The sequence below is a fragment of the Oncorhynchus mykiss genome, chromosome 1 (assembly GCF_013265735.2).
Source record: "Oncorhynchus mykiss isolate Arlee chromosome 1, USDA_OmykA_1.1, whole genome shotgun sequence".
In the NCBI taxonomy this organism is placed as follows: domain Eukaryota; kingdom Metazoa; phylum Chordata; class Actinopteri; order Salmoniformes; family Salmonidae; genus Oncorhynchus; species Oncorhynchus mykiss.
In genome coordinates this window covers 19909610-19981698 of record NC_048565.1, presented here as the reverse complement: position 1 = coordinate 19981698, position 72089 = coordinate 19909610, and the positions used below count along the sequence as shown (strand labels likewise).

Genomic DNA, 72089 nt, shown 5'->3' with positions numbered 1-72089 from the left:
GCCTTGTGTTAAGCTGGCTCTCAGACGAAAAGGCTCCAATGAGACTCAATTTATGTCAGGCAGAGTTGTCCAATGGCTGCTGAATTAATCACACTGATTGACAAGAAAACAGCAACTCAGTTCTGTGTGCTTTACCCCCACTCAAATTTGAAAAGGGAAGATATTTTACATACACCGGATAGGTGCAGTGAAATGTATTGTTTTTTACAGGGTCAGCCATAATAGTACCTCAACCCTGGAGCAAATTAGGGTTAAGAGCCTTGCTCAAGGACCCATCTATAGATTTTTTTTTACCTTGATGACTCAGGTATTCAAACCAGCAACCTTTTAGTTACTGGCCCAACGCTAACCACTCGGCTACCTGTCACCCCATGTCTGCACTGTAACTGAATACTATTTAATTCCAAGAAGGCCTAGCTTTCTCTCTCTCACTCCCTCTCTCTCTTTTTCTCTGCTGCCATGCGTTCTGTTGCTTTGTCACCTGCGGCAGTGAAACAAATGTCCCTTGTCATGCCCCCAGAGCGATCAGAATACCTCATTTCCTGCGTTGGGGCGCAGGGGAGCCATAAACTGGGACAGATGAGAGACCGATTGGAATAACTGATGCTGACATTCAAGACTAGTCCCAACAAAACATCCTTTGTTTTTCCGAAAGGGGGAAATATACAGTAAAAGCTTTGCCTTGCTCCATTGACACACATCCCACCCAGTCCCGGGGGTTACGGGGAGACGGTGGGGGTGATGATGAAGGAGGGAGGAGAGGAAGGAGGTTACGGGGAGACGGTGGGGGTGTTGATGAAGGAGGGAGGAGAGGAGGGGGGTTACGGGGAGACGGTGGGGGTGATGATGAAGGAGGGTTCTGTGGTTTCTATGATCCACCCCACTGGAAAACTTGAACAGCCCCGCCTTCGCAAATTCCCAATTTACTGCCCTTTTACCCCTACTCTGAGTGATTACCTCCGCTCAAAACATTGTTGCCAATAAACTTTCCCCTGCAGTCTTCAGCTATGTGTTCTCTAGCTAATACACTTAACAGAATGCCTGCTTGCTTAGATTTGGGTCATTGCATTCACTCAACAAACTTTCATTATTGGTCCTACCCCTTGACCTAGACTCTCCCATGAAAATGCCAATTTTCTGTAAATACTCAAGGATCTCTCAGTTTTGCAAGCAACCTTTTAGCTTCGAACATGTGCTGTCTTTGGGAGAACAATGATGTATTCAGCATTATTTGGTTGTAGTAAGACTATGTTGGCTGTAGCCCAGGAAGCACAGCAGTGGAAGAGAAAGTTGCCAAGACAGCTCAAGTGGGAAAGCCATCCAAATTGTCCAACTGTCCACATTCTAAGCCTAATCTATTTCCTAATCATATAACCATGTTTCAGTGGATCATTATGGATAAACTCAAAGACAGACAACCCCCACAAGTGCACATCCTTTCTTCAAAAGCAATCAAAATCAAGACATTTTTTTTATATATATTTTTATTTTACCTTTATTTAACTAGGCAAGTCAGTTAAGACAAAATTATTATTTACAATGATGGCCTACCCCGGCCAAACCCTGCCCTAACCCGGACGACGCTGGGCCAATTGTGCGCCGCCCTATGGTTGCTGTAATGGCTTTAATACTCAGCAAACAGCCAAACTCCTTACCCTCTGAGTGTCTCCTGTCCTCTCCTGCGAACCCTCTGCACCTCCCTCTCGTCCACCTTTCCTGTGAAGCGGCTGGCTTGGTACCCTCCGTCTCCCGCCTGGCCGTACGCAGTGTGGACCGAGGCCAAGCACACGGCCGCCCATCCCAACAGCACCCGGGCCAGCTTCCCTGCTCCCATTGGCTGCTTTGTGTGGCTCTGCGTAGCTCTGCTGCTGAAGACTACTGGATGATGTCACTTCCTCTTACTCTTTGTTGATGTCACCTGAGGTGAGCTACACACACACACACACACACGTCTGTGTGGACCTGTCCCAGTCCCTGTGTGCACTTCAGGGTTGGGGGCTGGTGGGGGGCAGACAGGAACATACATCAGGGCTTTTGGCCTCCAGCAGACATGTGCAAGTTAACCATCTCAACACAAGAGTATTGGTCAAAAGTGATTGGTACTTAGGGTGGAATGTGTGCTGTTTCAAGTCTGCAGAAAAAGTAATGGGTTGCTGTGCCAAATGACAGTGAAATGTATTTTTAAATGCTGATGTAATTGCTAAAAAAATCAACCATTTTATTTAGAACCCCCCCTCCAAACTACCCCAACCCTCTTTCTCTCTCCATTCATTGGGAAAATCTTCAGTTATTCTTTCAGGGGGAGAACTAAACTCAGTGTTTAACATATACTTTCACCGGTATCTGGATTTCAAAATCTAATTAATTTCTAATTACTTACCTGCAAGTCCACTTTTACAGGTTGGTCCTGGCTGCATTAAAGCATATTACGTCTAATTGGACAGCCATTGGTTTTTATTATTTCTCATTAAAAGTCAGCTTTAAGACTAAATGATTGGCCCCCAGTGATATATCACCATCCGTTTAACCCACATCAGGGGGTTACAGAGAAGGAAGGAAATATTGGCCATTTTCTCCTCAATAGTTGGTTATTATGCAAAACATGGGGAAGAAAAATAGCCTCCATCACTGACTTCAATAAAATGTAATGAAAGATGAGTGATAAATGACCGGTAACGATACTCCTCCGCATTCCCTCACTCCACCCCCGCTCTCTTTCTTTCGATCTGTCTTTCGCTCTCTCGACACAAACACTTTAAATTGCTTTACATATAATATGTTGAAATGTCAAAGCAGGAAGTCATTACAAAAATGACCGTAGCCATGTGAATATGCAATATTATTCATAATTAGTTCTAATATTTGAAATCATACATATAACGTTTTCTCCTCTCTTTCACAAATTTGATAGGTTACGACACCCTCAGTGGTAAAACGTTTGGTGGCTTCATTTACAGTAGGCAACGCGGGGGAGTTCATGTTCACCGGATCAATCCGCGAGACCGAACAAAGAAATGCCTGATCAATTACAGTACATACTGCAGTATATATAGCCTTTTTGTTGACTCAAATGTCAAATGACCAGTAAGTTATTTACACTGCAAAAAAGACAGATTCAAAACTTAAATCAGCTAATCAACTGTTCTTGCCTTTGTCTTACCTCTGAAAAACGTTTAATTAAAGGACAAGATAAAACTACATTGAACAGTGAAATGAATCAACTTCTAAATATCTGAGGGGCAAAACATTTGGGCACTATCATGCAGACATTTTGTCAGCAACTTTTTTTATGGGACAAAAATTAAAACATGATATCGAAGTGGACCACAAAGGTATCGTCTCTTGAAGCAAAGTTGCAAAGTAACAAACTAACCACCTTGGTAATATAACCAACCACACAGCATACCAATTATATTCCCAAAGCATACATGGAACCTCGGCTCGTAGGCAGGCTACTGAATACTTATCCGCCACGGGAAAAATGCCGGCAAAACAGATGTTGCAGCTTTTCCTAAAATAATCCTCACCGAAACAGTTTTGACAATTTCTTTCTACCATTCACAACTGAAAAGGCAGGTCAATGCGCATTACTTTTCTTATATAACACAAGCATAACATTCTCAACTCGGGTAAAAAAAAAGTCCTATGACAATAGTGAATAATTGATAACCAGTGTCATAAATCAATAATAGCACAATACCTTATAATTGTTGCAGTGCCTTGAAGTCGAGGAGCCGCGAGTCCGAATTTGAAATGCGATATGTGCCTCGGAATGGGATATTGAACTATAGCCTTTGAGAAAAAGAGAAAAGTTAGGGAATTGCACTGATTGGAAGAGGGGAGGTGCTTTTTTAAGACACACAGAGAGGGGGGTTACTAACGGACCACAGGACAAACCCACATTCCATAAGACTCTGTTATAAAGTGGGCAAGTATTTAGACAGACTTCTAACATGACCTATTTTCCAGCTACTTTCCTTTATAGCTGTGTAATGAAGACGAGTCTAATTAAGCAAATGATCAGTTAGACTAAAGCAATTAGTCAACTAATAATCCTCAATCGATGGAAATGTGTAACACAAACTAACCTTGCCAATAGGATAGAATTCCATCATTACCCCCACAAAAGGTTGTTATAGTTCTATGGTTTTTGACGAATTATCACATGGAAGTGATCTGTGGACCTTTGCAATCATATTGAATAAGATCTTTTGTCTTTAAATTTTGGTCAGTGGACACACCCTGTCATTTATCACAGGCAATTTAGTATGTTTACGTTAAAACCAAACTTAAAGGACACGTTATTGCTATATTGTCTGTATATTTTATGAAAGTTTTGCGCATGCTATTTAGATAGCTCTTGTATTTATTGCAGTAGCCCACAGGGCAGGGGTGCAACTTTCACTGGGGACATTCTGAAATTGCATTTTTGTCCCCCTCCTCCAGTTGTATCATTGGAATGTGATACAAAACGAGGCAACGATGTGCTTTAGGACCATGCGGACGCCTCAGAGCGGTCGGGTAGGCATTATGTCCCCCCCACCTCTACAATCAAAGTTGGCCCCTGGCACATCGCATTGATTGACAAATCTTTATGCAATGTTGTTAATGTTGATAGAAAATAGATCAAATGAACTGGTGGCCTATTGAGCAGCTGAGCACATCCCAAGTGTTGGGATACCCCATTTGTCTAAAGAAACAAGTTTGGAAAACACAGCAAGCAGTGTTTGTCAGGACTGCCCTAAAATAGTCTCCTCGCCACTCACAATTCTGTAAGGAAGTTGTAAATACTGGTCTTTTTACAACAATGCACAAAAATGCTGAAAACTTACATAATACTGTAATTAGGGAGTAACACGTCAATGGAGTTATGAGTTTTGAGAACAAAAGACAGTGATATAATGAGTGAAAAGGTCAAATGTCAGTACTCCTGATATACAAATCATTTACATTTCCTTTTGTTCTGTTGGGATCGTTGACATTTAGATTGTGGGTGTTTCCCTACAAACTAAATGAATGAACACTCCCAAGCCTTCATAGAGAAATCAGTGTTCAGGCCAGCTGGCATGGCCACGCTCTAAAGGTAATAAAACTAATTAGGAACATTTGTATGAAATCATGTTTTAGCACTCTCTCACACTCACACACTTTCGCAGACACACGCACGTGAACACACACACACTTTCGCAGATGCACAAACTCTGACACACACACACATCTGCATGTTTAAGCCAATTATCATGGCACTCCATTCTCACATGGAATAACACAGCCGAACAGGCTTAGCCTTGAACATGCAGCATTTGAATGACTGGGAGGATTTGTGATGTGCTTAGTTTGGAGTCCTCTTGGGTCTTTGAGTGGCTATCTAACACAGTGTGTGATGGGAAGAAAGACTGAACACCCCCAATGACTGTCTTCCAGCCTTCTCCACCCTTATGGAAAAACCACATGAATTTCACATGATCACATGTGATCTTATGTAAAGTTAATGTGATAACATGTAACAACATCTAAAGCAACATGTGATAACATGAAACCACATGTGATCACGTGAAATGTTCAAAATACGTGAAACTTCACATGAAAAGTGAAATCATGTGTTTTTTCTATAAAGGTACCCCCCCAATCCGCTAAACAGAACCACATGTCCCCATGTATTCTGGGGCCGAGTGAAAGCAACACTGTCTGTATGGATTGTACAGCAGGAACCCAGGGAAATACATTAACTAGCCCCCCTACCTCTTTCTCTTTCTCCCCTTCGTTCACTACTCTCAACACACTCATTGCTGGGTGTATGTCTACATATGGAGAATATAGAACGCTCACAGAACACGCTACCGGCCTGCACCAAAACCACCCAGGTACAGTATGGTGATGACATCACTGCTATGATCCAGATAGACCAGGTTATTAAACTAGTGGAACAGTGGATGTTTTGGTCATCTGGTGTTCTCTTTACACAGTTGTGCTTTATGCTTTAGATACAGTATGGTCATCTGGTGTTCTCTTTACACAGTAGTGCTTTGGATACAGTATGGTCATCTGGTGTTCCCTTTACACAGTTGTGCTTTATGCTTTAGATACAGTATGTTCATCTGGTGTTCTCTATACACAGTAGTGCTTTAGATACAGTATGGTCATCTGGTGTTCTCTTTACACAGTAGTGCTTTAGATACAGTATGGTCATCTGGTGTTCTCTTTACACAGTAGTGCTTTATGCTTTAGATACAGTATGGTCATCTGGTGTTCTCTTTACACAGTAGTGCTTTAGATACAGTATGGTCATCTGGTGTTCTCTTTACACAGTAGTGCTTTAGATACAGTATGGTCATCTGGTGTTCTCTTTACACAGTAGTGCTTTAGATACAGTATGGTCATCTGGTGTTCTCTTTACACAGTAGTGCTTTAGATACAGTATGGTCATCTGGTGTTCTCTTTACACAGTTGTGCTTTATGCTTTAGATACAGTATGGTCATCTGGTGTTCTCTTTACACAGTAGTGCTTTAGATACAGTATGGTCATCTGGTGTTCTCTTTACACAGTAGTGTTTTAGATACAGTATGGTCATCTGGTGTTCTCTTTACACAGTAGTGCTTTATGCTTTAGATACAGTATGGTCATCTGGTGTTCTCTTTACACAGTAGTGCTTTAGATACAGTATGTTCATCTGGTGTTCTCTTTACACAGTAGTGCTTTAGATACAGTATGGTCATCTGGTGTTCTCTTTACACAGTAGTGCTTTATGCTTTAGATACAGTATGGTCATCTGGTGTTCTCTTTACACAGTAGTGCTTTATGCTTTAGATACAGTATGGTCATCTGGTGTTCTCTTTACACAGTAGTGCTTTATGCTTTAGATACAGTATGGTCATCTGGTGTTCTCTTTACACAGTAGTGCTTTATGCTTTAGATACAGTATGTTCATCTGGTGTTCTCTTTACACAGTAGTGCTTTAGATACAGTATGGTCATCTGGTGTTCTCTTTACACAGTAGTGCTTTATGCTTTAGATACAGTATGTTCATCTGGTGTTCTCTTTACGCAGTAGTGCTTTATGCTTTAGATACAGTATGGTCATCTGGTGTTCTCTTTACACAGTAGTGCTTTATGCTTTAGATACAGTATGTTCATCTGGTGTTCTCTTTACACAGTAGTGCTTTAGATACAGTATGGTCATCTGGTGTTCTCTTTACACAGTAGTGCTTTAGATACAGTATGGTCATCTGGTGTTCTCTTTACACAGTAGTGCTTTATGCTTTAGATACAGTATGGTCATCTGGTGTTCTCTTTACACAGTAGTGCTTTAGATACAGTATGTTCATCTGGTGTTCTCTTTACACAGTAGTGCTTTAGGCTTTAGATACAGTATGTTCATCTGGTGTTCTCTTTACACAGAAGTGCTTTAGATACAGTATGTTCATCTGGTGTTCTCTTTACACAGTTGTGCTTTATGCTTTAGATACAGTATGTTCATCTGGTGTTCTCTTTACACAGTAGTGCTTTATGCTTTAGATACAGTATGGTCATCTGGTGTTCTCTTTACACAGTTGTGCTTTATGCTTTAGATACAGTATGGTCATCTGGTGTTCTCTTTACACAGTTGTGCTTTAGATACAGTATGGTCATCTGGTGTTCTCTTTACACAGTAGTGCTTTAGATACAGTATGGTCATCTGGTGTTCTCTTTACACAGTAGTGCTTTAGATACAGTATGGTCATCTGGTGTTCTCTTTACACAGTAGTGCTTTAGATACAGTATGGTCATCTGGTGTTCTCTTTACACAGTTGTGCTTTATGCTTTAGATACAGTATGGTCATCTGGTGTTCTCTTTACACAGTAGTGCTTTAGATACAGTATGGTCATCTGGTGTTCTCTTTACACAGTAGTGTTTTAGATACAGTATGGTCATCTGGTGTTCTCTTTACACAGTAGTGCTTTATGCTTTAGATACAGTATGGTCATCTGGTGTTCTCTTTACACAGTAGTGCTTTAAGCTTTAGATACAGTATGGTCATCTGGTGTTCTCTTTACACAGTAGTGCTTTATGCTTTAGATACAGTATGGTCATCTGGTGTTCTCTTTACACAGTAGTGCTTTAGATACAGTATGGTCATCTGGTGTTCTCTTTACACAGTAGTGCTTTATGCTTTAGATACAGTATGTTCATCTGGTGTTCTCTTTACGCAGTAGTGCTTTATGCTTTAGATACAGTATGGTCATCTGGTGTTCTCTTTACACAGTAGTGCTTTATGCTTTAGATACAGTATGTTCATCTGGTGTTCTCTTTACACAGTAGTGCTTTAGATACAGTATGGTCATCTGGTGTTCTCTTTACACAGTAGTGCTTTAGATACAGTATGGTCATCTGGTGTTCTCTTTACACAGTAGTGCTTTATGCTTTAGATACAGTATGGTCATCTGGTGTTCTCTTTACACAGTAGTGCTTTAGATACAGTATGTTCATCTGGTGTTCTCTTTACACAGTAGTGCTTTAGGCTTTAGATACAGTATGTTCATCTGGTGTTCTCTTTACACAGTAGTGCTTTAGATACAGTATGTTCATCTGGTGTTCTCTTTACACAGTAGTGCTTTATGCTTTAGATACAGTATGTTCATCTGGTGTTCTCTTTACACAGTAGTGCTTTATGCTTTAGATACAGTATGGTCATCTGGTGTTCTCTTTACACAGTAGTGCTTTATGCTTTAGATACAGTATGTTCATCTGGTGTTCTCTTTACACAGTAGTGCTTTATGCTTTAGATACAGTATGGTCATCTGGTGTTCTCTTTACACAGTAGTGCTTTAGATACAGTATGTTCATCTGGTGTTCTCTTTACACAGTAGTGCTTTAGATACAGTATGGTCATCTGGTGTTCTCTTTACACAGTAGTGCTTTATGCTTTAGATACAGTATGGTCATCTGGTGTTCTCTTTACACAGTAGTGCTTTAAATACAGTATGTTCATCTGGTGTTCTCTTTACACAGTAGTGCTTTAGGCTTTAGATACAGTATGTTCATCTGGTGTTCTCTTTACACAGTAGTGCTTTAGATACAGTATGTTCATCTGGTGTTCTCTTTACACAGTAGTGCTTTATGCTTTAGATACAGTATGTTCATCTGGTGTTCTCTTTACACAGTAGTGCTTTATGCTTTAGATACAGTATGGTCATCTGGTGTTCTCTTTACACAGTAGTGCTTTATGCTTTAGATACAGTATGTTCATCTGGTGTTCTCTTTACACAGTAGTGCTTTATGCTTTAGATACAGTATGGTCATCTGGTGTTCTCTTTACACAGTAGTGCTTTAGATACAGTATGTTCATCTGGTGTTCTCTTTACACAGTAGTGCTTTAGATACAGTATGGTCATCTGGTGTTCTCTTTACACAGTAGTGCTTTATGCTTTAGATACAGTATGGTCATCTGGTGTTCTCTTTACACAGTAGTGCTTTATGCTTTAGATACAGTATGTTCATCTGGTGTTCTCTTTACACAGTAGTGTTTTAGATACAGTATGGTCATCTGGTGTTCTCTTTACACAGTAGTGCTTTAGATACAGTATGGTCATCTGGTGTTCTCTTTACACAGTAGTGCTTTATGCTTTAGATACAGTATGGTCATCTGGTGTTCTCTTTACACAGTAGTGCTTTAGATACAGTATGGTCATCTGGTGTTCTCTTTACACAGTAGTGCTTTAGATACAGTATGGTCATCTGGTGTTCTCTTTACACAGTAGTGCTTTAGATACAGTATGGTCATCTGGTGTTCTCTTTACACAGTAGTGCTTTAGATACAGTATGGTCATCTGGTGTTCTCTTTACACAGTAGTGCTTTAGATACAGTATGTTCATCTGGTGTTCTCTTTACACAGTAGTGCTTTATGCTTTAGATACAGTATGGTCATCTGGTGTTCTCTTTACACAGTAGTGCTTTATGCTTTAGATACAGTATGTTCATCTGGTGTTCTCTTTACACAGTAGTGCTTTATGCTTTAGATACAGTATGTTAATCTGGTGTTCTCTTTACACAGTAGTGCTTTATGCTTTAGATACAGTATGGTCATCTGGTGTTCTCTTTACACAGTAGTGCTTTAGATACAGTATGGTCATCTGGTGTTCTCTTTACACAGTAGTGCTTTAGATACAGTATGGTCATCTGGTGTTCTCTTTACACAGTAGTGCTTTATGCTTTAGATACAGTATGTTCATCTGGTATTCTCTTTACACAGTAGTGCTTTATGCTTTAGATGCAGTATGTTCATCTGGTGTTCTCTTTACACAGTAGTGCTTTAGATACAGTATGGTCATCTGGTGTTCTCTTTACACAGTAGTGCTTTATGCTTTAGATACAATATCTTCATCTTCATCTGTTCTACATACATAGTAGTGCTTTAGATACAGTATGGTCATCTGGTGTTCTCTTTACACAGTAGTGCTTTATGCTTTAGATACAGTATGTTCATCTGGTGTTCTCTTTACACAGTAGTGCTTTATGCTTTAGATACAGTATGGTCATCTGGTGTTCTCTTTATACAGTAGTGCTTTATGCTTTAGATGCAGTATGTTCATCTGGTGTTCTCTTTACACAGTAGTGCTTTATGCTTTAGATACAGTATGGTCATCTGGTGTTCTCTTTACACAGTAGTGCTTTATGCTTTAGATACAGTATGTTCATCTGGTGTTCACTTTACACAGTAGTGCTTTAGATACAGTATGGTCAGCTGGTGTTCTCTTTACACAGTAGTGCTTTATGCTTTAGATACAGTATGGTCATCTGGTGTTCTCTTTACACAGTAGTGCTTTAGATACAGTATGTTCATCTGGTGTTCACTTTACACAGTAGTGCTTTAGATACAGTATGTTCATCTGGTGTTCACTTTACACAGTAGTGCTTTAGATACAGTATGGTCATCTGGTGTTCTCTTTACACAGTAGTGCTTTATGCTTTAGATACAGTATGGTCATCTGGTGTTCTCTTTACACAGTAGTGCTTTAGATACAGTATGTCCATCTGGTGTTCTCTTTACACAGTAGTGCTTTAGATACAGTATGTTCATCTGGTGTTCTCTTTACACAGTAGTGCTTTATGCTTTAGATACAGTATGTTCATCTGGTGTTCTCTTTACACAGTAGTGCTTTAGATACAGTATGTTCATCTGGTGTTCTCTTTACACAGTAGTGCTTTAGATACAGTATGTTCATCTGGTGTTCTCTTTACACAGTAGTGCTTTAGATACAGTATGGTCATCTGGTGTTCTCTTTACACAGTAGTGCTTTAGATACAGTATGGTCATCTGGTGTTCTCTTTACACAGTAGTGCTTTATGCTTTAGATACAATATCTTCATCTTCATCTGTTCTACATACATAGTAGTGCTTTAGATACAGTATGGTCATCTGGTGTGTTTTACATACATAGTAGTGCTTTAGATACAGTATGGTCATCTTGTTTTCTACATACATAATAGTGCTTTAGATACAGTATGGTCATCTGGACTGAGGTGTGATAGATGCATTATTATCTTGCCACAGGGCACATTTTTATAGATTGTGCATGGTCAGCATTAAATATTGTTATTGCATGTTTAAGTATGGTATTAGAAGCCCTGCACGTCAGTTTTAAAAGGACTCTTGTGAGATGCCATGCCCCATAAAAAAAGAATAATCTATTTGTCTAACATCTTCCAGACTTGCAATGAGCAGGAATACAGCCGGTGGTGTAGTACAGTGAGCATTGGGGCTAGTGTCCTTCCCAGAGATCTCTGTATATGAGGAATGACAGATGTGTTACAGAACCCAGACGAGGACCCCTTTGGTGCCCATATGGGCCCAGCCAGTCCCCTTTCGGCACTCCCATCCAGTTCCTCATGAGAAGACTTCTAGGGATGTCACTTTTCATTTTCTGTGTTGTGTGTCAGCAGGGGCGGACTGGCCATCTGGCATTTCGGGCAAATGTCAGATGGGCCGGCCCATTTTTATCACAGTGGGCCTGTCTAACTTGGGTTTTTTGTGCAAAATGATAATTATCTGGCTAATAATTGGGGCCTGAAGGGAAAAAAATGATCCATTGTGAGGGCCGCAAGGAAGGTAAATGGTCCGTTGTGTTAGAAATGCCAAGGCAGCTTTTTGGTCCCAGTCTGTCCTTGTTTGTCGGAGAGGAGAGGGACGGTGGTAGATGGGTTGGAGGAATAAATATAGTGGACAGATTCTTGGTCCCATGCCCAGGTTGTTCCTTCCTGGTGCTGTCTGAACCTTGTGAAAACACCAGGGGCCTGGATCTTAGAGGACGGCCCTGGAACAAGGAGATACATCACTCAGACAAACCAGCTCACTGACAGGCCCACAGCAGGGATAAATAGCATACATTACTCATCCTGCTCATAGTAATGAATCAAAATGCCACATCCTATATGGGCCAGACAACTTTGGAAAGAAATGTCTGGAAAAATCTATAGTTTGGTTCGGGGGGGGGGGGGGGGGGGGGGGGGAAGTGGAACAGTTGAAGCCCTGATTTCTGATTTTATTAGGATCCCCTTTAGCCGATGCCAATGGCGACAGCTAACCTTACTGGGGTCCAACACAATGAAAAAGAAATTTGAGAAAAAAAGGCTTTACAATTTACATACATTAAAAAACTACAACTAAATACACACACATTTACACACATTTAACAAAAGGAACAATTCAACTAAATAATAATAACGTATGATGGGTGTGTGTATAGAGTGTGTGTTAGAGGGTGTGTGTGTGTGTGTGTGTGCGTGCATATATCAGTTACACATACATATCAGTACATACACACAAGTAGGTCACATGGGGGAGAGGTGTTGTGCCGTGAGGTGTTGCTTTATTTGTTTTTTGAAACCAGGTTTTCTGTTCATTCGAGCAATATGAGATGGAAGGAGTTCCATGCAATCATTGCTCTGTGTAATACTGTACGTTTCCTTGAGTTTGTTCTGGACCTGGGGACTGTGAAAAGACCCCTGGTGGCATGTCTGGTGGAGTATGTGTGTGTCTGTGTGTGTGTCAGTACTGTGTGTAAGTTGACTATGCAAACAACTTTTCAACACTATCAAAGGCTATCAAAGTTCTGATAGGCACTGCATAAATGTCAGAAAGGATTGGTGAAGATTTCCTTTGACATGTGATAGCTGTGTATGCTCTGATGTTTCAGCAGAGCAAGTGTTGGATGTATGTTGGATAAAATCTTTCTGGGAGTGGGTCTTTCAGTATTTTATTTGATTTATTTAACCTTTATTTAACCAGGTAGGCAAGTTGAGAACAGGTTCTCATTTGCAACTGCGACCTGGCCAAGATAAAGCGTAGCAATTCGACACTTACAACAACACAGAGTTACACATTGAATAAACAAAACATAGTCAATAATACAGTAGAACAAAAGAAAACAAAAAGTCTATATACAGTGAGTCCAAATGAGGTAAGATAAGGGAGTTAAGGCAGATAAGGGAGTTAAGGCAGATAAGGGAGTTAAGGCAGATAAGGGAGTTAAGGCAGATAAGGGAGTTAAGGCAGATAAGGGAGTTAAGGCAATAAATAGGTCATGGTGGAGTATAGCAGACTTTAAGGTTACTACTCTGTCATGTATTATCCTCCAGTCTGTAGATGGCAGACACATGCAAAGCTCTGGATGTTTCTCCCCTTCTGTGTGTTTGCGCCTGTGTGTGAGAGAGAACGACATATGGAAGTCTTTGAGGACAATTAATTATTTTCTCCCTAACTGGACAAATAAGTCAAGATATGCTTCATTGATGACCCCAAAAGCTTCAAAAACTAAACTAAAGAGCACAATTTCTCCATCCTCCATTGAATGACACAAATTCAAGTTTCCACTTTGCACTCAATCATTACACCCCGTTTATAATATAACACTCATATTAAGGGGTGGTGTTAAGGTCAGGGAGGTGGTGAGGTGGGGCTGAACGGAGGTTTGGAAATGTCATCATCCTGGGGTTTGTGGTCAAGCCCGAGGGGTCTGGGTGGAGCGTGGCTGAGCGTGGAGATGCTCCCAGCTAGGAATCCTGTGGTCTGGTGGTTAAGGGCCCGGGAGGATTAAAATAAGGTCTTCCCTCCTCACAGGAAAAAAATGGAAGGAAAACCACCCTGGAAAAACAGCGGCCATCTTTAATTGAGGCCCTCTGAGGCCGTCAGTGAGACTGTGGTCGGAGAGAAGGAGGGTAGTCGCCATTGGGGTCAGCACAGGAGATTCACGGAGATCATTAAAGAGGGTTGCTGGGTACCATGTGGTGAGGAAAAGGGGGCCATTTTGTGGCGAGAGGCGGAAGTTGGCTACACCAAACTTTCCCATAAATCCCTTTGACCAACAACACTCCGTCTTTTTATTGTGATTTGTTTCAGCGTGTTCTTTAAAACATCTGAGTGACGGCCATATGAGTGAGTGAGCTTTGGGCTGGGGCTATATTTGGTACCCCCGCCACTTTACATAATCCTAACTACAGCCTTTACCTAGCTCTGTCTGTTTCGAAGTTCTTTGAGCTTTGAGCAAATTAAAAGTCTTCACCGGCTCTTCATGTGTGATGCTGCTCCAACTCCCCACTTCTCCACCCATCCTCGTTCAGAAAGAGACTAACCTAGCTAGGCTCACCTCACCTCGAGATCTCCTTTCCTCTGCCCCCAGCAGCCAGCTGCACAGCCCCAGTGATGCAGTGTCTGAAGAATGCAGCACTTCAAAGAAGATGACTAGAGACAAAGGGGAACAGTGTTTAGGGATGAGACTGTGTCATCTCATAAAAAGCATACAAACACACTGATCCACTTATGCTGGGGCGGACTGACCTCACATGTCTTCAGTGAGGTCTGTGAGAACCAGAGAAAGCGTACATGTGAGTGAGGCTCCCTCACTGATAGGACGCAGTGAACATAGCACCTTAGCCATGCTTTATTGTCTCTTTAAAACATACTGTGGAGGGGAGACAGAGAGAGGGAGAGGGGGATGGAGACAGGGTCTGTTATATGGGTGATGTTTGACAGGGTCTGTTATATGGGTGATGTTTGACAGGGTCTGTTATATGGGTGATGTTTGACAGGGTCTGTTATATGGGTGATGTTTGACAGGGTCTGTTATATGGGTGATGTTTGACAGGGTCTGTTATATGGGTGATGTTTGACAGGGTCTGTTATATGGGTGATGTTTGACAGGGTCTGTTATATGGGTGATGTTTGACAGGGTCTGCTATATGGGTGATGTTTGACAGGGTCTGTTATATGGGTGATGTTTGACAGGGTCTGTTATATGGGTGATGTTTGACAGGGTCTGTTATATGGGTGATGTTTGACAGGGTCTGTTATATGGGTGATGTTTGACAGGGTCTGTGGTATGGGTGATGTTTGACAGGGTCTGTTATATGGGTGATGTTTGACAGGGTCTGTTATATGGGTGATGTTTGACAGGGTCTGTTATATGGGTGATGTTTGACAGGGTCTGTTATATGGGTGATGTTTGACAGGGTCTGTTATATGGGTGATGTTTGACAGGGTCTGTTATATGGGTGATGTTTGACAGGGTCTGTTATATGGGTGATGTTTGACAGGGTCTGTTATATGGGTGATGTTTGACAGGGTCTGTTATATGGGTGATGTTTGACAGGGTCTGCTATATGGGTGATGTTTGACAGGGTCTGTTATATGGGTGATGTTTGACAGGGTCTGTTATATGGGTGATGTTTGACAGGGTCTGTTATATGGGTGATGTTTGACAGGGTCTGTGGTATGGGTGATGTTTGACAGGGTCTGTTATATGGGTGATGTTTGACAGGGTCTGTTATATGGGTGATGTTTGACAGGGTCTGTTATATGGGTGATGTTTGACAGGGTCTGTTATATGGGTGATGTTTGACAGGGTCTGTTATATGGGTGATGTTTGACAGGGTCTGTTATATGGGTGATGTTTGACAGGGTCTGTTATATGGGTGATGTTTGACAGGGTCTGTTATATGGGTGATGTTTGACAGGGTCTGTTATATGGGTGATGTTTGACAGGGTCTGTTATATGGGTGATGTTTGACAGGGTCTGTTATATGGGTGATGTTTGACAGGGTCTGTTATATGGGTGATGTTTGACAGGGTCTGTTATATGGGTGATGTTTGACAGGGTCTGTTGTATGGGTGATGTTTGACAGGGTCTGTTATATGGGTGATGTTTGACAGGGTCTGTTATATGGGTGATGTTTGACAGGGTCTGTTATATGGGTGATGTTTGACAGGGTCTGTTATATGGGTGATGTTTGACAGGGTCTGTTATATGGGTGATGTTTGACAGGGTCTGTTGTATGGGTGATGTTTGACAGGGTCTGTTATATGGGTGATGTTTGACAGGGTCTGTTATATGGGTGATGTTTGACAGGGTCTGTTATATGGGTGATGTTTGACAGGGTCTGTTATATGGGTGATGTTTGACAGGGTCTGTTGTATGGGTGATGTTTGACAGGGTCTGTTATATGGGTGATGTTTGGAGAGCTTTGGAATCAGTGGGCCAAGCAATAAGACTTTCTGGAAAAGGACTCAGAAATTCCATGATCCTTGTGACTGTGAAAAGACAGAAGTGAAAAAAGAAAAGAAATTAAAAGAAAAGGAGAGAAATAAATGTAACAAGATTCCAAGATAGCAGTAATAAGCCTTTGCTTGCTAACAGTTCCCTGGACTAATGGTTCTCAGATGTGAGAAGAACATCTTTAATTTTCAAAAGCACATTTCATCTCATGGGGATCCAAAATAATGGCAGGAATTTACTGCATGAAAGTTACAACTGGACTCCAACTAAACATTTATCCTCGACATTATGACTGTAGTTCTCCAAGTCTGATTGAGGTGACTGATGCCTCATTGAGGAAACATGCAGAGCTCCAACTGTAACAACTTCGATAACTCTCTCTCTCACACACGGCTCCCCCCACCGAGATGTTTGCACTTAAGCATATCATAAACATGTCGTGTCCGTTTGGCGAGGCACTAACTCATGGCCTGGCTGGAATACATACAGTACATATTGAATTCCACCCTCAGGTTTTAACTGGCTGCCATTGCTAATGATTTTAGAGCCCTGGCCTTATTCATGGAATAGTATCTTATATTCGATTGTCTTATAGTGCCTTAGTGTTTATAGCTATCCCTCTTCCTCCTTGTGGGGGTATTTGACGCTCAGCGCAGGGTAAGGGCTTAAGCAAAGGCAGTCTGGGCAGAGGGAAATTGCAAAAGCAAAGCTCAAGTTTCAACAGCGCTTCGTGGTCTGGTGGGATGAGATTGTTTTCTCTTTTTTGAGGGAAGGAGAGAAAGCAAGAGTCTGCTTTTGTTTTGTCTCGGTGAACGCCAGGGATCTAGCCCACACAGTGACATTGACCATGCAAACACAGTCAATGCCTTTTCATCCCCATCCATTTCCCCTTTCCACACAGTGACATTGACCATGCAAAGACAGTCAATGCCTTTTCATCCCCATCCATTTCCCATTTCCACACAGTGACATTGACCATGCAAACACAGTCAATGCCTTTTCATCCCCATCCATTTCCCCTTTCCACACAGTGACATTGACCATGCAAACACAGTCAATGCCTTTTCATCCCCATCCGTTTCCCCTTTCCACACAGTGACATTGACCATGCAACGACAGTCAATGCCTTTTCATCCCCATCCATTTCCCATTTCCACACAGTGACATTGACCATGCAAACACAGTCAATGCCTTTTCATCCCCATCCATTTCCCATTTCCACACAGTGACATTGACCATGCAAACACAGTCAATGCCTTTTCATCCCCATCCATTTCCCCTTTCCACACAGTGACATTGACCATGCAAACACAGTCAATGCCTTTTCATCCCCATCCATTTCCCCTTTCCACACAGTGGACCTCCAGATCAGATTCACACAGCTCTTCAGGGACCACGCCAGACACCCAGGCCTCAGAACTAAGTGGAGCATTTCTGTAAACATCAAATCTATCCCCGCAAAACCTGCCGGTCGGTCTGTCTGTCTGTCTGTCTGTCTGTCTGTCTGTCTGTCTGTGTATGTAGCCTACTTTATAAATATGTACCTCTATCTGCGCCTCTCTGATCAAGATGCTGTGAGAGTTAGATTCGTGAAGTGGTGAACAGGAAGCTGCTTCTCACTGAATGTATCTTAGAGAAACACCATCTCCCACCATGATAATAAATCTTGGTGCCTTGTCTAGCCCTCAGTATGATCTGTGCTTGTTTGAACAGCAGGGCCTCATCTCACTCATTCTTCCTCCAATTATTTACACTGAAACTCGATCGGCTGAGCTGGGTCACTCAGTCCACTGAAACCAGATCCACCTCCCTAGCTCCCTGGCTGGATGCAGCATGGCAAAGTATCATCATACAGACCTGGATAAAGAAGAACATTTTTTTTGATGAATAAGCCTCTCTCTCACATATTCTGTAGCTGTGGGATTTATTTAAGATACTCTTTTAAGAGGTAGGGTTACAGATGTTTTCGGAAGATGGGCAGGGACTCCGCTCTCCTAACGTTAGGGGGAAGCTTATTCCACCAATAGGATGCCAGGACAGAGAAGTGCCTTGACTGGGCTGAGCGGGAGCTGAACCCCGGTAGGGGTTGAAGGTTCCAAGAGACCAGAGGTGGCAGAATGGAGTGCTTGGGTTGGGGTGTAGGGTTTGAGCATAGCCTGAAGGAAGGGCGGGGCAGTTCCCCTTACAGGGGGAAGTTCAAGCACCAAGGTCTTGAAGCAGAGGCCAGTTTCAACTTGAAGCCAGTGCAGTGTGCGGAGGAGCGGGGTGATATGGGAGAACTTGGGGAGGTTGAAAACCAGGCAGGCTGTGGCATTCTGAATAAGTTGCAGAGGGTTGATGACACAAGCAGGGAGCCCAGCCAACAGAGAGTTACAGTAGTCTAGACGGGCGATGACAAGTACCTGGATTAGGCCACTTCCTATGTGAGATAAGGTTGTACTCTACGCATGTTGTAGAGCATGAACATACGAGTCACTGCTTTGATGTTTGCAGAGAACTATAGGGTGTTGTCCAGGGTCACGCCAAGGTTCTTTGTACTCTGGGAGGGTGACACTGTGGTGTTGTTAACCGTGATGGAGAGGTTGAAATGACCCTGTGCCCTGCAACCTCAAAATCTGCTTGACCACAACAACACCTCATCAGTCTGGCCTGCCTGTATGAGCAGTGGAAAAGCCACAAAAAGCCTTTTATGAGTGTGAAACTCCAGTAAAGAAAGTGTACCCTGAATAAATGGATGGACAGCCTGCATGATCATTAGGGGTTTAAACAACAGATGCTAAGATTCTTCATTGCAGAGTGCCCTACCTACCTGCATCCCACGTCTCAAACACTTCATGCAGCTGTTTTCACAGTGCCTCCCAAGACAGATGAATATGAAGGAGAGGCTCTGTCAGCACTTTGTGGGAGTGTGTGTGTTTTGCTTTTGTCAGTATGTCTTCGTGTTTTCAGTATTTCATTTAAGTGGGTGATGACAATTTGTTTGTCCAAAAAAACAACTTTATGGAAAGATTACTTAAGATGAATAGAATACTTGAATGTTGTTGCGAATCCTGCCACATTCCCTGAGACTGTGACACTTTTTCTATTGTCAAGTTTTATTCCTGTAACACATGCTCTGTGCCTGTTAAACTGTATCAATGAACCACCCAGGAGTTTTATTCCTGTAACACATGCTCTGTGCCTGTTAAACTGTATCAATGAACCACCCAGGAGTTTTATTCCTGTAACACATGCTCTGTGCCTGTTAAACTGTATCAATGGACCACCCAGGAGTTTTATTCCTGTAACACATGCTCTGTGCCTGTTAAACTGTATCAATGGACCACCCAGGAGTTTTATTCCTGTAACACATGCTGTGTGCCTGTTAAACTGTATCAATGGACCACCCAGGAGTTGTATTCCTGTAACACATGCCCTGTGCCTGTTAAACTGTATCAATGGACCACCCAGGAGTTTTATTCCTGTAACACATGCTCTGTGCCTGTTAAACTGTATCAATGGACCACCCAGGAGTTTTATTCCTGTAACACATGCTCTGTGCCTGTTAAACTGTATCAATGGACCACCCAGGAGTTTTATTCCTGTAACACATGCTTCGTGCCTGTTAAACTGTATCAATGGACCACCCAGGAGTTTTATTCCTGTAACACATGCTCTGTGCCTGTTAAACTGTATCAATGGACCACCCAGGAGTTTATTCCTGTAACACATGCTCTGTGCCTGTTAAACTGTATCAATGGACCACCCAGGGGTTTTATTCCTGTAACACATGCTCTGTGCCTGGTAAACTGTATCAATGGACCACCCAGGAGTTGTATTCCTGTAACACATGCTCTGTGCCTGTTAAACTGTATCAATGGACCACCCAGGAGTTTTATTCCTGTAACACATGCCCTGTGCCTGTTAAACTGTATCAATGGACCACCCAGGAGTTTTATTCCTGTAACACATGCTCTGTGCCTGTTAAACTGTATCAATGGACCACCCAGGAGTTTTATTCCTGTAACACATGCTCTGTGCCTGTTAAACTGTATCAATGGACCACCCAGGAGTTTTATTCCTGTAACACATGCTCTGTGCCTGTTAAACTGTATCAATGGACCATCCAGGAGTTTATTCCTGTAACATGCTCTGTGCCTGTTAAACTGTATCAATGGACCACCCAGGAGTTTTATTCCTGTAACACATGCTCTGTGCCTGTTAAACTGTATCAATGGACCACCCAGGAGTTTTATTCCTGTAACACATGCTCTGTGCCTGTTAAACTGTATCAATGGACCACCCAGGAGTTTTATTCCTGTAACACATGCTCTGTGCCTGTTAAACTGTATCAATGGACCACCCAGGAGTTTTATTCCTGTAACACATGCTCTGTGCCTGTTAAACTGTATCAATGGACCACCCAGGAGTTTTATTCCTGTAACACATGCTCTGTGCCTGTTAAACTGTATCAATGGACCACCCAGGAGTTTTATTCCTGTAACACATGCTCTGTGCCTGTTAAACTGTATCAATGGACCACCCAGGAGTTTTATTCCTGTAACACATGCTCTGTGCCTGTTAAACTGTATCAATGGACCACCCAGGAGTTTTATTCCTGTAACACATGCTCTGTGCCTGTTAAACTGTATCAATGGACCACCCAGGAGTTTATTCCTGTAACATGCTCTGTGCCTGTTAAACTGTATCAATGGACCACCCAGGAGTTTTATTTCTGTAACACATGCTCTGTGCCTGTTAAACTGTATCAATGGACCACCCAGGAGTTTTATTCCTGTAACACATGCTCTGTGCCTGTTAAACTGTATCAATGGACCACCCAGGAGTTTTATTCCTGTAACACATGCTCTGTGCCTGGTAAACTGTATCAATGGACCACCCAGGAGTTTTATTCCTGTAACACATGCTCTGTGCCTGTTAAACTGTATCAATGGACCACCCAGGAGTTGTATTCCTGTAACACATGGTCTGTGCCTGTTAAACTGTATCAATGGACCACCCAGAGGTTTACACAACCCAAAAGGGCGGTTAGTCTAGCAACACAGGACTGCACGTAGTGACACCGGGGAAGTCTAGCAACACAGGACTGCACGTAGTGACACCGGGGAAGTCTAGCAACACAGGACTGCACGTAGTGACACCGGGGAAGTCTAGCAACACAGGACTGCACGTAGTGACACCGGGGAAGTCTAGCAACACAGGACTGCACGTAGTGACACCGGGGAAGTCTAGCAACACAGGACTGCACGTAGTGACACCGGGGAAGTCTAGCAACACAGGACTGCACTTAGTGACACCGGGGAAGATCTGAAAATACAATCAGTCAATTTTCACACTTAGAACTGCTAACATACAGACACCCCCACGGTACCAGTTTAGGTTGAGGGCATCAGGTGGCCAGCTGTATTTGCTGTCTGCTGATAGTGGGACTGAGGAGCCAATTAACACACACACATCCCATTCATCCTCTTTACTAGGTCACAGCAATGTTAAATCAGTACACATCCTAAAACAAAGATGACAAGCACAGCATTATTGTTGCTACTGTTTTGTACACATTCAGTTATTTTGTGCCCCCATGGAGTCTGTGGAGTGGGGTTGGAAAGCCCTCCGTAACAGTTGGTGTGGGACACCACTGTTTTTCAGTGGGTCCAGTAAGAAGCTATTCCTCACACCCCAACTCAAACGTCTGTTTACTCGGCATTAACTAGTGTTATCCTTTTAGCCTGTGCTGTGGCTGGTCACCCCACTGGAACTCACAGGCGGAGGCTTTGAAGTGTCCCGCTGCCCCCCAGACTGGAGGAGGCTGTGTGGGGTGGAGTAGGGGGTCGGAGTGGGGTGGGCCTCCATGGAAGGTGGGACAGGAGCGGCCCAGCTGTTAGCCCAGCAAGCGAAGTGGCGAGGTGGAAACATTTGTCAATACACAAGTGTTAAGAAAGACTCGGAGTCAATATCAACTTTGAGGTACTGTTTGAGGTGGCAGTTAACCCTAAAAGCGTGAACATATTTATTTATTTAAAAGCGCCAATATGGGTCATTTTTTACCCCAAATTGGTAATGACTGCGAAACAATGTATGTGAACCCGTAATTATTTTTATTTGATTAACCTTTTGTAAAACAAGTCAATTGTTTAAATTCTTCAAAATTAGCATATATTGCATAGTCAAATTTGATGTTTCAAAATGTCTTTTTCATGTTTTGAACAGATATTTTAATATATTTCATCCATAGCAACTTGTTATGAACATTTGTCTGTTATTCATTCAATTTGTTGTGTTTCTGTGATATTCAGAGGCTGAGAAATTGGCGATTGAGCTAATCTGACAAACCTAAGATGGCCACTGATATGGCAATATAGGTGATATGGGTGCCGGTGGTATCAGACATTTAGCTCTAACTTTGGAACCTATGGGCTATCAACTCAGATCCAACTGCATCTGAAAGATGAGACTCTTGATTCGGTATAGAGACATCAACTGATTTTATTTTTATTTTGGCTGCCACGCCCCCCAGGGGGCAAATATCTCCATATCTATATATTTTCAGGGTACATACATTTATCTACCTTTGTGGCAAATCTGGTGCTTTAATCACAACGTTTTCTATTGAGTCGACATTTTCATCTTAGTATAGAAAAGAGGGCATATTTTAAATTCCTCCATACTAACACAGAAATCATGGTAAATTGTGTTTTTGGGTCTGTAACTAGCTGCTTGACAAAGTCCTAACATTTCAGAAAGATGTTTTTTAAAAGGGTTCTGAAATTGACATTCTTTACCCCATGGAGTCAAAATTGACCCCTGTTGGCACATTTATGGTAACTGTTTGTCAAATAGTTAAGGAGAGTAAAAGAGCAAAAAAGTGATTTTAAATGTGTGTGGTCTCGGTAAGGAAATGAAGATTATAAGCCTCTCTTGAACATGGTTTATAGCATCTGTTACTTGTTGAGGCTTGGCTGTTTGATTTTGCTCTGTAGTCTGTGAGCCACAGCAATGTCAATGCTGCATGTGACTTGATTAGCAAGGAAAACTGGATATAGCCAAGCTCTCCACATGTGGTATGTTACCTCTGAACAACTACAGATGTCATATCTTAATTTGACCAGTTTCTCACAGCAGGAAAATAATCCTGCAGCTACAGGACAAGTTAATTATTATGTGGATCATAATTAATGGACATCTTTGTAGGGGTTTATACAATTTTAGTTAGAATAAATCAAGTCTGGCATTTTAAAGTGGAAATTACAAACTTTAGAATTCTTTGTAATCCTCAAATATTGAGGTAATTGTAGTAATTTGCATTTCTTTTGCACAGGAAAATTCTCTGTTACAACAGTGACTTAAGATAGGACATCTGTACAAAAAGTTGTGGCCATCTCTATACAGCTGTAAACAGCATTGCTTCCCTATGTCCGCCCCTACAATCTTGTTAGCCAGAATAGTTTCGACCTGTGGGTCGTGTCTCCCTACAAGTCTGAACGGGGAGCCGTCACCGAGTTTTGGCTTGAAAACGTACCTCAATACAGGGATGAAAGATGTTGCTGGACTTGTAATTATCCCATTATCCCCACTGACAAATTGAGAAGATTGAAAACTGATAGTTTTGAATACAACTGTCTTTTTCGTCCTCATGCTAGGTATCGGAAGCCACAGCTGGGAGCAGCCATTTTGGAATGGCATGTAGAACATTGTGTTGAACAGTAAAGGAGCCTGATTGGCTGACTATCCTTCGTTATTCCACGCAACGTTCTATGTGCCATTCCAAAATGGCTACGTGGCTTCTGCTACCTAGCAACTTGACTTCATTTTTAAAATAGTCCCTGCAAGATTTTTGCCCTTTTGGAGCCCTACAAGAAAACAACAACCCTTTACTTAGATTCCTGTTGCCATGGCTCCCTCCTTCCACTCCACCAACACATTCTAGCCGCCAGTGCCATCCTTTCAAGACTGAGGCCCTGAGTATCTTTTATACACCAGGTGACATTCAACCACTATGCCGCACACACCTACTCATCTACACACACACACACACACACACACACACACACACACACACACACACACACACACACACACACACACACACACACACACACACACACACACACACACACACACAGTTTATATATACATACAATGCTATACATGCACACACACGCAAACATTGTTTTATACACTGACGTGTTTGTGTGTGTGTGTGTGTAAGTGAGTTGTAAACACGTTAGACTAGAGGAATGCAGCCTCCACTGCCAACCTTCTCCTCCTCAGCCCATCCATCTTCATTAACAGCTGTTAGCACATACTGGTCATCTGATTTACAGCTCCTGCTCTCGACAGAGATGTAGGGCAAATTCCTCACCTTGATCAGTCAAGTTCCACACACAGCGGGAGCAAGGCCCCACTAATGGGCCAAGCAGTAGAGCAGTGTTTCCCAACTCCAATCCTCCAGTACCCCCAACAGCCCACATTTTTGTTGTAGACGCAGACAAGCATGTTTCATGTAATTGAATTGAAGAGGAGCTGAGGAGAGGAAGTCTCTTTAGACTATTGAGATGAGACGCACCCTGTGCCTGTGGTACAAGGGATCAGGGAGGTTTAAAACATCCATTTGTTGCCCTGCTGCAGGGGTGGCTCAGTTCAGTCCTGGAGGGTCTGGTGTGGCCTGGTGTCGCTCTACATGCCTAATGAAGATCTGATTTTACACCTCTGGGAACAGGTGGGATGGATCCTTATTTAAATAATAATGACCAGGGGCCTTCTCTCTCACTCTCTCAGGTGTGAGATGTTAAGGCCGATACACACTTCAAGCAAACAGAGCAAGGGAGCATCATATACGGTTAGTTTATAAATTTGAGCCACACAAAAGTACGTAGAACTACGTGGGAAAATGGTGCTCTGTCGCTGTGTTTGCATAGTTTGCGTGACGTGTGTTGGGCCCTTTACCGTTTAATCCTCACAGGAGATCACAGTTAATCCTCACAGGAGATCACAGTTAATCCTCACAGGAGATCACAGTTAATCCTCACAGGAGATCACAGTTAATCCTCACAGGAGATCACAGTTAATCCTCACAGGAGATCACAGTTAATCCTCACAGGAGATCACAGTTAATCCTCACAGGAGATCACAGTTAATCCTCACAGGAGATCACAGTTAATCCTCACAGGAGATCACAGTTAATCCTCACAGGAGATCACAGGTCGGTGAGGAAACAATAAGCCCTGCTTGGTCTGGGTGACAACCCTCCAGATACCTCACATTCTTAGCTGTCATTAGTGACGCTAGATAAGAGTGGATTTACTAGAAGCTATTCTAACCTTTGTGTTTGGGGTTTACTACCTGTTATCTGGCCTATTGTAAGTGGGTGGGGCCATTATCTACTCAAACAAAGAGCTTTGCGTAAAATAACATGCAATTACATGTAGACAAAATATTGGAGTAAATGTTAAATACTGTAGTAAATGTTAATAGAAATGTATGAAAAGGGGTTTTGAGATGACCTACATCATGAAGATGATGATGAATATGACGGGGATGAAATCAGTGCTGATAATGATGGTGTTGACGATAAGAAAACAGATTTTGCATCAGATAGAATTTAGCGTCAGATAGAACTTCTTGGCCAGCGCATGATCCAACACACAGCTAGATGCTAATCACCCAAATAATGTGGTTCCACTTACCTCCCTGTTGTTCTTTCCACCTCCGTCTCGCAACCTGTTTTCACGGCCAAAGGAAACTCGTCAAAAAAGCCAGTGCAGACTTTTAATAGTGGCTGATAATGATAGTCATTACAGAAATGATCAAGAAAGATGCCATCACCAAGAAATTCTATGATGTCATGCAGAGACAATGAGAGGTCCAGGCAGGAAAGGCAGCTCAGCATGTTCCAACCAGCAGCCCAGATCAGAAGAACAGAGCTGGGCTAAGTGTGTGTGCGTGTGTGAACACGCTCATCAGTAAATCAGCAAACTGAAGACCCCATTGCTTTAGACGTCCTGAATCTGTCAACTTACTTTCCATTGTAGCTCCATCTTTCCATGGGCTAATATATCTGACACATACAGTAAGCTTCTATGCCTTCAGTTTAAGAATCCCTCAGAGCTACTTCTAAGTCTAAGTTTAACCTCTAAACCTAATCTATGTACCTGCAACAGCTGTGACATAGTTGTAAGCAATAAGTGCATGTTAAACTTCTTTGGCCATTCTAGGGAGTTTTTCCTAGCCACCGTGCTTCTACACCGGCATTGCTTGCTGTTTGGGGTTTTAGGCTGGGTTTCTGTACAGCACTTTGAGATATCAGCTGATGTACGAAGGGCTATATAAATACATTTGATTTGATGATTTGATTTGATGTATACTGTTAGGTGGTAAGAGGAAACTGGATGAAAAGGGCATTTTATTGCTGGCCTCACCTGTTTTTGCTTTAAAGCAGAGTAGGGGACATACAGGGGCCAGGTGGTGGCTTAGAGGCCAGGTAGGTATTTACGATGGCTCTTCTGCCTCAGGCTCTTTCTGAGAAATCTGTCCATTAGCCATTTGCTCTCAGTGGTCCATCATAGAGGCTTGTATGGTCATACACTTAAGAAGCTTTAGAATTATAGGTTCACAATTGGTGAATAGAGCTATTTTTATTTAACCTTTATTTAACTAGGCAAGTCAGTTGAGAACAAATTCTTATTTACAATGACGGCCTACCCCGGACAAACCCTAACCCAGACGACGCTGGGCCAATTATGCGCCACCCAATGGGACTCGCAATCACAGCCGGTTGTGATACAGCCTGTAATTGAACCAGGGTCGGTAGTGACGCCTCTAGCACTGAGATGCAGTGCCATAGACTGCTGCGCCTCTCGGGAGCCAGATAGAATAACTTTGCAGGAGAGAACTTCTTGCAGGATGCATACATTGTATGATACATAGGGTCCATCTTATGATCATAAATCGAAATGCTTTGAATTGGATGGTTTGGTTGGCAAAGGATCTGCTGCTTTTATGTCTGGGCAGTTCTTCATGCATTTTTGATGCAATGATGTAATGATGTAATGTGTGACTAATGATGATGTTCTGTTTTACTGACTTGTTTTGGATGATAGATATAATCTGCACCACATCCTTTCCATGCGCAAACGTGCTATTGTAGTTCACAATGAGTGCAATGACGTTTCATAGCAAAAAGATCAAAGATGCCATAACCAATATAAAAATATCTTAAATGAACATGGATTGGAGTTTGCCATTGTTGTTTGATTACTCAGAAGACTTAATTCTCTGAATATTTTTTTGTAATTGGCCAAGCACTCCCTGTTCTTTGATATCACAGCAGATACAATAGAAGAACTAGAACACAAGTGGGCATGCCGACACAGTCCGGACTATGGTTTAGGGGTTATGGGTTATAGTTATGGCTCTGGGCGAGTAGGCTCAAATACTTAGGGCTCGATTCCGATGTAGCAAATTACGCATTTCTTACTTATGCCTTTCCTACGCACTTCTCAGTAGTTTGTATTCAGATTTAAGGTGCGTTACAGGCTTTGCAGGCATGGTTCCCTTGCGCGCTGAATAAATGCAATTCAACTGCTGAAAACCCTCCCACTTGCTAGCCAACAGATTTACTTGTGGAGTTTTGAATACGATGTACCTTTTAGTTAGAATTTTGTCGACAGACTCAATAGAACACAGTGCCTTCGGAAAGTATTCAGACCCCTTCATTTTTTCCACATTTTGTTACACTACAGTCTTATACTAAAATTGACTACATATATGTTTTTCCTCATCAATCTACACACAATAGCCCATAACGACAATTAGAAAACAGATTTTTAGAAATGTTTAGAAATGTATTAAAAATTAAAAACTGAAATACCTTATTTACCTAAGAATTCAGAACCTTTGCTATGAGAATCGAAATTGAACTCAGGTGCATCCTGTTTCAATTGATCATCCTTGAGATATTTGTCTACAACATTATTGGAGTCCACCTGTGGTAAATTCAATTGATTAGACATGGTTTGGAAAGACACACACCTGTCTATATAAGGTCCCACAGTTGACAGTGCATGTCAGAGCAAAAACCAAGCCATGAGGGCGAAGGAACTGTCCGTAGAGTTCCGAGACAGGATTGTGTCGAGGCACAGATCTGTGGAAGGGTACCAAAAAATGTGTGCAGCATTAAAGGTCCCAGTGGCCTCCATAATTCTTAAATGGAAGAAGTTTGGAAACACCAAGACTCTTCCTAGAGCTGGCCACCCGGCCAAACTGAGCAATTGGGGGAGAAGGGCATTCATCAGGGTGACCAAGAACCCAAAAGGTCACTCTGACAGAGCTCCAGAGTTCCTCTGTGGAGATGGGAGAAGCTTCCAGAAGGACAACCATCTCTGCAGCACTCCACCAATCAGGCATTTATGGTAGAGTGGCCAGACGGAAGAACCTCCTCAGTAAAAGGCACATGACAGCCCACTTTGAGTTTGCAAAAGGCAACTAAAGGACTCTCGGACCATGAGAAACAAGATTCTCTGGTCTGATGAAACCAAGATTGAACTCTTTGGCCTGAATGCGAAGCGTCACATCTGGAGGAAACCTGGCACCATCCCTACGGTGAAGCATGGTGGTGGCAGCATCATGCTGTGGGATGTTTTTCAGTGGCAGGGACTGTGAGACTAGTCAGGATCGAGGGAAAGATGAACGGAGGAAAGTAGGTAGAGATCCTTGATGAAAACCTGCTCCAGAGTGCTAAGGAGGTTGGGGCGAAGGTTCATCCTTTCAACAGGACAACAACCCTAAGCACACAGCCAAGACAACGCAGGAGTAGCTTCGGAACAAGTCTCTGAATGTCCTTTGAGTGGCCCAGCCAGAGCCCGGACTTGAACCTGATCCAGTGGTGTACAGTACATAAGTAAAATTACTTTAAAGTACTACTTAAGTAGTTTTTTGGGTATCTGTAGTTTACTATTTATATTTTTGACAACTTCTACTTCACTACATTTCGAAATGGATTTATATACTTTTTACTCCATACATTTTCCCTGACACCAAAAGTACAGGTTATATTTTGAATGCTTAGCAGGACAGTAAAATGGTCTGATTCAGACTTATTGTAATGGGTGTCGTCGTCTGAAGAGGAAGAATCGGACCAAAACGCAGCGTGGTAAGTGTTCATGACTTTTATTGGACACACTGGAACAAAATAACAAAGAAATAAACGAAACCGAAACAGTCCTGTCAGGTGAAGAAAACACTAAACAGAAAATAACTACCCACAAAAACCATGTGGGGAAAAGCTACCTAAGTATGTTTCCCAATCAGAGACAACAATAGACAGCTGGCCCTGATTGAGAACCATACCACTTGCACCACTCCACTTGGCTCAATGCCCACTTTAGCCCGCCCGGACGGAGCGCAGGCATAGGATGAACTGAACAGTCCCAGCGCACCGGAAACACAGTGCGCAGAGCCGGCGCAGGATTCTCTGGGCCTGAAACGACGCACCGGAGACCAAGCGCGCTGAGCTGCCACAATCCACCCTGGCTGGATGCTCACTCTCGCATAGCACTTGCGGAGGGCTGGCGCATAGAGCTCCGGGCTATGAGCGTGCACTGGAGACACCGGGTAAGCTCGGGGAGTTGGCTCAGATCTATCGCCTGACTCCGCCAATCTTCCCGTGTGCCTCTTTTTTTGGGGCTGCCTCTCGTGCCTGCTTCGCTGACTCGCCTCATATCGCCGCCTCTCAGCTTTAACTGCCTCCAGTTCCTTTTTCGGGTGACGATATTCCCCAGCCTGTCTCCAGGGTCCCTGTCCGTCCAATATCTCCTCCCATGTCCAGGAGTCCTGAACCTTCTGCTCCTCCATACCACGCTGCTTGGTCCGCTTGTGGTGGGTAGTTCTGTAACGGGTGTCGTCGTCTGAAGAGGAAGAATCGGACCAAAGTGCAGCGTGGTAAGTGTTCATTACTTTTATTGAACTGAACACTGGAACAAAATAACAAAGAGAATAAACGAAACCAAAACAGTCCTGTCAGGTGCAGAAAACACTAAAGAGAAAATAACTACCCACAAAAACCATGTGGGGAAAAGCTACCTAAGTATGGTTCCCAATCAGAGACAACAATAGACAGCTGTCCCTCATTGAGAACCATACCGCGGCCAAAACAAAGAAATAGAAAAAAATAGAAAAAAGAACATAGAATCACCACCCAAAACACACCCTGACCAAACCAAAATAGAGACATAAAAAGCTCTAAGGTCAGGGCCTGACACTTATCAAGCTAACATCACCGGTCATCCCTACTGCCTCGGATCTGGCGGACTCACTAAACACATGCTTTGCTTGTAAATGATGTCTGAGTGTTGGAGCGTGTCCCTGGCTATCCGTAATTTAAAAATTTAAAATAAAATGGTGCCGTCTTGCTTGCTTAATTATTATTATGTTTGCTTAATTATTTACACTTTTACTTTCGATACTTATGTATATTTTAGCAATTACAATTACTTTTGATACTCAAGCATATTTAAAACCAAATAGTTTTAGACTTTTACTCAAGTAGTATTTTATTGGTTGTCTTTCACTTTTACATTAATGTTTTTCTATTAAGGTATCTTTACTTTTACTCAAATATGACAATTGGGTACTTTTTCCACCACTGACCTGATCGAACATCAATAGCTGTGCAGCGATGCTCCCCATCCAACTTGATAGAGCTTGAGAGGATCTGGAGAGAAGAATGGAAGAAACTCCCCAAATACAGATGTAATGTCATACCCAAGAAGACTTGAGGCTTCAGTTGCTGCCAAAGGTGCCACAACAAAGTACTGAGTAAAGGGTCTAAATACTTATGTAAATGTGATATTTAAAAAAAAATGTAAACCGTTTTTGTTTTGTCATTATGGGGTAATGTGTGTGAATAGCATGCTATTCACATGCTTAAGTTCAAGGTCAGAATACGCATACAGAGAAAAGTTCATAAAAATATAATGATGTTCCATTTACAGGCGCTTAACTCAGGTTGGAATCAGGCCCTTACTGAGTGAGATGGACAGTAAACACTGACCCCTGGTCTTTGAAGTACCCTTCATTTGACCTAGCCTATGGCTGCTAATTAAGGCTATAAACAGGTGGGTGAGACAGGCTTTGTAGCTTTGCCTTGCTTGATAAATACAGCCAGACCATGACTTTATACTTGATAGTCAAGACAAGCTCTGAGTTTACCTTTCCACCTCCTCTCGAGATGGGAAAGTGCTCAAGTGCTTACATAAAATCACTCAACACACAGGCAGGTCTGCCTGCACACACACACACACACACACACACACACACACCAAATCAGAGGGATAAACAGCTGGATGGAAGACATACGGAAGTTTCAGTGACAGAGGGAGGAGAGTCAGACCTATTTTCCTCATATCATCCTGGCAAAGGGTTAAATCTCTGTGACAAAATGCCCACTTGTGTTGAAGATGACAACTAGGAGTTCATCTAACTGTTTCTGCACTTTACTCCCTCTTAAAAGTTCATACAGACAATCAGTTGGAATGTTTACTGACATTACAATTTAGATTACAACTACTGTACTTTAATTCCTGTAAACCCATCCATATCTGTAGAAAGTAGAAAGCTGAGAGAGGGGGAAGAGAGATGGGTGAGAGGGAGAGATGGGTGAGAGAGTGCGAGAGAGTGCAAAGAGAGTAAGAGAGAGCAGAGAGAGGGAAAGCGGGAGAGAGAGAGGGGATTCAAGGAGCCAGACATAGGAGAGGAAAAGATGACTAGCTCTCTGGGAAAACCATCTGAGGAGTGAAAGGAGAGATAAAGAAACCAAAAACAGTCAGAGAATGGGATATGATTACATTACCTAAAGATGTCCATCAATTGGACCTATTCACTATTTAGTATTCCTTTGTGAAAAGGATGTTGTTGATTTGGGATTCCTTCCCAAACCACTTAATTTAAAAAAAATGTGATTACCATTAGACCTTCATTACTTCTTTAGGATCTGACCCTTTTCTTCAAATGTTGCCTAAAATAACATGACCAAATCTGAGCCTGGAGCTCAGGACCTGAAGCAAGGATATGCAAATTTGAAAGGAAACACTTTGAAGTTTGTGAAATTAATGTAGGATAAAATAACACATTAGATCTGGTAAAAGATTATAAAAATACATTTTGTTTTTGTATCATCAGCTCTGAAATGCAAGAGAAAGGTCATATTGTATTATTCCAGCCCAGGTGCAATTTAGATTTTGGCCTCTAGATGGCAGCAGTGTATGTGCAATTTTTTGTCTGATCCAATGACCCATTGCATTTCTGTTCAAATGTTGTATCAAGACTGCCCAAAATGTACCTGATTGGTTTATTCATACATTTTCAAGTTCATTATGGACTCTAAAAGGTGTCAAAAGCATTCCACAGGGATGCTGGCCCATGTTGATTCCAGTACTTCCCACAGTTGTATCAAGTTGGCTGGATGTCCTTTGGGTGGTGGACAATTCTTGATAAACACGGGGAACAGTTGAGCGTGAAAAACCCAGCAGCGTTACAGTTCTTGACACAAACCGGTGCGGTTTAAATCTTTTGTCTTGCCCAGTCACACTCTGAATGGCACACACACACACGATCCATGTCTCAATTGTCTCAAGGGTTAAAAACCTTCTTTAACCTGTCTCCTCCCTTCATCTACACTGATTGAAGTGGATTTAACAAGTGACATCAATAAAGAATCATAGCTTTCACCTGGATTCACCTGTTCAGTCAATGTAATGGAAAGAGCAGGTGTTCTTAAAGTTTTGTATACTCAGTGTACAACACTGTACCATGAAATGCAACCTGGTCTCAGAGTATTTCGCATTGTTCTGTAAGTAAATCCAAGACATTCCACTTGGTATGATATCAAATCAAATTTTATTGGTCACATACACATATTTAGATGTTATTGAGGGTGTTGCGAAATGCTTGTGTTCCTAGCTCCATCAGTGCAGTAGGATCTAACAATTCACAACAATACACACATATCTCAAAGTAAAAGAATGTAATTAAGAAATATATACTGTAAATATTAGGATGAGCGATGTCGGAGAGGCATCGACTAGAATAAATTATAATACAGTATACACATATGAAATGAGTAAAACAGTATCTAAACATTATTCAAATGACCAGTGGTCCATTATTCAAGTGACCAGTGATTCCATGTCTATAAACACAGGGCAGTAGTCTCTAAGGTGCAGGGTTGAGTAACCGGGTGTTAGCCCGGTGACAGTGACTAGGTTCAGGGTAGGATACTGGGTGGAGGCTGGCTAGTGAATTTATAAAAGGCTATTTAACATTTCGATGGCCTTGAGATAGAAAATGTTTTTGAGTCTCTCGGTCCCTGCTTTGTTAAACCTGTACTGACCTTGCCTTCTGGATGATAGCGGGGTCAACAGGCCGTGGATCAGGCAGTTGATGTCCTTGATGATCTTTTTGGCCTTCCTGTGACATTGGGTGCTGTAGGTGTCCTGGAGGGTACCGTCTGCGTTGGGCAGACGGTACCACCCTCTGGAGAGCGCTGCTTCATATTGTTGATGTTGAGGGAGAGGTTATTTTCCCGGCACCAATCCGCCAGGGCCCTCACTTCCTCCCTGTATGTAGGCTGTCTCGTCATTGTTGGTAATCAGTGTCATCTGCAAACTTTTTTACAATTTTACCCCTTTTTCTGCCCAATTTCATGGTATCCAATTGTTTAGTAGCTACTATCTTGTCTCATCGCTACAACTCCCGTACGGGCTCGGGAGAGACGAAGGTCATGCGTCCTCCGATACACAACCCAACCAAGCCGCACTGCTTCTTAACACAGCGCCATCCAACCAGGAAGCCAATGTGTCGGAGGAAACACTGTGCACCTGGCAACCTTGGTTAGCGCGCACTGCGCCCGGCCTGCCACAGGAGTCGCTGGTGCGCGATGAGACAAGGATTTCCCTACCGGCCAAACCCTCCCTAACCCGGAAGACGCTAGGCCAATTGTGCGTCGCCCCACAGACCTCCCGGTCGCGGCCGGTTACGACAGAGCCTGGGCGCGAACCCAGAGTCTCTGGAACCCAGAGTCCCTTAACCACTGCGCCACCCGGGAGGCCCTCATCTGCAAACTTGATGATTGAGTTGGAGGCGTGCGTTGCCACGCAGTCATGGGTGAACAGGGAGTACAGGAGTGTTGAGGATCAGCGAAGTAGAGGTGTTTTCCTACCATCACCACCTGGTTGCGGCCTGTCAGGAAGTCCAGGACCCAGTTGCACAGTGCGGGGCTCAGACCCAGGGCTCCGAGCTTAATGATAAGCTTGGAGGGTACTATGGTGTTCACTTTTACTTGAATAATTTTATTTTACGGTATCTTTACTTTTACTCAAGTATGACAAATGGGTACTTTTTCCACCTTTTGATTTTATATGGATTATTATCATAACTAACGCACTGATGTAGTCAAATTATATATAGCCTATCAAGATGTTGCATGAATTCACAATGGAAAATCAATTAAATCTAAAAAGTATTTATGTATTACTCCCACAATTTCAACATACACTACCAGTAAAAAGTTTTAGAACACCTACTCATTCAAGGGTTTTTCTTTATTTTTACTATTTTCTACATTGTAGAATAATGCCTAGATGACAGCTTTGCACACTCTTGGCATTCTCTCAAACAGCTTCATGAGGTAGTCCCCTGGTATGCATTTCAATGAACAGCTGTGCCTTGTTAAAAGTTAATTTGTGGAATTTCTTTCCTTCTTGATGCGTTTCAGCCAATCAGTTGTGTTGTGACAAGGTAGAAGAAGATATACAGAAGATAGCCCTATTTGGTAAAAGACCAAGTCCATGTTATGGCAAGAACAGCTCACATAAGCAAAGAGAAACGACAGTCCCTCATTACTTTAAGACATGAAGGTCAGTCAATACAGAAAATGTCAACAACTTCGAAAGTTTCTTCAAGTGCAGTCGCAAAAACCATCAAGCGCTATGATGAAACTGGCTCTCATGAGGACCGCCACAGGAATGGAAGACCAAGAGTTACCTCTGCTGCAGGGGATAAGTACATTAGAGTTACCAGCCTCAGACATTGCAGCCCAAATTAATGCTTCAGAGTTCAAGTAACTGTTCAGACTGTGTGAATTAGGCCTTCGTGGCCAAATTGCTGCAAAGAAACCACTACTAAAGGACACCAATAAGAAGAGATTTGCTTGGACCAAGAAACACGACCAACGGACATTAGAACCAATGTTCGTGTCCAAATTTGAGATTTTTGGTTCCAACCGTTGTCTTTGTGAGACGCGGTGTGGGTGAACCGACCAAATTGAGATGGTTTGGGATGAATCAGACCGCAGAGTGAAGGAAAAGCAGCCAACAAATGCTCAGCATTTATGGGAACTCCTTCAAGACTGTTGGAAAAGCATTCCAGGTGAAGCTGGTTGAGAGAATCATGTATTCAAAAAAGTGTTAAACAAATCAATATATATTTTATATTTGAGATTCTTTGGTGGCTATTTGAAGAATCTCAAATATAAAATATATATTGATTTGTTTAACACTTTTTTGATTACATGATTCCATATGTGTTATTTCATAGACATTTTGATGTCTTCACTGTTATTCTACAATGTAGAAAATAGTAAAAATAAAGAAAAACACTAAAACCTTTGACCGGTAGTGTATATTTTCCCCATTCCACACTTGACAAGCAGTATCCTTATTCCACCACACGGCAGTACATACCCATGGTCACACTTTGCGTGGACATTATGCCACGCACAATTTACGCACAGATTTGTGCCTACACATGTCTGATGTGAGGCCCCTGGCATTTAGATAAGGTTTTGGAGAAGCAGAGCCACCTACTGGCCAGTCAGCCAACTGCACTACTTTGCATAACTTGGCTTTGGCTTTGCAGAACATTGAAACAATATGTGCAAAGAATTTGATTTTGTACATGATGTGACAAAACATAGCACATCTCATGCTTTCACCGTATAGAGTACATTTGTGAAAATAGTAAAAATACATATAATAATACCTAACTTTTGGTTGTGGTGTCTTTTTAGTTTGCAATGCATATCACCATTTAACTGTTGACACAATGTTATAGAAAATGTATAAGAATGCAGAATTGACATTTCCATTCCAAACAGATGACATACAATGTCTCCATTGTGCTTGCTGCGTCAGGGAGGGGTTTCTATGATCTCCACTGAATTCCACTATGGAGACACAGAGAGAGATAATAGGACAAACCTCTTGGGCTTAATTCAATCAAACCCACAATGCACTGTTTACACAGTAATGAGTAAACACATTTTTGTCTCTTGTCAAAATCAAGCTAAATGGGTTTGGTTGCAAAAATAGCAAGCACAAAGGTCTAAATAAAAATGTACTAGTAACTAAAAACATTTCAATGCATTTGACTGGAAGAGGCACCTGGTTTCCGGTTGCTTGTAAATGTTTATTTAGACCTTTTTTGGAAGTACATACCGGGTGTAACGGCAGTAAATGACGATAGTTGCAGGAAGGGCAGGCATATTTGGTAAGTAACAAACATATTTTGACATTATAAAGCTTGCAGAGCTGATTACTGGTAGCTTGAATGGTAGCTTTCTGGTCAGAGAAGAGATCTCATCATCTCCTGGGCCCAGATAAAGTTTCAACCAGGCCCACGCGCTTACAAACTGATAAGATGATCTGACCACTTATGCTCAGAGAGGTAGCAGACAGATGGACATACAGACAGACGGTGGTTGATTAAGACCTGCTGGGAGGCAGGGATCACAGTCATCTCTTCAGCCTCCCCTCTGCCTCGAACCCACCCCTCCAATAAAACCAATAAGGACAACCAGGGGAAAGGTTCTGCATTGTGTCTGTCACGTCTACTCCCGCTCCCTCTCTGGTGCTCGATGTCGCCAGTTTATTCGTTGTTACGCACACCTGTCACCATTGTTATGCGCACCTGCGCCTCATGACACTTACCTGGACTCCAACACCTTCATGATTACCGCCCCTATGTCTGTCACTCCCGTTGGTTCTTTCCCTCGGCGTTGTTGTTTCTGTTCCTGTGTTTCTTGTCGGTATGCTACCTATGGTTCTTGTTTTGTTCCATGTTGGTTTGTTTATTAAATTCACTCCCTGTACCTGCTTCCAAATGATTAGAGTACACATTACAGTTTTAGGTGGAAAAAACCTGAAACCAGGGTGGAAGTCATCATTGCATGATGGGAACTGTTTTGGCATTCATCTAAGTAGTGTTCATTATAGTATTACACCAGTATCAACTCAAGCTCAGGTTAAGTCATGCTATAATGTTTTATTTTGACCTTTTTACCTATACCAGAAATTCCTTAAGATATATAACAACTGCACAGAGTCAAGTTCATAAAATGTTTCTGACATACTATATGGCAGTACAGGATATATTTGGACACATTAAATTATTTTGATCCCACTTACTACATTGTAAAAGCAATCCGAAACAGCTATTTCAACAAAGTCCATTCACAAAGTTATACATAGACAAGCCAAATGGGTTAATTTCCTATGTAACACAATACAACAATGATACATTTCAGCAGCCAAGGGGTTTTAAATAATGTGTTGATTTGGTTTTGTATGTAATTTATCCCACAGAGCTGTCGGGAGCCCCAATGCATGGGCCAAAACTCATACGTTTTGTTGAACAATTTTAGGTATAGCAAGACTCGTGGAATTCACAATGGAATGAGGTCAGGCTCCGAGAACTGTCAGTGGGCAAGATTTTCAATTAGCTGGCCCCAGAGCAACATTCATGTCTCCAAGTTGTTGTGTTGTCCAATGCCTTGGGAGTGGGTGTGTCTTAAGATAGGGTCTGTTCTGTTATCTTTAGAGCTCAGTGTTGCTCTGGGGGTCTGAGAGGGACCATGCCAAAAACAACAGGATGAAAAACAACACAGGGTGGAAGGATTGAGGAGGGGAGGAGGCAGGTCAGGGACAGTGGTGGGTCGAATTTATGAGATTTTTCTCTCTGAGTGAGAAAAGTACCCATCAGTGTTTTGTATGCAGGCTGAAACAGTGGTCCTGTTGTGTAGGCAAACGCACGGAACAGTCCAGACACCTGGCACACATGGAGACATTGCCCAGCTTTCCTGTGTGTGTGTCTGTGTGCGCTTGTGTGAATGTGTGCTCTTGCGTGTGTGTGTGCTTGCATGTGTGCATACTTGCGTGTGTGTTCTTGTGTAGCACATGGAGATGTTGGAAACGTACTCCTCAGCCTTAGGTGTCCACGTTTGCGCCAGTCAATAGCTAGCTTTTGAGTGGGTTGACCGGTAGAGACGCTTGATGGAAGACGGTCACTCGTTTTAGTGAAGCAGAGGCCCGGAGTTCGAGCCAGGTTTGTGCCAAATCGGGGGGAAGTGGTACTTGCTAAGCAAGCAGTGTGACTTCCTTTACAGTGGTGCCTAGTGACTTGGATCTACAGTTGCGCTCAGCCCAATGCTGGGGTCTCTGTTGAGTAAGTCTGAGGGTGAATGCAGCACATGGAGATGTGTGAAACGTACACCTCAGCATTAGGTGTCCATGTTTGCGCCGGTCAATAGCTAGCCTTTGAGTGGCCCGACCGGTAGAGGCGCTTGAGGGAGGACGGTCACGTGTGTTTGTGAAGCAGAGGTCCCGGGTTTGAGCTAGGTATGTGCCAAATCAGGAGGAAGTGGTACTCGCTAAGCAAGCAGTGTGACGTCCTTTACATTTGCATGCGTGTGAACTTGGGTCAGGAGGATCCCGTGGGAAAGCAGAGTGTGTTTCCTGCTGGAGGACCTCTCTCTCTGGGCAAAATGTGACTCCACTCCGGCCAGGTCTTCAGCAGCTTAGCGGACATGTAAAATATTGGTTTCCTGTCCACATTCCCTACCTCCCTGGCTGTGTTGTTGTTGGCCCTGAGAGAGGTATCAGGCGGAGGCTGGGAGTCTGCAGCCGAGCGGGGCCTCCCCAACCACCAACTGCCCCTTGGGACTGCATGTCTGTGGTATTGCTTAACCCACAGAATCTTGGCAGCCAGTTAGGTCCACTTTATTTTATCTTCCCCCTTTCGCCGTGTTTCACACCCTCTCTGTCTGTTTAAATGTTGTTTCCTCTCTGTGGCTGAGGCTCAGGCTGTGTCTAAGCTGGATCTATGTGAAGTCCAGCCAGAGAAGAACAGCTTTGATCAATGGCAGACTAGAGATGTCTACTCCATTAACCAAGGCTAAGAGAGGACAAGAGCTATGGTCAGTTTAACCTTCCATTTTTCAGCCAGCATCACACCATCATTTTTAACAGTCGGAAAACATTATTCAGAAACCTCTTATTACAAAATAAAGTACAGTATTATTTTTTTTTACAGTAATTGAGGGGTTCAGGAGGGTCGTTTATACCATCCACCAACCCTTCATTACCACATAATTTATAAACAACATTCCTGTGAAAACTCTTGTCCCTGAATGAACTACAGTAGATATCAATAGGAAGGGATTTCACTGTCTACAAGACAACACACTGAAGTTAGGGAAAACAGCAAACTGTGTTGAAATGCTCTGGATCGTTTCTGTATTGTATTTCAGCTCAGCTTTGTAATGGCTGGTATTGATGGCTTTGACTTTCAACCTTGAAGCATGAAGAATGAATTATTCATGTCAATGTGTTGCTCTCACGTGTGCTCCCTCTCCGACCTATAGGTCACCAGGCTGCTCGTTATGGCACACACCTGCGCATCATCAGACTCAACTGGACCCTGATTACCTTCCCTATATATGTCACTCCCTTTGGTTCCTTCCCCAGGTGTTATTGTTCCAGTGTCGTGTCTGTGTGTTGTTAAAATTTTATTAAACACGCACTCCCTTGACTTGCTTTCTGACTCTCAGCGCACTTCGTTGCTGTGCAGATTGGGTGACTCTCAGTCTGTCTGAAACAGGTTAACTTTGTCCACTTACATTAGTCATCGCTGTCATTTTGATCACCTTGGTTAATTTTAACAGGATATGAGTTCATAAGCTCAGGACTCGTATGTTTGGACAACCGTCACTGGTCCCTTTCGGTGGTAACACACATCTAACAGGTACATGCACACACACACACACAACCCTCCAAATGATACACTGTTTTCACAAAGGTCATTGGCCCTGTTGATCATGAGAAATCCGCACTATAAACTGCTCTCTGGCTTCAGGTCAAGACCAAAACCGAGCAGAGTTTCTCTTCTCCCTACAATGTTTCAAGAAGTTACAACCTCCAGGCTTGGTGGGGGAGAAATGTCCATCTGTTCTTTTCAGGTTGTTTATTTCCCCCTCTGTGTGTAATGACTCAGGCCTTCAGAGGGCACTTTGATCATGTTTTCCCTGATGCTGTCTGCAGGTTGGCTGTCTGTCGAGGGAGGCTGCCTGAACACCCCAGTCTGTCAGACTACATTCCAGCGTGGGTCTAATAACCACATTTCTTCTCACAGATTCAGTGATTGCTTTGAGGGTATAAATCACATCGCTGCAGCCAGGGCTCTATGGCAAACATGCCCTGTGACAGCTTAACCATTGGACTGACGGCGCAGAGTGATAGCAGTGTGAAAAGTGAAAACACAGGGGGGAGGGGGGGGGGTCAACTTCATGCCCGACGTGCATGGGTGTTTGCGTGCGTCAACTTTATGCCTGTGTGCATAGGTGTGTGTGTATGCATGTGTGTTTGAGTAGGCTACCCAGCATGGGGGAATGAAAAAGCCTTATGTGCATGTTGAAAGCAGTGCTGCTTGTAGTTCTGGTGACAAAACATTAAATGCTAACAGATGACGACAACCTATAGGACCAGGTCATTTCTCTCCCTGTGGAGATGCTATCGAGGTCTCAGCCCTACATACTAATGTAAACCTGTCACAAGAACAAGCAGCAACATCATGGTTGCCATGGTCACAGTATATCCATGGTGACCTGTGTAGCTGGTGCCTTTGGGGACAATAGTAAAGGAAACATAAGTCCTACCGCTGCAGACACATCACTGTTAATCACATTAGAAGTGGTTGTGATAACAAAGACTGACATTCGTAGGTTAAATTAGATGAGTGTCAAGTTAAACTTACAGTAGAATCTGATGTACATTTTGTTGAATTGCTCACTCAGTACACTAATACTGGAGGCTGCTGAGGGGAAAACGGCTCATAATAATGACTGGATTGGAGCAAATGGAATGTCATTAAATACCTGTAAGCCATGTGTTTGATGTTTTTGATACCATTCTACTCAATCCGCTCCAGTCATTACCATGAGCCCATCCTCCCCAAATAAAACTTCTTCAGGATTGGTGGGTCCCCTGCGGGATGATTGAGCTAACGTAGGCTAATGGATAAGTTACAAGAACATAACATTTCCCAGGACATTCTGATATTGTCAGAAAGCTTACATTCTTGTAGTCTAACTGCACTGTTCAATTTACAGTAGCTATTACAGTGAAAGAATACCATGCTATTGTTTGAGGAGAGTGCACAGTTTTGAACATAAAAAGGTATTAATAAACAAATTCGGCACATTTGGGCAGTCTTGAGACAACATTTTTAACAGAAATGCAATGATTCATTGGATCAGACTAAAACATTGCACATACACTGCTGTCATCTAGTGTCCAATATCTAAATTGCGCCTGGGTTGGAATAATACATTATGGCCTTTCTCTTGCATTTCAAAGATGATGATACAAAAAAACGTAGTTTTTTTCTTTGTATTATCTTTTACCAGATCTAATGTGTTATATTCTCCTACATTCCTTTTACATTTCCACAAACTTCAAAGTGTTTCCTTTCAAATGGTACCAAGAAAATGCATATCCTTGCTTCAGGGCCTGAGCTACAGGCAGTTAGATGTGTCATTTTAGGTGAAAATTTTAAAAAAGGGGCCGATCCTTATTAAGGTGCCACCAACCTCCTGTGGTACACTTGTGTTTGGTTAGTCAGTCGTTGAAATGACAGTGTTAACTTTTTAACAGAGAGCTTTTCCAGAAATGTTAAGCTAATTTAGTTAATCAGAATGAATTTAAGAATATTTCACTAGCGCCTCAAGTCCACACCCTAATATAATGTATTCCAGTTTCCAGGCTATTATTTGGAATCTGATAGGAGTATAAATATGTCTTGACAGTCAGATGATCAGAGAGCAGACATTAGACACATGCTGTATCCCCATCTCAGGTGCCTCGACTCTATACACACCCTGAATTCCTGAGGAAAGACAGTGTAGCATTTTTACAGGGGGGATACCTTCAACAGCAGGTTAGAAACAGACAGAGCCATGCATTGTAGAGCCATGGTGGTCCTCTAGGGAAACTCTGGAGAGCCCCTTCCCTTCAGAAGACTGTTGGTTTTGGCCGAAAGACATGTATAGCCTAGCAGCATGGAAAAAGGAGATGGTTGCCAGATTGGCCAGGTTATGAACAGTACATCGCCCTCAAGGAGACGCTGCATCTCTAGGGTGGTGGGATTATTTTTGGGTTCAATGATTAAGTCTGGATTTGGCTATCCAAATGTTCCTAAATTCTTAATGAGTTAGGGAAGAGGGGATGCATGTGGTTTAGAATGATTGGTGAAGGGAAGTCATGCAAGTGCCAGGAGTGTCACGTCCTGACCTTAGTTCCTTTGTTATGTTTCTTGTTTCGGTTGGTCAGGGCGTGAGTTGGGGTGGGCATTCTATGTGTTGTTCTAGTTTTGGTTTTCTATGTGTTTGGCCTGGTATGGTTCTCAATCAGAGGCAGCTGTCAATCGTTGTCTCTGATTGAGAACCATATTTAGGTAGCCTGTTTTTCCCACTTGACTTGTGGGTAGTTTTCTATTTAGTGTATGTCGGTTCATTCGCCGTTGTTATTTTGTTTAGAGTTCTCTGTTTAATAATATGAACATGGACACGTACCACGCTGCATATTGGTCCGATCTCTCCTACTCCTCAGACGAGGACGACGAACGTTACAAGGAGTTTTTCTGACCACATTACCTGATTAGGACAAACCCCAGTAATAGCTTATAACTAGGACCTAGTGTTGGGAGTTTTTCCAGGAAGAACTGTGATACATTGCTGGTGAGTAAGACACAAAAAGGAGCGCGGGAAATGTAATAGTGCCAACAAAACCGCTCATTTGGTTGTAAAGAAGCCATCTGTCGATATGTCCCTAGATGCTCTCAGCCTAACAGCAAGTGTAATTCCCCTGCTCATTTCCTGTTACATGGGTTCCATTCTGTTAGGAATACCATCGGGTATGAACGGTATGCAGTAGTCTGTCATGTGAGTGGTACTATAAATGGTAGCAATACTGTCGTTCTGACAGGGAAACATGTTTCATCCTCCCCATGCTGGATTCCTCTTCCGTCAGTGTCTAATACTAAGGCACTCTCATTAGCCTACCTGAGTCAGCTAATAACAGTTTATGAATAACTATTATGTTTCTCTGACAAATGTAGGCCTAATTAAGCTCATAAAACATGTGTTAACCAGCAAGATACTCAGATATGAAAGACTGATCTCACTAGAGTAGGTAGTACTAGATATTATGAAGGCAGGGCGTAAATGAAGGTTAATCCTAGGACAATAAATCTAGATATTATTCACTGTTAGCAAAGGGAAGCTCCTTACTATACAGTACATATGCAGTACAGTAGGGTATATGTATAAAGTGTTTATATATACAGTACCAGTCAAAAGTTTGGACACCTACTCATTCAAGGGTTTTTCTTTATTTTTACTATTTTCTACAATGACACATGGAATTATGTAGTAACCAAAAAAGTGTTAAACAAATCTACATATATTTTATAATTGAGATTTTACAACATAGCCACCCTTTGCCTTGATGACAGCTTTGCACACACTTGGCATTCTCTCATCCAGCTCCATGAGATATTCACTTGGAATGCATTTCAATGAACAGTTCTGCCTTGTTAATTTGTGGAATTTATTTCCTTCTGAATGTGTTTGAGCCAATCAGTTGTGTTGTGACAAGGTAGAGGTGGTATACAAAAGAGAGCCCTATTTGGTAGAGACCAAGTCCATATTACGACAAGAACCGCTCAAATATGCAAAGAGAAACGACAGTCCATCATTACTTAAAGACATGAAGGTCAGTCAATACGGAAAATGTAAAGAACTTTAAAAGTTTCTTCAAGTGCAGTCGCAAAAAACATCAAGCACCATGATGAAACTGGCTCTCATGAGGACCGCCACAGGAAAGGAAGACCCAGAGTAACCTCTGCTGCAGAGGATACGTTTATTAGAGTTAACTGCAACTCAGATTGCATCTCAAGTAAATGCTTCACAGAGTTTAAGTAACAGACACATCTCAACATCAACTTTCAGAGGAGACTAAGTGAATCAGGCCTTCATGGTTGAATTGCTGCAAAGAAACCACTACTAAAGGACACCAATAAGAAGAAGAGACTTGCTTGGGCCAAGACACACGACCAATGGACATTAGACTGGTGGAAATCTGTCCTTGGTCTGAGTGTAAATTTGAGATTTTTGGTTCCTACCGCTGTGTCTTTGTGAGACGCAGAGTAAGTGAATGGATGATCTCCGGATGTGTGGTTCCTGCCGTGAAGCATGGAGGAGGTGTGATGGTGCTTTGCTGGTGTCTGTGATTATTTAAAATTCAAGGCACACTTAACCACCATGGCTACAACAGCATTCTGCAGCGATACACCATCACATCTGGTTTGCCCTTAGTGGGACTATCATTTGTTTTTCACCTCCAGGCTGTGTAAGGGCTATTTGACCAAGATGGAGAGTGATGGAGTGTTGCATCAGATGACCTGGCCTCCACAATCAACCGACCTCAACCCAATTGAGATGATTAGAGATAAGTTGGACCGCAGAGTGGACGAAAAGCAGCCAACAAGTGCTCAGCATATGTGGGAACTCCTTCAGGATATTAGGAAGGTGTTTATAATGTTTTCTACATTCACTATGTATGTATGTATGTATGTATGTTTTCTAAATACCTGTTTCTAAATCTCTTTAAATGCCCCTTTCCTCCTGTTTTATTTGTTTGACTAAACTTATCTAGTTCTCCAACCATTCAATGGGAATTGTGTAATATTACTCACTCTTTCCTGGATGAGTATGACTTGAGGCATCTCTTTCATTGATTCTAGTGGATCTCCTTGGAGGTCCCAGGGTTTGCTGTAGTGCAAGTGCCAACTCATTTCATGCAGTCATAATCTGAAATGATAGTTTATATACTATAGTTACACAACCACATGCTGTTTCATTGGTGCATATGCTCAAGCAAACCTGTAGGTTTAAGGTCATTAGGTGAGTGATGTGTATGGAATGGGCCCTCTGAAAATAAAACAAAGTGAAAAACACTAATCCATTCCAAATAAACTATTCACATCTGCATGCCACATCTGTATGCCCATCTGTTTATTCAGATTGGAAAATGATGTATGCCTACCAGTAAACATATTTCAATTTTAACACAGAATGATCGCCAAGGGGCCAGGTGCAATAAATAAACCAACAAAACATTTTGACTAAAATTGGTACGGTACTTGCAAGCATTATGATTAGACTATGCTACAAAATTCATACATTTGAGACTCAATTGCAGTTCTATATTTCCGTGTTCATTTTTGCGATGTTCGGCCCCCCCTGCCCGTTTACCGCTGGCTCCCCCTGCCCGTTTACCGCTGTGACAACACTGTGCTTTCCGTCCCATTAATCCATCGAGGACAGGTAATCCCAATGTTGTTTTCAATTTAAATAAATAGCAAATTACACTTACCGTCTTCCATAATGCCTTTTGGCGAATTGATGTTGTATTTTTTTTTAGGCTACATAATAGTTGGCTATTGATCTTTTTATCTCACTTGTTTTGGTGTCGTATTGAGGCATGTTTGTTGAAGATTGCGGAGCTATAATGAACTCGTATTGTATAGGATATACCTCGTATTTTATGTAGTCATTCGAGGCATAGCCAGCGCAACTCTTAATTTGACTAAAACCGTTGTTTGTTTTGGGCTGTTTGGGGTCTCTATCTCTGACATTGGCTACATTATGAGCTATTTATCTATTAATCAAAGTGCTATGCCAAACCCGTAATGTTCTCATCTCGTCGTTATGGTGCGAGAATTCATCGGGACATTTCACTAGGCTGATAAATGCAGAGAAATTCTATTCGCTGAAGGAGGCATGCAATTAAATCGCGCAAGGTTGATGGAGTGAGGTGCGCGATCATGAATGGGAGGGACTATTTACATTGCTGTTTAGGGAGGCGAGGTCCATCCATCCACTCAACAACAATTCTATCAACTTGACGAGATAATAATACAACATTGGGGATTTACAGACATGCAGACAATCCTAATAACATGCTCTGGGTTATTAGCTTTTTATGTAGGCTACTGTATTTGTAATTGGAGGAGTTGCTACACTAATGAGGAATGTATGGTATTTTAAGGCTCACACAGATTTCATGTTGGCTCTCACTTAGAACATTTTTTTTTGTCTGGGAAGTTTGAATCATGGACACAGCGTCTTGTTCACTCCATTTAGCTTGCCATATTTTAATTTGCAGGCTCCCAGCAGATTCACCAGGGACCGCCACTTGTGAGGATGGAGCTCTCAAACAATACCTCTCTTTCCCTCCCTCACCTCTCCTCTTGGCAGGATGGAGGGATTGCTTGACCAGTGGCTATGGAAAGAGGAGTACTGGCTGCCTCCAGGGTTTACCTGGAAGGACATAGAGATGGAGGAGGGGACCGGTACCCTCTACCCCAGGACCTGCTCTACAACCTGCCTCTAGCCCTGGGCTTCATTGCCCTGCACTATGTATTTGAGAGGTGAGCTGGGTCACATTCATTTGGGCACGCTGTAGTAAAACGTTTTGCAATGGATATGAAAACAAGCATTTCTTATTGGATAGTATATCCCTGTTTCGTCCCATTAACTCACATTTCCTGTTTAGTGAATATGACTCTGTCTGTGGAGGTTATGCTTGTGCCCTTTGGAAGTATTCCCAGTAGACAGTAGCTACATGCCTGATGAGTTGTCTGTTTTTGCTGGGGCTGTGAAATGCCTTGCTGTTAGGTGTTCTTCTCAGGGGATTGGGGTCACATTGCTTCAGGCTGTGGCAGGATGGTGATGGTGTGTTTCTCTATCAGGCTGATGTGCAGTAGTTAGACATGGGTTGGGATACAGCAGATGCTAACGACTAGGTGTGTTTGTAGTGTCTGAGAAAGGGTAGAATATATGCACACACAATGGTTTCCCAGCCGGCACTGGATACCGATTTATGAGTCTTTATCAACAAAAAAGGAAATGCTTCACACTGAGATCTATGTTCTCACAGATGTGTTATGAGAACATTGTTATAACAACATTTCAACTAAACTCAGTGAAAAAATACACTTCCTTTTTTCAGGACCCTGTCTTTCAAGGATCATTTGTAAAAATCCAAATAACTTCACAGATCTTCATTGTAAAGGGTTTAAACACTGTTTCCCATGCTTGTTCAATGAACCATAAACAATTAATGAACATGCACCTGTGGAACGGTCATTAAGACACTAACACCTTACAGACCGTAGGCAATTAAGGTCACAGTTATGAAAACGTAGGACACTAAAGAGGCCTTTCTACTGACTCTGAAAAACACCAAAAGAAATATGCCCAGGGTCCCTGCTCATCTGCGTGAACATGCCTTAGGCATGCAGCAAGGAGGCATGGGGACTGCAGATGTGGCCAGGGCAATAAATTGCAATGTCTGTACTGGGAGATGCCTAAGACAGCGCTACAGGGAGACAGGATGGACAGATGATCGTCCTCGCAGTGGCAGACAAGGTGTACCAACACCTGCACAGAATCGGTACATCCGAACATCACACCTCCGGGACCGATACAGGATGGCAACAACAACTGCCCGAGTTACACCAGGAACGCACAATGCCTCCAGTGCTCAGACTTTCCACAATAGGCTGAGAGAGGCTGGACTGAGGGCTTGTAGGCCTGTTGTAAGGCAGGTCCTCACCAGACATCACCGGAAACAAATTTGCCTATGGGCACAAACCCACCGTCACTGGACCAGACAGGACTGGCAAAAAGTGCTCTTCACTTACGAGTCACGGTTTTGTCTCACCAGGGGTGATGGTTGGATTCGCGTTTATCGTCGAAGGAATGAGCGTTACACTGAGGCCTGTACTCTGGAGCGGGATCGATTTGGAGGTGGAGGGTCCATCATGATCTGGGGCGGTGTGTCACAGCATCATTGGACTGAGCTTGTTGTCATTGCAGCACGTCTGGGACCTGTGAGGCCTAGGGCCATTCCCTCTAGAAATGTCCGGGGACTTGCAGGTGCCTTGGTGAAAGAGTGGGGTAGCATCTCACAGCAAGAACTGGTAAATCTGGTGCAGTCCATGAGGAGGCGATGCACTGCAGTATTTAATGCAGTTGGTGGCCACACCAGATACTGACTGTTACTTTTGATTTTGACCCCCTCCTTTGTTCAGGGACACACTATTCCATGTCTGTTAGTCACATGTCTGTGGAACTTCTTCAGTTTATGTATCAGTTGTTGAGTCTTATGTTAATACAAATATTTACACATGTTAAGTTTGATGAAAATTGGCAAGATTGGGCAATGAGTTTCTCCTGACCTAGAAAAGCTCTGGACCCAATAGCTATAAGCCTGACGAGGACCCTTTGCAGTCAAATTTGCTAATAAACCTACTGGAGAATTCCTTGTGCAGGTGTTTTTATTCCTCTCAGCATGGGATTTATTTACACCTGTGGAAGTGTGTTCGCAGCCCGGTGTAGTCAGGCTGCATCACATCCGGCCCTGATTGGGAGTCCCATAGGACGGGGCAGGGAGGGGTTTGTTTACTTATTATTATTATTATTATTATTATTATTAGTAGTAGTAGTCAGTATGGAGTCAGTGTGTCTGTGGGGACTTCATTAGCAGCAGATGTTTCCTGTGAGGTTCCTGTAACCAGAAAAGCCCTGTGGTAACATTAGCTAACATATTCCGTGTGTTTTGCGTTAGCCTCGAACATTAGCTAACAGTGTGAGAAAATATGTTCGACGCACACTAAGTGTGTGTTTCGGGTCTAGAATGCCGCTAGAAATAATCAAGTGGCCATGTATTTAGTAGGAATAGATAAGTCGTTTTTATTTGGAATATTATCACTAAAAAACCACAGTAATCCTAACAAAGTAGCTCTTTGATGTTTCACCGTAACATTTTGGAATGTTCAGTCAAATCATTCCTCCGCGCTAAGCTACCCTGACCTTACTTTCACTCTGCTCTCCCTGCCTGCGCACTTACCTCTGACTAATTCTATGATTATTAGTTACATACTGTACAAACACACACTCTTACCAGCCCGTGCATGGGGATTAAAATGGCGGTGGAAGAAATGGCAGCAGTTTCACGGGCGCCCAACCAAATGTGGGGTTTTTTTCGCGTTATTTGTAACTTATTTTGTACATAATGTTTCTGCAACCGTATTTTACGGCAAAAAAGAGCTTATGGATATCAGGACAGCGACCACTCACCTCGGATTAGATAAAGAGCTTCTAGATATCAGGACAGCGACCACTCACCTCGAATTAGACAAATATTTTTCTATAACAAGGAGGGCACACAGGACATTCTCCAAACACCCCACAGGACCGACATCCCTGTTATTTGCAAGAGGAAGCGACGCAGGTACAGAGGACAAAGAGCGGGATGCCTGGTCAGGACCCGGCGAAGGCGACTGGGAAAGCTGCCGTTACCGTCAATACTACTCCCCAACGTGCAATCATTGAACAATAAATTAGATGTTTCACAGAATCGTGGCTGAAGGACGACATGGATACTCAGCTGCCCAAGCCTCACCAGCTTCTCCTTTACCCAAATCCAGATAGCAGATGTTCTGAAAGAGCTGCAAAACAATCTGGACCCTCTATTTCTGAAACTATCTGCCGCCATTGTAGCAACCCCTATTACCAGCCTGTTCAACCTCTCTTTCATATCGTCTGAGATCCCCAAGGACTGGAAAGCTGCCGCGGTCATCCCCCTCTTCAAACGGGGAGACACGCTGGACCCAAACTGTTACAGACCTATATACATCCTGCCCTGCCTGCCTATCTAAGGTCTTTGAAAGCCAAGTCAACAAACAGATCACTGACCATCTCGAACCTGATTGAGTCTGTAATACCAACATGTTTCAAGCAGACCACCATAGTCCCTGTGCCCAAGAACACAAAGGCAACCTGCCTAAATGACTACAGACCCGTAGCACTCACGTCCGTAACCATGAAGTGCTTTGAAAGGTTGGTAATGGCTCACATCAACACTATTATCCCAGAAACCCTAGACCCACTCCACTTTGCATTCTGTCCCAACAGATCCACAGATGATGCAATCTCTATTGCACTCCACACTGTCCTTTCCCACCTGGACAAAATTAACACTTATGTGAGAATGCTATTCATTGACTACAGCTCAGCGTTCAACACCACAGTACCCTCAAATCTCATCACTAAGCTACGGAACCTGGGACTACAACTGGATCCTGGACTTCCTGACGGGCCGCCCCCAGGTGGTGAGGGTAGGTAGCAACACATCTGCCACGCTGATCCTCAACACTGGAGATCCACAGGGGTGCATGCTCAGTCCCCTCCTGTACTCCCTGTTCACCCACGACTGCATGGCCAGGCACGACTCCAACACAATCATTACGTTTTCCGATGATACAACAGTGGTAGGCCTGATCACAGACAACGACGAGACAACCTATAGGGAGGAGGTCAGAGACCTGGCCGTGTGGTGCCAGAATAACAACCTATCCCTCAACCTAGCCAAGACTAAGGAAATGATTGTGGACTACAGGAAAAGGAGGACCGAGCACGCCCCCATTCTCATCGACGGGGCTGTAGTGGAGCAGGTTGAGAGCTTCAAGTTCCTCGGTATCCACATCAAAAACAAACTAGAATGGTCCAAACACACCAAGACAGTCGTGAAGAGGGCACGACAAAGCCTATTCCCCCTCAGGAAACTAAAAAGATTTGGCATGGGTCCTGAGATACTCAAAAGGTTCTACAGCTGCAACATCGAGAGCATGGTTGCATCACTGCCTGGTATGGCAATTGCTCGGCCTCTGACCCCAAGGCACTACAGAGGGTAGTGCCTACGACCCAGTACATCACTGGGGCAAAGCTGCCTGCCATCCAGGACCTCTACACCAGGCAGTGTCAGAGGAAGGCCCTAAAAATTGTCAAAGACCCCAGCCACCCCAGTCATAGACTGTTCTCTCTACCTACTACCGCATGGCGAGCGGTACCAGAGTGCCAAGTCTAGGACAAAAAGGCTTCTCAACAGTTTTTACCCCCAAGCCATAAGACTCCTGAACAGGTAATCAAATGGTTACACGGACTATTTGCATTGTGCGCCCCCCCCAACCCCTCTTTTTACGCTGCTGCTACTCTCTGTGTATCATGTATGCATAGTCACTTTAACTATACATTCATGTACATACTACCTCAATTGGGCCGACCAACCAGTGCTCCGGCACATTGGCTAACCGGGCTATCTGCATTGTGTCCCTACACCCACCACTCGCCAACCCCTCTTTTACACTACTGCTACTCTCTGTTCATCATATATGCATAATCACTTTAACCATATCTGCATGTACATACTACCTCAATCAGCCTGACTAACCGGTGTCTGTTTGTAGCCTCGCTACTTTTATAGCCTCACTACTGTATATAGCCTGTCGTTTTACTGTTTTTATTTCTTTACTTACCTAACACCTTTTTTGCACTATTGGTTAGAGCCTGTAAGTAAGCATTTCACTGTAAGGTCTACCTACACCTGTTATATTCAGTGCACGTGACAAATAAACTTTGATTTGATATACGCACATACACCCAAGCGCATGCACGCACCCTCTCAGTCAGATGCACAAACACAGCTCAAGTGTCCCTGAAGGAGTAGTACCAGTTAAGCACAAAGGTTGTCTGGCCTGACTCTAAGCGCATGGGAATGGAAGAGGCTCCAGTGGTTGTCTGTGCATTTGTCGTGCTCCTTGATGAATATTGACATGATGAGCTCTCATGTTCCTTCTCTACTCTTTGTTGTTTAGGATATAACGATTGCATCTCAAATTATACTTAGGGCCAGGAGTTTTTCCCCACGAGGCACAATGAGGGCTTTTGTCAAAAATAGTGCACTTTTATGGGGAATAGTGTAGTTTTAAACCCTGACTACACCGCTCGCGTCGCGTGCGCTGAAAAATAAATGTAGAAATTATTGCATCCACACTGCTCGCGCGCGCCAACGAGCGTCTGCATTACCAAGGGCTAAAATAGAAGTCAGTTCTATTTGTGACGCAGATCACGCTGCAAGTCCTGCCTCCCCCATCTCCTCATTGGTTTATAGAAGCAGGTACCCACGTGCCATCTCCTCATTGGTTATACACACGTGGGTGACTGAAAGATGAACGAGGTCGGTGGCGGTAAAGCACCTAATTTATTAAAGTTGCCCATCGCAATATAAAGTCCAGAGAAGAAAAAGCCTGGAAGGAGGAGAGATGAGTAGAAACGATTCGGTTGACCGTTTAATGTGTGGATTAATTGTCGGAGTAGAGGACCTTGTGCATTTCAGGTAAAATAACAACTCAATGTTTATATCCCAGGACAAATTAGCTAGCAACAGCAAGCTAGCAAGTGCTAGCTAAATTGCCATACATGTTTAATGCTTTTCGACCTGTCCCCAATTAATCTAATTGGTTCAGAGTTTGTTTTGATATTTTAACCTGCGTGTCGTGATCGTATTTGGTGTGGGGGGACAAAATCCATTTATGCACGCGCACGCGCGCAGCCGGTTTGGGTTCCGTGTTAGAAAAAAAGAGTTCCATGGTGGTTCTTCGGCTGTCCCCATTTTAGGTTTTAGATGGCATCTTTTTTTCTAAGAGTGTAGAACCAAGAGTTTTTCCTGACCACCTGATCAAATCAATTTTTTTACATACACATGGTTAGCAGATGTTAATGCGAGTGTAGCGAAATGCTTGTGCTTCTAGTTCCGACAATGCAGTAATAACCAACGAGTAACCTAACAATTCCAAAACTACTACCTTATATACACAAGTGTAAAGGAATAAAGAATATGTACATAAAGATATATGAATGAGTGATGGTACAGAACAGCATAGGCAAGATGCAGTAGATGGTATTGAGTACAATACATATGAGATGAGTAATGTAGGGTATGTAAACATTATATTAAGTAGCATTGTTTAAAGTGGCTAGTGATACATGTATTACATAAAGATGCAGTAGATGGTAGAGTACAGTGTATATACATACACATATGAGATGAATAATGTAGGGTATTTAAACATTATATTAAGTAGCATTGTTTAAAGTGGCTAGTGATATATTTTACATCAATTTCCATCAATTCCCATTATTAAAGTGGCTGGAGTTGAGTCAGTGTGTTGGCAGCAGCCACTCAATGTTAGTGGTGGCTGTTTAACAGTCTCATGGCCTTGAGATAGAAGCTGTTTTTCAGTCTCTCGGTCCCAGCTTTGATGCACCTGTATTGACCTCGCCTTCTGGATGATAGCGGGGTGAACAGGCAGTGGCTCGGGTGGTTGTTGTCCTTGATGATCTTTATGGCCTTCCTGTGACATCGGGTGGTGTAGGTGTCCTGGAGGGCAGGTAGTTTGCCCCCGGTGATGCGTTGTGCAGACCTCACTACCCTCTGGAGAGCCTTACGGTTGTGGGCGGAGCAGTTGCCGTACCAGGCGGTGATACAGCCCGACAGGATGCTCTCGATTGTGCATCTGTAGAAGTTTGTTGTGCTTTTGGTTACAAGCCGAATTTCTTCAGCCTCCTGAGGTTGAAGAGGCGCTGCTGCGCCTTCTTCACGATGCTGTCTGTGTGGGTGGACCAATTCAGTTTGTCTGTGATGTGTACGCCAAGGAACTTAACTTACTACCCTCTCCACTACTGTCCCATCGATGTGGATAGGGGGGTGCTCCCTCTGCTGTTTCCTGAAGTCCACGATCATCTCCTTTGTTTTGTTGACATTGAGTGTGAGGTTATTTTCCTGACACCACACTCCGAGGGCCCTCACCTCCTCCCTGTAGGCCGTCTCGTCATTGTTGGTAATCAAGCCTACCACTGTTGTGTCGTCCGCAAACTTGATTGAGTTGGAGGCGTGCGTGGCCACGCAGTCGTGGGTGAACAGGGAGTACAGGAGAGGGCTCAGAACGCACCCTTGTGGGGCCCCAGTGTTGAGGATCAGCAGGGGTGATGTTGTTACCTACCCTCACCACCTGGGGGCGGCCCGTCAGGAAGTCCAGTACCCAGTTGCACAGGGCGGGGTCGAGACCCAGAGTCTCGAGCTTGATGACGAGTTTGGAGGGTACTATGGTGTTAAATGCTGAGCTGTCGTCGATGAACAGCATTCTCACATAGGTATTCCTCTTGTCCAGATGGGTTAGGGCAGTGTGCAGTGTGGTTGAGATTGCATCGTCTGTGGACCTATTTGGGCGGTAAGCAAATTGGAGTGGGTCTATGGTGTCAGGTAGGGTGGAGGTGATATGGTCCTTGACTAGTCTCTCAAAGCACTTCATGATGACGGAAGTGAGTGCACAGGGGGCGGTTGTCGTTTAGCTCAGTTACCTTAGCTTTCTTGGGAACAGGAACAATGGTGGCCCTCTTGAAGCATGTGGGAACAGCAGCCTGGGATAAGGATTGATTTAATATGTCCGTAAACACACCAGCCAGCTGGTCTGCGCATGCTCTGAGGGCGCGGCTGGGGATGCCGTCTAGGCCTGCAGCCTTGCGAGGGTTAACACGTTTAAATGTTTTACTCATGTCGGCTGCAGTGAAGGAGAGTCCGCATGTTTTGGTTGCAGGCCCGTGTCAGTGGCACTGTATTGTTTTCAAAGCGGGCAAAAAAGTTAGTCTGCCTGGGAGCAAGACATCCTGGTCCATGACTGGGCTGGTTTTCTTTTTGTAATCCGTGATTGACTGTAGACCCTGCCACATACCTCTTGTGTCTGAGCCGTTGTTTTGCGCGGAGGGAATAGTTACACTGTTTGTATTCGGTCATGTTTCCGGTCACCTTGCCCTGATTAAAAGCAGTGGTTCACGCTTTCAGTTTCACGCGAATGCTCCCATCAATCCACAGTTTCTGGTTTGGGAATGTTTTAATCGTTGCTATGGGAACTACATCTTCAATGCACATTCTAATGAACGTGGCTAAATGCAGTGCACCATATGGAAAATAGTGTGATTTGAGATTTGTCTAATATAACTAATGCTGAACTCCATTGTCGGTCTGCCTGTCCTTCCTACAGGGCCATAGCCATCCCACTGAGCAGACAGCTGGGGGTGAGAGACAGGGTGTGGATTCGAGCCCCATCTGTCCCAAAGCTGGAGACCTTTTATAAACGGAACAAACATCAACCCTCACAGGTCAGTAATGATACACTCAACTAAACCTACTGTACTGTATATCAATCTTAGTTTGATATGGAATATCCCGTTATAGAACTGTAGAAACATCTGTTACTGATTCAGTACAGATTACTAGAATCTTCTACAAGACACTACAAAAGGCATAGCAGATATTGCATATACATGATAGTATTAATGAAATGAGTCTAGTCCTCAAGTAGAATTAGAGCATTGGCACATAAAGGGTGAGTTGTCATTTTATGGTCTTCACTGGGTGAATAGGGATCAGGTTGGAGTTGAAGTAGTTTCTGCTATCTCTTTCTGAATGGAAGAAGTCATACTTTAGATAAAAGGGAACGATTAGATGGAACTCATTCAGTGGTATTGGGTTGGGCTTACTGTCTACTGTTCTGGGTTGTAGTACAGCAGGAAATGATAGTTGTTTATTTGTCAGATATATTTGGTGGCATAGGATAAATAATAAGAGTACTTCCTTGGGTAAAACCCTTATTACTCAGATGACTTGGCTAAATGCTTTGGCATGCATTTTTCTAGTAGCCTTTCCCTTCCTTGCAGGCATGTAAGTACAGGTGTAGATAATATTTAATGCTTTGGCTTGGTTCACATGTAAATGTTTATTTAACCTTTTTATTAATGTTCCATCCCTTCTACTGGTTAGGAGCTTAGAGTGACATGTGGGACTGTACCCCTGTCTGGGCATGGGTCTCCTCGTTTATATGTTGAAATCTGATGGTAGAAACACTACAGTATATTGTCTTCTGGCCAGAGTGCAAATTACACCATGACATTTGGAGGAGGTCTCTATTGAGTGTACAATTGAGATTTGTATTTTTTTAATGGGACTAATATTAAAGAAGTAATTTAAATTGTAAAAATGAATGACCATTTAATGTGGCATGAACACAACCAGTCATGATATTTTCATCTAATTGTCAAACAAATCACTTAAAAAACTAGGCTACCTGTGCAATGGTCGTCCACTCCAAAATAATTCCAGCAGAGGCTACTCAAGCCATTTGATGAATGGAAATAGACATCTGTTACATACTTTTAAAGTGTATAGTCTACTTGTTGGATGGATTGGATGCACATTGGTGTCTAGCTGTAGGCTAGATGTCTAATGATATTGTTGAGCACCATCAGCTGATCCAGGAAAGAAAACCAATATTGATAGAAAATGATAAAGCTAAATGGTCTGGTACTTCTGGTCACGGACTACACGGAGAACACCAGTATCCGCGCGCACCCGGAAAACAAAGCAATGAGCGCTCTAAAAAGCTGACTGACAAAAGCAAACAATGATAAATCAACGGATACATCTAATCCATTGGAGTAAAATTTATTTTTCATCAAGGATGCATGGTAATCAAATTGTGAAAATGAGGAAGTACAAAGGAGTTCAGCTGTAGCCCGAAATTCAGCGCTACTGAGTGGACAGCTCCTTCGCATAGAAATGGTTTAAACCATGACAGAGGGGTGAGGGTGTTCGTTTAATTTGTAAGTTCTTATTTTCATATTTACCACTACATTCAAACAAATAGGAGAATGGTTAAATTAGCATTATTGGTGCTCCTAAAAATAAAAAAAATCCAGATTGCAGCAAAATATTTAGGCGCATATACAAGTAAAATGGTCGCACTGTAGAGCCCTGCTCATTGGTACAGTTTGTTACAGATGTTTTGGAGGTATAGGTGAGTGGTTTGTCTGTCTCTGTGCTCGGCATTTACTCAAAGTGACAGGCTTACTAGTACTACTAGGAACCTCCTAGGGAAATGAAGTACCTCCCCACACAGCAGCCATTCTACAGTGCAGTAGAAACATAAACCTGGGTAGTGTAAAGTGTCAGGGAGAAGCGGGGGGGAAGGGGTATAGCTTACACAGAGCAGGGATAAGGGGAAGACAAATGGGGGGATTAAAGACATTTGTCATTTTAAGAAACTTCCTTATTTCTTTTACATACAGTAAATATTAAAATTATGTTCTAATGAACTTGTGATAAAACACCTGTTGAGATCATTTTAAGGCACTGAAGTAGGTAATGGCTTATCGCTCTGAAAAAATCTGTATATGAAAGATATTATATTGATTGTCTTCTTGGGAAAAGGGACAGTGGAGCTGCTCTCTCTGAGCATTTGTCCCGTCTGTTCATAGTGAGGTCCTGGGCCTGGGGAAGCAGTCTCAGTCAGCCACAGATGGAACCGGTGTTTCACCATCGCCGAAACCAACACAGACCGAGCAACACCAATACGTTTTCTCATTCAATGTAGGCCTATTCATGTGATTCATAACAGGTCAAGGTATAGTTTATTATAGAAAGAATACTAAGTTATTGTCTCATGACAAATATTTTGTTTAGTTGTTTTTTGCAGTAGGAGGTTTTGTTTTCTACATCATTGCATTTTTGTGGCAGCACTTACGTATCTGATTCGATGTAATATATTAAGCACATTCACTGTTTCAACCTTTATCCTGTACAGTGCTACTGCTCCATGCAGGCCTACTACTTCTAACAGGCCCTCTCTGTGACCATTTGTTCTACCCCCTCAGACCCCCTAGTTCTGGGACCACAGCGAGTGCTGGCGAGGCTACCCAAAACAAGTGAGTAGAACAATTCACTCTAACCAGTGGTTTCCCAAACATATTTGTCCTGTGACTCATCAAAATCCTATGGAATTTTCCTGTCACCCACTAAGTAAATGCATCCAATGTTTCCAATGACAACCCATTCTAAGAGGAATAAGCCGCATCCCACACCATTGAGAGTCGAGTCCCAAAACAAGATTTGAGAACAACACTGCATTGGTTAATCTCAGGAAACTCACTCTTTCACCATTGGCAATTATGTCTGTCTGGAGGAATTGATAACAGTAATGACATTCCTCAAGGGGACTTAACCCATCCTCCCTCTTTACCTTTGGAGGTCATGACCTGAAACGGAGAAAACACTACAAGGACAAATATCATGGCATCTCTATCTAAACTTAAACTGATTATGGCCCTGTAACCCCCTAATGCTGTTGACCTTTTCTTTGTTGAAGCCTGGCTGTTTTCTGTGCCTTGCAGGGAGGGAGGATGTGATTTCTAGGTGTTAAATGGCCCAATAAGCTTCCCTCTGTCTCTCTAGAGCCTTGGAGAGTACTGTTTGGTGGTGGGTGTTTGGTTCACGTCAGACTTTTTTATTTATTTAGTTTTGTTATTTTTCTTTTTCAGAAGGGGGTTACAGGTATTCCCATCCCACCCTGTAACCAAAGCTGTTTATCTGTCCCACTCCCACCCATCCATCCCGAGTCTCCCCTTAGATTCCCACCAATGATCAGATGCACCCCCCTCCCCCTTGTACCACTCCTTCCCAGTGGGACAAAAAGCACCAAAAGTCTAAATCAATTCATATAACTGGTTTGTATGTGTGGGGCTTTAGCTGAGATCGTTCTTTACAGAGTAAAATATATTTGTCCATGCCTCAATTGGAAAGGGAAAGGGGGATACCTAGTCAGTTGCATAAGTGAATGCATTCAACTGAAATGTGTCTTCTGCATTTTACCCAATCAAAGACTAGCTGTTGCTGTCGATAATTGCAGTGGTACAACTTCTAACAGTAACTGTATCCACTGGTTAAATGGGAGAGAGTGAGGTGGTTGCCATCTTAGAGTCAACATTTTTTTTGCATCAGTAGTGCCTGCTAGCAGTGATCTTCTCTGATTGATTGAGAGATTCAAGGGGCTATCATTGTTAAGTTAGATAATGGATGGAAAGCATTGAATATTTATATTCATGCACTTCGAAATTAATTTTGCAACTTTGACTGCAGGGCACTGTCACATCATATGAAGGAATGTGCCTACCTGATTTAGGGGACACAGTAAACAGTTGGGAGTTGGGGCCAATTTCATCATAAAACATTTACTTGGTGTTAAATATAGTCTGTGAACTAACTTAGTGTAAAAATTGATGGTTCAGATTAGGGGATGCCAAGGTCATACTTTTCCATATTCTGTTCCAGTTAAAGCGTCACAGCCATTTTGATTTATCACCACTTTTTATGCGTGTACATATCCCCTCTGGTTTTTTATGTCAAGCCCTAGACTGCGGAGGCGTTGGAACGCTTGCTAAAGGACAGGGTTTTCAAAGCTTCAGCTTCAAAGCTTGGCTTGTGAATTGGAGGGGGTGTATTGAGCAAAGTTGCACTTTTTTTCTATTTCAGTCAAGGGAGGACCTCCAAACACAGAGCTCCATGTTGTAAATACTCAGCTGTGTGGACTCTGGCCTGGCATGGGCTGAGTGTCTGTCTATCTGCTGCTGCTGGGCCTTCTTGGTAACCTTCTGACTGATCTCTCCCAGTGCACCACTGGAGGAGGGAGTCTCTCTCTCTCTCTCTCGCTCGCTGCCTCGCTGCCTCGCTGCCTCGCTGCCTCGCTGCCTCGCTTTCTGAATGCTTGGCTATGAAAATCCAACTGACATTTACTCCTGAGGCGCTGACCTGTTGCACCCTCTACAACCACTGTGATTATTATTTGACCCAGTTGGTCAACTATGAAAGTTTTTAAATCTTGAAGAACGATCTAGCCTTAAAGGCCATGTACTATTATAGTCTCCACCGGCACAGCCAGAAGAGGATTGGCCACCTCTCGGAGACTGGTTCCTCTCTAGGTTTCTTTGTAGGTTCATGCCTTTCTAGGGAGTTTTTCCTAGCCACCGAGCTTCTACATGTGCATTACTGTCTCTTTGGGATTTTAGACTGGGTTTCTGTATGAGTACTTGGTGACATCTGCTGATGTAAAAAGGGCTTTATAAATACATGTGATTGATTGATAGTCCTCCCTACTTGGGCTGGGTCTCAAAAGGTCTCCTTACTCTCCCTGGTTTCCATTTTTTCATCATCCACGCTTAAGTGTGAGAACCGGACGGGGGAAAGCAAATACGTCCATTTAGGCTTCAACTTTCCTGTTCTGTCAGATCAGTGCAGATGAAGTGAAGAGGAAATTAAAAGGAAGCCACTTTAGACGATTGGGATGCACCCAGGGTCATGGTCAGTAACCTTTAACCCCCCTGGTGTTTGTTTTGTTTCTCTCTTTCCCTGCAGCCTGTCGCTGAGGCTCACTATTGGTATTACATCACAGAGCTTAGTTTCTATTGGTCCCTGCTGTTCTGTGTCTGTGGATGTAAAGCGGAAGGTATGTGTCACTTCTGTCACCTCACACACTCTCCTGTCATCTCACACAAACTCTCCTGTTAACTCACACAAACTCTCCTGTCCCCTCACACAAACTACTGTCATTTAGCAGACGCTCGATTTACAATCAGAGCATTAATCTTAAAATAACTAGGTGAGGCAACATCAAAGATGTGAACACATTTTTATGACCTAATGATTAATTGTTATCTAAGAGGATGTTTGTTTCAGTATAAATTAAGCTGGACATTCTACCATTCGTCAGTGTTCAGTCTATTTAGAGAATCCTGGATTATGGTTCAAAATGTTCAAAAAGCTCTATAACAAATCATGTGGGATATGATTTTAGCTAATGGCATGGCAACAAAGAAACTTTCTCCACACACACACACATAGTGACTCTAAACCGCAGGACGGCCTCAGCTTTCATAGGAAAACCATTACTTTCCATTCCAGATTATAGTTGGTGTTCACAGCAGATTTCCAGCTTGTTTTGCTGAAACTTCCTTTTCATTTTTGTAGAGTCGTGTTTCCTCAAAGGAACTGCCTGCAGAGGTGGTTGATGTTTTCAATGATAACTAGAGTATGTATCTGGATGTTGTCCACTGAGGTTTAGTAATTATACACTAGTCCTGCCCTTCAGGACCCAGGTTACCTGCTCCCTGCCAAGCCTTCCCTTCCTCTCCTCATTCAAATGGGCAACTGAAAGGTCACTTATTTGAATCCCCAAGCCGACAAGGTGAAAAGGGAGAGTTTGGGATCTGCAAAAAACACATTTTCAATTCACACATTAGTATTAATACACACTTGTACATGTGTGAAAATAGGACAATTATAAGCACCCACCTAATTAGTATGGTTATTCTCTCCTGCTATTCCCTCTGCTGTACTGATAAAATATCTACCTGTAATCTTTCCACAGATTGTCACGTACGGTGCATTCGGAAACTATTCAGACCCCTTGATTTTTTTTCCACATTTTGTTACATTACAGCAGGGGTGTCAAAGTCAAATGGACGGAGGGCCAAATAAAAAAATCAGCTACAAGACGAGGGCCGGACTGTTCGAATGTTCATTGAAAAATTTTTAAATGACGCATATAGTCTAGTGAACCTAATTGAACCTACTGAAAACCTAACAAATATATTACAATATGATCAGATAAATAAAGCAATATTTTCTTATGGCTCTGTCAGTAATCTTTAATTTTCAACAGACACAAAAGACAAATTTCCTTTATATAAATATCCCCATAACATGAACATTAAATGAAAGAAACCGGTATTCAAGGCACCATCAGTAGACTATATTTTCTATTTTAGCAAAAGTGGGCTAAATTTACTTCAAAGAAAAAACAATAATAGCAATTTTCTATCATCCACTCAACTGAAATATTTTTAAAATATAATTGGATTGAAATACAAAAAAATAAAGTGCAAAAATCTATTAATCAAAAACAACACTTTGTTTAAGGAGAAGTAACATGCAGTGAAAACAAATATTAAATTTTAACTTTTAAACTTGAACTGAGTAAAAACTCTAAATATGTGATTGCACAGTAATGTTCACTTGTTTGAGGTTGAGGGTGATACTTGGTGGTGTCCCATCTTTTCCACAAGTTCATCAATGTTCGGGGTAAGGCTCTGAGCTGAAGAAATCCTCAGAATTGAGTGGAGGTGTTCAGCAGTAAGTCGACTTCTGTGTGATGTTTTGTTCAGGTTCATCAAAGAAAACAGTTGTTCACACAGGTATGTGCTGCCAAACATAGACAACGTTTGAGCAGCCTGGATGCGCAGCTGGGGCATTGTGCCGGGGAGGAAACGGGCGAACTCCGCAGCACCCACTGCCGCATATTTTGCCCTCAGTGCATCATTGCATTGGAGGTCAATCAACTCCATTTGGAGGTTTGGTGGTGAGCTTTCCACGTCAACAGCAAATGGGTTACCGAGCAGTTCCAACCTGCTTTTTTGTGCTTCAAAGTCAGCAAATCGGCGTCGAAAGTCAGCGGCAAGCATACCTATTTTATCAGCCAACTGTGTGCTCGGGAACGCACTGGTAGAGAGCTTCTCTTTCATGGTCTGGCAGCTGGGAAAGTGGCTCAAATTTTCTTTCCGCATCTGCGTCTCCCACAGAGTCAGTTTGGTTTTAAATGCCTTCACTGTACTGTACATATCAGAGATGACACGATCCCGACCCTGCAGCTGCAAGTTTATTGCATTCAGATGACTCGTAATGTCACACAGAAAAGCCATTTCACACAGAAACATTTTGTCTCGGAGTTGTGTTGTGTCTTTCCCTTTGCTGTCCAAGAACAGACAAATCTCCTCACGAAGCTCGAAACATCTTTGAAGCACCTTTCCCTGGCTTAGCCATCGCACCTCTGTGTGATAAGGCAAATCACCATGCTCCGTTTCTAACTCCGTCAGAAATGCCTTGAACTGGCGGTGATTCAAACCTTTGGCTCTGATAAAGTTAACTGTGCGCGTGATGATGCTCATTACATGCTCCATTTTCAAGGCTTTACCGCACAACGCTTCCTGGTGTATGATACAATGATAAGCTGTCAGCTCACCTGTCGCGTTTTCCTCTTGCATCTTTTCCCGTATCTTCGCCACCAGTCCGCTCCTGTGTCCACACATCGCAGGTGCTCCGTCGGTTGTCAAACCCACGAGTTTTTCCCAAGGCAGCTCCATCTCATTTACACATCTTGACACCTCTTCATACAAATCATGCCCCGTAGTTGTGCCATGCATAGGACGTAAAGCCAAAAACTCCTCTGTCACGCTTAGGTTGGAGTCCACTCCGCGGATGAAAATTGACAACTGGGCAATGTCAGAAATGTCGGTGCTCTCATCCACAGCCAAGGAATATGCAATAAAATCTTTTCCCTTTTTCACAAGCTGCTCTTTTAGATTGATGGACAACTGGTCTACTCTCTCGGCAATGGTGTTTCTGCTCAGACTCACATTTAAAAAGAGTTGCCTTTTTTCTGGGCAAACTTCGTCACAAACTTTAATCATGCAGTTTTTGATGAAATCCCCCTCCGTAAATGGCCGGGCTGATTTAGCGATCTCTTCTGCCAAAATAAAACTGGCCTTGACAGTTGCGTCCGCGTGTGTGTCCGCGTGTTTCGTTTCATAATGTCGTCTCAGATTATACTCTTTCAGTACCGCCACACTTTCTCCACACAGAAGACACACAGGTTTTCCAGCTACCTTCGTGAACATATACTCCGACTCCCACCTTGTTTGAAACCCCCGGTTCTCAGTATCCACCTTCCGTTTTGCCATTTTTGATGGGTATCTGAAAGTTAATTTTACTGTGATGCTGACGACTGCTGTGCCAATAAATATTGAAATGAAGCAGCCTACTGCTCGGTGCGTCACCTTTGCATTGTGGGAAATGTAGTATTGGTGCGTGTAAAAGATCTGCGGGCTGCCGGCTTGCTGCGGGCCGGTTCTAATAATAAATCAAGATCATCCCAGGGGCCGTAAAAAACCTTCTTGCGGGCCGGATGTGGCCCGCGGGCCTTGACTCTGACATATGTGCATTACAGCCTTATTCTAAAATTTAGGGAAAACATTTTTTCAATCTACACACAATACCCCATAATGACAAAGCAAAAACAAGTTTAGACATTTTAACAAATGTATTAAAAATAAAAAACAGAAATATCACATTTACGTAAGTATTCAGACCCTTTACTCAGTACTTTGTTGAAGCACATTTGGCAGCGATTACAGCCTCGAGTCTTCTTTGGTATGACACTACAAGCTTGGGACACCTGTATTTGGGGAGTTTCTCCCATTCTTCTCAGCAGATCCTCTCAAGCTCTGTCAGGTTGGATGCGGAGAGTCGCTGCACAGCTATTTTCAGGTCTCTCCAGAGATGTTAGATCGGGTTCAAGTCCAAGCTCTGGCTGGTCCACACAAGGACATTCAGAGACTTGTCCCGAAGCCACTCCTGCGTTGTCTTGGCTGTCTGCTTAGGGCCGTTGTCCTGTTGGAAGGTGAACCTTCGTCCCAGTCTGAGGTCTTGAGCGCTCTGGAGCAGGTTTTCATCAAGGATCTCTCTGTACTTTCCTCCGTTCATCTTTCCCTCGATCCTGACTAGTCTCCCAGTCCCTGTCTCTGAAAAACATCCCCACAGCATGATGCTGCCACCAAATAAAATCTAATTTTATTGGTCAAATACACATATTTAGCAGGTGTTATTGTGGGTGTAGCGAAATGCTTGTGTTTCTAGCTCCAGCAGTATCTAACAATTCACACAATTCACAACAATACACAAATCTAAAAGTAAAAGAATGGAATTAAGAAATATAGAAATATTAGGACGTGCAATGTCAGTGGCATTGACTAATACAGTTGAATAGAATGCAGTATATACACATGAGATGAGTAAAGCAGTATGTAAACATTAAAGGGACTAGTGTTCCATTATTTAAAAAGTGGCCAGTGATTCCATATCAATATAGGGCAGCAGCCTCTGAGGGGCAAGGTTGAGTAGCCGGGTGGTATCCGGCTAGTGATGGCTATTTAACAGTCTGATGACCTTGAGATAGACACTGTTTTTCAGTCACTCTGTCCAAGCTTTGGAATGATGGTCCCAACGATGAGCCCCTTCGTTTTGTTGACATTGAGAGAGATGTCATTTTCCTGGCCCCACTCTGCCAGGGCCATCACCTCCTCGTACACTGTTTCGTCATTGTTGGTAATCAGGCCTACTACTGTTGTGTCGTCTGCAAACTTGATGATTGAGTTGGGGCCCCACCCTTGTGGAGCCCCTGTGTTGAGGATCAGTGAAGTGGAGGTGTTGTTTCCTACCTTCACCACTAGGGTGCGGCCCGTCAGGAAGTCCAGGACCCAGTTGCACAGGGCGGGGTTCAGACCCAAGGCCCCAAGCTTAATGATAAGCTTGAAGGATACTATGGTGTTGAAGGTGGAGCTATAGTCAATGAACATCATTCTTACATAGGTATTCCTCTTGTTCAGGTGGGATAGGGCAGTGTGCAGTGCAATGGCGATTGCATCGTCTGATCTATTGTGGCGGTAAGCAAATTGAAGTGGGTCTAGGGTGTCAGATAATGTAGCTGTGACATGATCCTTAACTAGCCTATCAAAGCACTTCATGATGACAAAAGTGAGTGCTATGGGGCAATAGTCATTCAGTTCAGTTACCTTGGCTTTCTTGGGTACAGGAACAATGGTGGACATGTTGAAGCAAGTGAGGACAGCAGACTGGTATAGTCCTTGGGAGCTGGCTGCATCGATGGCACTGTGTTATCCTCAAAGCGGGCGAAGATTGTGTTTAGCTTGTCTGGGAGCAAGACGTCGGTGTCCGCGAGGTGGTTGGTTTTCCCTTTGTAATCTGTGATTGTCTGTAGACCCTGACAAATGTCTTTTGTCTGAGCTGTTGAATTGCAACTCCACTTTGTCTCTGTACTGACGGTTGGCTTGTTTGATTGCCTTACGGAGGGAATAACTACACTGTTTGTATGCGACCATATTCCCAGTCACCTTGACATGGTTAAATGCAATGGTTCACACTTTCAATTTTGTGTGAATGCTGCCATCTATCCACGGTTTCTGGTTTGGGTAGGTTTTAGTCACCGTTGGAACAACATCCCCTATACACTTCCTGATGAACTCAGTCACTGTGTCCGTGTAAGCGTCAATGTTATTCTCAGAGGCTATCCAGAACATATCGAAGTTCACGTGATCAAAACAATCTTGAAGTATGTATTCCGATTAGTCAGACCAGCGTTGAGTAGAACTTAGCACGGGTACTTCCTGTTTGAGTTTCTGCCTATAGGAAGGAAGGAGCAAAATTGAGTCGTTAGCCGATTTGCCTAAGGGAGGGTGGGGGATGGCCTTGTAGGCATCTCGAAAAGGCGAATAGCAATGATCTAGTGTTGTCCCTAAATGAGTACTACAGTCAATGTGTTAGAACTTCGGTAGTGTTTTCCTCAAATTTGCTTTGTTAAAATCCCCACCTACAATAAATGTCGTGTCACGTTCTGACCTGTATTTCCTTTGTTTTGTATTTATTTAGTATGGTCAGGGCGTGAGTTGGGTGGGCAGTCTGTGTTTGATTTTCTACGTTTTGGGGTATTTCTATGTTTCGGCCTAGTATGGTTCTCAATCAGAGGCAGGTGTCATTAGTTGTCTCTGATTGAGAATCATACTTAGGTAGCCTGGGTTTCACTGTGTGTTTGTGGGTGATTGTTCCTGTCTCAGTGTTTGTTTGTTCACCAGATAGGCTGTTTAGGTTTTCTCACGTTTGTTGTTTTGTTAGTTTATTCATGTATAGTTTTCTTCATTAAAAGCCATGAATAACCACCACGCTGCATTTTGGTCCGACTCCTTCACCTAAAGAAAACCGTTACAGAATCACCCACCACAACAGGACCAAGCGGCGTGGTAACGGGCAGGAGCAGCGTAATAAGGACTTCTGGACTTGGGAAGAAATCCTCGACGGGAGAGGACCCTGGGCAAAGCCAGGGGAGTGTCGCCGCCCCAAGGTGCAGCAGGAGAAACGGCAGCAGGAGCAGCGAGAGGAATGGACATGGGAGGACGAATTGGACGGAGAAGGACCATGGGCTCAGCCTGGAGAATATCGCCGCCCCAAAGAAGAACTGGAGGCGGCGAAAGCGGAGAGGCGCTGGTATGAGGAGGCAGCACGGCGACGCGGATGGAAGCCCGAGAGTCAGCCCCAAAAATGTATTGGGGGGGTGGGCTCACAGGGAGTATGGCGAGGCCAGGTAGGAGACCTACGCCAACTTCCTGTGCTTACCGGGGGGCTAGAGAGACCAGGCAGGCACCGTGCTATGCTGTGGAGCGCACGGTGTCCCCAGTGCGGGTGCATAGCCCGGTGCGGTACATTCCAGCTCTGCGTATCGACCGGGCTAGAGTGAGCATTGAGCCAAGTGCCATGAAGCCGGCTCTACGCAGCTGGTCTCCAGTGCGTCTCCTTGGACCGGCTTACATGGCACCAGCCTTGCGCATGGTGTCCCCGGTTCGCCTGCATAGCCCAGTGCGGGCTATTCCACCTCGCCACACTGGCAGGGCGACCGGGAGCATTTAACCAGGTAAGGTTGGGCAGGCTCAGTGCTCAAGAGCTCCAGTGCGCCTGCACGGTCCGGTCTACCCAGTACCACCTCCGGTGGCAGCTCCCCGCACCAGGCTTCCTGTGCGTGTTCTCGGCCCAGTACTACCAGTGCCAGCACCACGCATCAGGCCTACAGTGCGCCTCGCCTGTTCAGCGCAGTCAGTCTTCCTCCTCTACAGCGCTGTCGGAGTCTCCCGCCTCTCCAGCACTGCCAGAGCCTTCCTCCTCTCCAGCGCAGCCGGAGTCTCCCGCCTGTTCGGCGCTACCAGAGCTCCCGCCCCTCATTCCAGAGGCGCCAGAGCTACTCAGTCCAGCGCTGCCAGAGCCTTCCTCTCCAGCGTTGCCGGAGCTTCCCGTCTGCCCGGCGCCGCCTGAGCTGCCCTGAGCCGCCCGTCTGCCCTGAGCCGCCCGTCTGCCCTGAGCCGCCCGTCTGCCCTGAGCCGCCCGTCTGCCCTGAGCCGCCCGTCTGCCCAGAGCCGCCCGTCTGCAAGGGGCCGCCAGAGCCGCCCGTCTGCAAGGGGCCGCCAGAGCCGCCCGTCTGCAAGGGGCCGCCAGAGCCGCCCGTCTGCAAGGAGCCGCCCGTCTGCAAGGGGCCGCCTGAGCCGCCCGTCTGCAAGGGGCCGCCTGAGCCGCCCGTCTGCAAGGGGCCGCCTGAGCCGCCCGTCTGCAAGGGGCCGCCTGAGCCGCCCGTCTGCAAGGGGCCGCCAGTGCCCCTCGCGAGCTGCCGCCCCTCTGTCCCGAGCTGCCCCTCTGTCCATTGAGAAGGGTCGCCATGGTTAGGAGGCCACGGAGGCGGACAATAAGTCAGACTAAGACTATGGTGAAGTGGGGGCCACGTCCAGCACCAGAGCCGCCACCGCGGACAGACGCCCACCCAGACCCTCCCCTATAGGTTAAGGTTTTGCGGCCGGAGTCCGCACCTTTTACTGTCACGTTCTGACCTATATTTCCTTTGATTTGTATTTATTTAGTATGGTCAGGGCGTGAGTTGGGTGGGCAGTCTGTGTTTGATTTTCTATGTTTTGGGGTATTTCTATGTTTCGGCCTAGTATGGTTCTCAATCAGAGGCAGGTGTCATTAGTTGTCTCTGAGAATCATACTTAGGTAGCCTGGGTTTCACTGTGTGTGTGTGGGTGATTGTTCCTGTCTCAGTGTTTGTTTGTTCACCAGATAGGCTGTTTAGGTTTTCTCACGTTTGTTGTTTTGTTAGTTTATTCATGTATAGTTTTCTTCATTAAAAACCATGAATAACCACCACGCTGCATTTTGGTCCGACTCTCCTTCACCTAAAGAAAACCGTTACATGTGGCCTCAGGATATGTGGTTTCCAGTTTGCATAAAGTCCAGTGTAGTTCCTTGAGGGCCGTTGATGTATTGGCTTGTGGGGGAATATACACCGCTGTGACTATAACCAAAGAAAATTCTCCTGGGAGGTAATACGGTCAGCATTTGATTGAGGTATTTTAGGTCGGGTGAACAAAACGTACATGAACTCAAGTCCTTATCACAATCACACCATGAATAGTTAATTATGAAGTATACACCCCTACCTTTCTTATTCCCGGAGAGTTATTTATTCCTGTCTGCGTGATGAACTGTGAACCCAGCTGACTGTATGGACAGGGACAGTATATCCCAAGAGCCATGATTCCGTGAAACAGTATGTTACAGTCCCTAATGGCTCTCTGGAAGGAGATCCTCGCCCTGAGCTTGTCTACTTTATTGTCCAGAGACTGCACATTAGCAAGTAATATACTCGGAAGTAGTGGAGGGTGTGCCTGCTTCCTAAGTCGGACTAGAAGTCCACTCCGAATACCTCTACTCTGCCGGCAGCGACTTGGAGCAACCTCTGGGATAAGTTCAATTGCCCTGGGGGGTACGAACAAAGGATCCAATTCGGGAAAATTGTATTCCTGGTCGTAATGCTGGTGAGTTACCGCCGCTCTGATATCCAAAAGTTCTTTCCGGCTGTATGTAAAAAAACGTTATGGGCTAATAATGTGAGAAAAACACACAAAAGAATACTGCAAAGTTGCTTAGGAGCTAGAAGCAGAGCTGCCATGTCTGCTTCACCGTAGGGAGGGTGCCAGGTTTCCTCTTGACGTGACGCTTGGCATTCAGGCCAAAGTGTATCTTGTTTCTCATGGTCTGACAGTCCTTTAGGTGCCTTTTGGCAAATTCCAAGCGGGCTGTCATGTGCCTTTTTACAGAGGAGTGGCTTTCGTCTGGCCACTCTACCATAAAGAGCTGATTGGTGGAGTAATGCAGAGAGTTGTCTCCCATCTCCACAGAGGAACTCAGGAGCCCTATCAGAGTGACCATCGTGTTGTTGGTCACCTCCCTGACCAAGGCCCTTCTCCCCAGATTGCTCAGTTTGGCCGGGCGGCCAGCTCTAGAAAGAGTTTTGGTGGTTCCAATCTTCTTACATTTAAGAATGATGAGGTCACTGTGTTCTTGGGACCTTCAATGCTGCAGACGTTTTTGTAGCCTTCCTCAGATCTGTGCCTCGACACAATCCTGTCTCGGAGCTCTACGACAATTCCTTTTTGCTCTGACATGCACTGTGAACTGGGAGAACAGGTGTGTGCCTTTCCAAATCATGCCCAATCAATTTGATTTACCACAGGTGGACTCCAAGGTGGGCTCTAATTAAGGATGATTGATGGAAACAAGATGCAACAGAGGTCAATTTTGAGTATCAAAATAATGGGTCTGAATAATTATGTAAATAAGGCATCTGTTTTTTATTTTTAGTTCATTTGAAAAATGTCAACCTGTTTTTGCTTTGTCATTATTGTGTGTTGATTGATGAGGAAAACGTTTTATTTAATCCATTTTAGAAGAAGGCTGTAACATAACTACAGTAAATGTGGAAAAAGGGAATGGGTCTGAATACTTTTGGAATACAATGTAGATCTTATTTGTACTGTTTTTTTAAACAGCTTTTTCAGCATTCTGTACCATTGATAAATCAACCAGTACTGTACACAGCTGACTGATTTACAGCACCAGGGGTGAAGGACTGCTGAAGCCCAGGTTATAGTATCCTCTACAGTTGTGTGGTTTGTGTTTGTTTCCAGGATTTCAAAGAACAGATTATCCACCACATTGCTACCGTTTTCCTCATCGGGTTCTCGTACTGTGCCAACTATGTGCACGTTGGCACTCAGGTGATGCTAGTTCACTATTCCTCAGACTTCCTCCTAGAGGTAGGAGATCAGTCTCAGCTTACAAGTCTCACACAAATCATACACACAGTAAACTAAAGTCAAGTAAAATAGGAATACAATAATTATTCTATAATTATTATTCTTATCATACATGCTCAAGCTAATTTGGCATTACCATTTTCCCACAGACTGTTTTGATGGGTTGTGTGGTTATTTAAGCAAGTTTCTTGGCTGACATGGAGGTCACTGTAAACTTGATTTGAATACAGGGATTGTTTATTCACATAACATCCTCATCTTATTTTGACCATGAATTTCTCTATTTTCATAGCAATCAAACACATTTGGTTTTAAGTACCAATTTTTTTGTGGAAAGCAAAACTCGTCTTGGGGGTAAACTTCTCTTACCTCTCTCAAGAGACTTTCAGCTCTGAAATACGACTCCTATTGTCACATTTATTCCTAAGTGTTTTTAAACGAACTCAGTAAAGTCTAGTATTGCCTTGATGTTATCTCATAATAAACATTGTCTCTATCATCTGAGCCTGATTAAATATGTGTGGCTTGTGGTGAGGATCCAGGCATGAAGAATACCTCCTTTAGAAGCAGTCAATGGGAGAAATTGGAACAGAAGGGGACAAGGTGTCAGGTAGCCGAGCGGTT

General features: G+C 43.4%; 1 protein-coding gene and 1 long non-coding RNA gene across 4 annotated transcripts in view; one reads left to right on the top strand and one right to left on the bottom strand.

The window, feature by feature from the left end:
* The window catches only part of LOC110532018 (fibrillin-2-like), a 116104-nt gene extending 112249 nt beyond the window's left edge, over positions 1-3855 (bottom strand). For both annotated transcript variants that reach the window (XM_036965331.1, XM_036965390.1), the window contains exons 1-2: positions 3701-3855; positions 1656-1998 (exon numbers count right to left, since the gene is read on the bottom strand). In XM_036965331.1, the coding sequence (XP_036821226.1) occupies positions 1656-1834 (179 nt within the window). In that variant the 5' untranslated portion in view covers positions 1835-1998; positions 3701-3855. The remainder of the gene's footprint in view (positions 1-1655; positions 1999-3700) is intronic.
* Positions 3856-46897: 43042 nt separating this feature from the next.
* Positions 46898-62134, top strand: LOC110504151. Of its 2 annotated transcripts, none has more exons than XR_002470564.2 (4): positions 46898-47341; positions 55856-55973; positions 58524-58574; positions 61057-62134. It is a non-coding gene; the product is annotated as an uncharacterized LOC110504151 (long non-coding RNA). The 2 variants fall into 2 exon arrangements; XR_005040019.1 differs by lacking the exon at positions 46898-47341 and adding an exon at positions 49312-49370.
* Positions 62135-72089: the final 9955 nt, after the last annotated feature.